The sequence below is a fragment of the Odontesthes bonariensis genome, chromosome 17, assembly GCF_027942865.1.
Source record: "Odontesthes bonariensis isolate fOdoBon6 chromosome 17, fOdoBon6.hap1, whole genome shotgun sequence".
In the NCBI taxonomy this organism is placed as follows: Eukaryota; Metazoa; Chordata; class Actinopteri; order Atheriniformes; family Atherinopsidae; genus Odontesthes; species Odontesthes bonariensis.
In genome coordinates, this window is record NC_134522.1 from 20,227,322 (window position 1) to 20,298,589 (window position 71,268).

Consider the following 71,268-nt stretch of genomic DNA (forward strand, 5'->3'; position numbering starts at 1 on the left):
GAACCAAACCCAAGACATGAACACAAAAACGTAACCCAAAACACAAAACTAAAAACGAGAGTCCATGGGGCGTAACAAGCAGCTCGTTCATGCTCGCACTATTTTCTTAGCGGTGGCGGAGTAATATCAACGAACATCCAGTACAAAATGTCAAATAAAACACGACAGAAGCAACTTTGCCACAAAATTTGATATGGATTACCAGTGCACACCAGTAACCACTCCGGTGAGTTGATTTTGAAAACAGACGTTTGTGCTTTTACGGACCATTCTAGACATGACTTGCCGTTCTGAAGCAGGTTGAGAAGAATCAAAATTAGGCAAATACCGGAGACAGCAGTAAACATCAAAAAAGCGGTGAGGGGGGGGGGGGTTCTAAAACATTGCAGACGACTCAGAAAAGAGGCTTAATGTTGAAAATACCGCAGTTCCCCTTTAAACACAAGACAAATTTAATAAAGTGTTTTTAATGACAAAGCTAAAAGGCCGGCTATAAACATTAAAAGTCAAATAACAAAATTAAATCAGTGGGCTGAGGTCTCAGGGAAGGAATGCTACCGGATGTGTGTCTCTTACCTGGGGTGCAACACTACAATTGAAAGCCACCACAAACACGCTAAAAGTGCCCCAGTGTACTTGCATGCGAAAACGGAAGTGAGGTCCTCACCACAGTGCCTAGCCTCCCACCTGATGACACCCAGACCACACTGAAACTCAAAAAAAAAGGAAAAGTTAACAAACCCAATATCAAATCAATAAACCTAAAACACAAAGAACTACAAGTAAAACAAAAGTAAAACCAACCAAGTACAGCACAATAAAACAGCACTAACTATCAAAACAGCACAGCAGAACAGAACAACAGGTATAAACAAACTAATAAAAATCAAGCACAGCAGCAAGTGAACCTACAAAGACAAAACACATATTAGTAGGACAAAGGATTGCACCAAACAACATGATGAAACAGGGACCCTACTCACCACCTGAATTAGGTCACAACACAAGCTCAGCAAGAGGCTGAAGGGAGCCATTTTGAGGCTTTATATACAGGAATGGGGAGGAGCTAAAGGAGGTGCTTACAGGTTGACTTGAGTTATGTTTAAGACCTATTGGTCCACTACACAGGTTTCACTAATAGACATAGGTTAGCTATTCCGCTGAGAGAAACCTTCTTTATAAACTTCATCTGGACATTTCCTGCTGGAATGATGAATGTGCTTATTACGCTCGGGTATCAAAAGAATATGACTTCTTTTTGGTGTGCAGGCTTTGACACCGTGTTTATCTGCTAACAATTTATAATATAAATCACCCTAATACATAGGACAAACATAGTGATCATATATGTTTTGCATATAAAAGACGTCCTATTATTTTGATACCCGAATTAACTATCATCTCACCTGATAAAAGCTTTGAGGTAGCCTACTTTTTTCCTCCAATCAGTTTGCTGTTTTGACTTCCTTCCTCATCCGTGATGGGTGCACTGCCAGATGATGCGTTCTCAAACAAATCCAATGCTGTAGATAGCCTTGTGTATATAATGACAACTAAGGTCATTTTTACTGTAATGTCCAGACGAAGCGTATAAAGAATGTTTCTCGCAGTGGAATAGCTCTAAATGTTTGTAAACGACAATAACTCCAGATAACCTATGTCCATTCATGAAACCTGCAAAGAATGCTGCACCGATTTGAACCCGTAATACGTCTCTGGGATTGTTGCTATGAGAGACATATAGGCTGTTTATACAGCTGTGCGCTCTTGGAGCGCGCATGCACTTCTCGGTTGTTGTTCGTTATGCCGAAAATATAAAGCCGGAAGCAAGAATTGGGGAGGAAATAAGAATCAAGCGTGGTAAGTGAGAGACCATTATGTTTCACAGATATGACAAAAGTGAAATTTGCCCCGCCAGACAGACGTATAGAAATGCCTGGGCAGGTGGTAGTTAATAGGGAGCCAGTGAGTGAAGTAGCAGACGTCACACAGCAGTCATATTGTGTATCAAGGCAATTGTTAAAAGTAGACATTGGATTGTTAGTTCGGGGTGTTAGATATCTGGGATATGTGTCAAGATCGTGGAGTCTGACAGTAGTTTCGTGTCTCTGAAACAATAGGAATAGGAATATTTTAATAGGGACCAAATATAGTTTTTCTTTTTCCCTCAAGGTGCTTGGCTGAAATGCGGTCCATCTGAAAAACACGCCAGCGAGGCTGAGGGGATGATTTGAATATGCTGCCATTCACTCTCTGAAATGTGATATTGGTTACACTGTCGCTCTTTGGAGTTTGACTCGGTGAATCCGTTTTTGTTGCAAAACGTCCCTGTTGTAGGCTACTTCCTCTGTTGAGCACTTGCTCTAGTATCTTATTTGTACTGGTGTCGGGGTTCGTGTGTTTTCTATTCAAACAGAGATTATAGCTGGTTTACAATTAGTTGAAGGATTAGTCTGTTGAGATGCTTTGCTGGGGATGGTGTGCGGTGAAAGTGTACAATGATCTGCATCAACATTGGGCAGATTGCTGTGGTTTTTATCCATTTATTCATGAACTGCACCATGCGGAATAATAATACACCTGTTGGGAGTTGCCTACGAGCAACAAGTTCCTGAGCTTTTCTCCCCTGAAGGGCCAGAAGTTAGTCATCCAGCAAATTTTGCAATGGGCTATGAAGTCATGCTCATTAAACTTATGGAGAAAAATTTGATTTGATTTGATAGTTTGAAATGACCAGAGAGACTATTTAAAAAAAACAGATCTTTCTGTTTATACATTTGACAGATGCATTTATCCAAAGCGACTCACAAATAAGAATGTAACAATGCACCTAACATCAAAGCTAACAATAAGCTACATAGAAGTAAAAATGCACTAGGCAGGTGACAGTGTAGAAGTGTAAACGGAAGTACAAAAAAAAAGGGAGGGGGGGATTGAAGGAAATAGTGCAATAGGGATAGATAGATAGGGACACACCTGTTCTGGTAGTGCTCATTCCACCATCTTGAAGCGACTCATGAATAGAGTCTGGATTGTCTTGAGCGTGGTGTAAGTACCTGTTTGCTTCTTTTTGCTATCCACACTTTTTTTTTGGGGGGGGGGGGGGGGTTCATTTTAAAACATTCTGTTAAGTTCTTGTTCCTTCATTTTAGCAGTGATCTTATTGTTTTAGGTTGGGTTTTTTTTAAAAAAAATTCAAAGTGAGATTTTCTTCATTGCCCGTAATAGCATATTCCTAATTTTAATTTCTTTCTCCACCATGTCACAACTTGTTCTCTGTGCTTTGTTTACACACCGACTCACATTAGACTTCCATGCCCATGGCAGTGTGTTGTTGGTCTTACTTAGATAAAGTCTTAGTTCTGACCTGCCCACCTTCCACCTTTTAGTCCTACGTTTGGGTCCCCCGGCTTCTCCATGCATCATGCCCCATGGTCAGTTCTCTTTAAGTTTAGGGCTTGAAACACATTTCTGTGATAATATCTTTTCTTTTCTTTTTTTTTCTTAAATAACCAAATAAGTAAATGGAAGGAATGAAGAGATCTGGACATTGGCTATTTGGTACAAATAATGTCCAATGTGGTATGAAAATGATTTTTGGGGGGAAATGTGGTAACAGTTTCCAACAATGAAACTCTAATTATGATGAATTGTGTTGCATTTACGTCTTTTCTAACACACCAAAAAGCACTGCAGTCTTTTTTATTTTTTTTTTTCTAAGTCTAATTTACTGTGACTGGACTCTGAACATGAAGTAAGCCTGGGAGGGGAAAACCTGCAGCAAAACTCATTCCCACATTCCTCAAATGAAGAGCAAATCAACATGAACTCTTCAGAGAGATTTTAATGGAACAGAACAAAATCTGAAAAAGAGACAGGGTGGCATACGTTTGCCTCTCGTACTTAGCTATCCCAACATAAGTAAACTTGTGTAATATAGATCTAACGGGAGTGTGTATATATATATATATATATATATATATATATATGATAAGTTACTTTAAAGCCCTAACTGTCTGTGACTAAAACAAAACAAAGAATACAGCACTGACCTGTAAAACCAGTTGAAACTTGGCACACATACAATACATACAAAGTCAATGCAAAGACGCGAATTCGACCCGGTGGCGCGGATGACGGTTTTGAGGCGCCGCGAATGAAGTGAATACCGCCGCGCGAATAACAAGACGTGAATTCGCACGAGTTCAGAAAATCCAACTTTGGCGAAATATTCGCGTCACGATAGCCTATCAGCGTTGAGATTCTGGACGACAGTGACGTCATGCGTCCCGGGATCTTTTTAATTGATTTATCTGCCACTCACCGGAGACAGATGGACAGGCTCTCCGCAGCTGAAATGGAGTCGTGTCTGGGTCAGTGACATCATCCGGAGGTGCACTCAGCTCGGAGAATTTCACCGCCTTCTCCAGGAGTTGCGTCTGGATGACGGCCGCTTCCAGCGGTATTTCAGGCTCCGCAGCTGAAATGGAGCGCCTGTAGTTGGTGTCAGTTCCTACAGGCGCTCCATTTCAGCTGCGGAGCGCCTGCAGTTGGTGTCCTGCCGAGAGATCACGGCACCGATCCTCCCAAGCAGGTCATCAAACTGGGTCCTGTTGAGCCTGAAATACCGCTGGAAGCGGCCGTCATCCAGATGCAACTCCTGGAGAAGGCGGTGAAATTCTCTGAGCTGAGTGCACCCCCAGATGATGTCACTGACCCAGACACGATTGCGTGTGCGTTTCCGACGAATCTCGGACTGCCACAGCAGGTACAAGGACGCGATGGTACTTATATCAGCCATGGTTGATGAGAGAATGAAATGGATAGCCCCTTGAGCGAAAATTCGCTTGTTGTTTACTCGCGCGAGTAAATTCAACTACACCCGCGGCAAAACTCGCGCGAGTAACGCGATGCGAAAATTCGCACCGCGTCCGGTCTGAACGCACCATTCAGTACACTCATTCATCATGCCCAGACGCACAAAAAAGTCTCCTGCCGCCATGGTCCCACATCCATAGGAAGGCGGCCATTTTGGATGGAAAGTGCGTTTTCGTGCCATTTTTGACCGATTCCACGACTTGCATATGATTTAATGCTACAGACTTCAAACTTGGCAAGGTTACTCTTAAGACATAGGGGGAAACTTTTTCAAAACTTAAAGGGCGTGGGTGTGGCGATGCCTCAAAGTTTGATGACTCGCCATCACTCGCCACAAAAAATTAACTCGTTTATAACTCCCACATACATTATCCGATCTGTCCCAAACTTCACACGGTGAATGCTGGACCCAGTCTGAACGCGCACATATAATCATAGTGACATCCACCTATAGCACCACCTGCTGGGGGTTGGAAACATTTTTTTTTTCCACACCTCGCATTCGATCGAACTCCTACATATTTAATGCAAAAAGCTTCAAACTTGGCCAGGTTACTCTTAAGACATTGGGGGCAAAAATCATGGAGAAACCTTTTCAAACCTCAAAGGGTGTGGCCGTGGCCAGGCGGTGAAAATCGTGTGATGGCGTTTGTGGTTTGAAAGCCTTATCGTCATCGTAAGGTCATGAAACTTGGCACACATGTCCACCCTGACAACCTTGTACGTATGTAAAGGGTATCATGTGTGGGCAGAGCAAAATGGCTCAGTGGCGCCCCCTGGAAATGTTCAAAAACCCATCCGCATCGGGGTTATTATGTGCTCGTACGTACGCAGAGGGTATCGTGCGTGTGGGCAGAGCTGCGCGACTACGATTTCCAGCGCATGCCCCAACGTGCGCACATCTCGGTCCCGCTCAAGGCTGCTTGCAGCTTTCTAGTTTTCTTTATCATTACCCCATTTATGACAAGCAATATCTAAGTAATGGCAATGTTGTTAATGGCTTCACTTAAAGTTTTAAAGTAATTTAAACATAAACTATTTATATATAGAGATATATAAAAAGATATTTTATAAAAATATATTTATACATATATATTACACTGTCAGCTATAATGGTCTGTTTGTCATGAAACAGGGCACTAAATAAAAAGGAATCAATAACAGCTCCTATCTCCTCGGAGTTAAAGCCTACACACAGAGCAGAGGGAGAAATGATCATGTTCATTCCCTGAATTTAAACCCGCAAGGCTCTCAAATTTTGTGTTTACTGTTAAAGAAAATGGTGATCGGGTTAAAAAAAAATTAAAAAAATGGTGATCTTTCAGCTAAAGAATTGCGTTAATAGATTTTAAATGAAGGCCATGGGGAAAAGCAACCCATATGGCTTTTTTTTGGGGGGGGGGGGGTCGAGCCAAAGGTTCAGCTTCCCCCACCATGAGGCATAAGCTGATTTAGTCAGCTGATTTAGCAGAGTAGTGCCACAACACTGATTTTTTTTTTTCTTTATTCATATTCCTTACCATGAAGTAATGCCAACCAGATAGCAGCAGAAAGACAGACTGGGGCTCAGCACCCCTTGAGGGGATGGAAAGACCAAGGGAAATATGGAAAATCTACAGGGATTTTGCCACCTCTTTTCTGAAAGACTGACAGGACGACACTGAACACACTCATAGACAAAGGAGGAAAGGAGGTAAAAAAAAAAAAACAGTAGGGTATATTGGGTCAGCACAGGTAAAGAGTATCTTCACAGAGATGGAAAGTGAGCTTGCAGACATTTGAGTCAAATTATACAGTTTTTGTCACATCTGTCATTTTTGTTTAAGCCTGCATAGTGTTACATGCTGCACTTCAGTGTTATTAAAAATCCCACACAGGTCTGGTCTTGGTTATGACCAATACCTCTATTGGCGCAACAATAGAATTTTCCAAACTGACATAGGGAGTAAGAAATGTCAGCCGATATGGATTAATGATAAGGTCACTGTTAATTTGGCTTTCTAGCAAACCATTTAATTAATATCAGAAAAAAATGTGAACTCATTTACCAACAGCAATTTGTCTTTGTTACCACAGAAACCTTTAGTGCTAACACCCTACACTAAGATGGTGGAGATAAAACATATTTTAAAACAAGCAGAACTAGTTTCAGATCAAGTCGTGTGAGTAAGACTCTTTTCCTTTTAAAGTTTTACTTATCGGAACATCATAGAAAAAAGAAATACTAATAACTTACCAGGCCTCATTTTCAGGCAAACCTCAGTTTAGCAATTTATGACGTAACGTGTCATTATTAGATGAACAAAAAACTAAGCCAAAATGTAGAAGTGTGGAAAAAATCCAGCCCGTGGTTTAATATCTGCTGGAACCATCTTTAGTAGTAACTGTTTTGTCAGACATCATCAGTTTCTCACACTGTAGAGGAATTTTGACTCCCTTTTTGTAGCTTTGCTTCAGCTTATTAAGGTTGGTGGGCATTTGTTAATCCAAGCAAATAGTGTGTCCAACCAATCCAAGTGTGTCCGAGCGATGATGACAACATTTTTATGGAACGAGAAATCATTTTAAAAAAGACTTTCAAACCCCTGTGTCTGACGGAATCCCCCGAAAAGAAGCTATTTGGTGTGTTGCCTATTCAGCACATTGCAGTACCTTTAGTTGCTGTAGTCAAATAAATCATCAAGACATATGACTTTTACATGTCCATAAGATGATTAATGAACTCATAAAAGACGTCATCAGCTACAGAGCAAGATTTTGCCATTTTTTTGTAAATGAATTATCTGAGAGGGCAATATTGTGAAGGGCATGTATGTTTTTGTTTTTTTAAGTGACATAGAGGATTGTGTATCGAGTAAGCTGCTTGGACCGTGTAATGGGAACAGTTGTAATTATAAATGTAATAATGATTACTCCGCTTACTGTTGTAATGTACATACTCAAGTACTTACAGTTAGAAGTACCCTGAACTTAAAAATGATTTACTTACGATATTATAATAATACTGCACAGGGGTGTGCACAGTTCTATGATTCTATGATGTATAAAGAGAGGTTGCAATGGCTGTGCTGCTAACCCTCTGCTGAGTTGAGACAAACTTTTGCTAGAACTGATCTTCATTTAAGGATATTGCATGAACCCTATAGTTCTGCTTTAGTGTCATTCATTTGTTCCATCTAATGTTTAATCACTCCCTTTTTCAGGTTGAAATGGAAAGAACCAGTTACTTCAAAAATAAGCTTTTCTTCCTCATCACCACTTCACTCATCCTCATGCTCATCTTAGCTGTGAGAACACCCAGTATGAACAGGCCCATCCCAAAGCCTTTAGGAGCTCCAGCTCCTTGCCCATCATTGGTCTCTGAGGAGTCCATCACCCCACTCCAAAACACAGCGCACTTACTGGTGTCGGCCTACATGGACCAGAGAGTGGATGGTTTTGATGTACGCATCATTGGTATATTTAAGAGAGACTCCATCCAACCTCTTGACTGCTTTTTTTGCTGTTTATACCAGTTAAGTACATCAACTCCTGCAAGGATCTTACCACATTCAGATCACTTTGGATTCCCCTACGGCACCACAGACGTCCTGTGTCAGATTCCTCAGAGCTGCAATGCAACACATGTCACTCTTCTGACTCAGCCCACCCCAGTGAAGCCATTTAACCAGACCTGGCTTCCTATTAGGAACAAAAAGACCAGCGAATCAGAGGAGAGACGTTTTGACTTCACTGTCTGCATCTCGAGCCTATTTGGGGACTACAACAATGTCCTTCAGTATACGCAGGCTCTGGAGATGTACAGGTCAGCAAAGCAACACTTTAAATCAAAATGTTGAGCTTGTGGGAAAAAAAACGTAGAGATTGAATATATTGCTTATTTTAGGAAATTTAGTCAATATGGTTAGGATAGGAGGGGGGGGGAATTATTTGCACGTTGTTTTTTGGCTGTGCTCACCCTTGTTTTCTCGATAGCACTTTTAATCCATTTTAAGTACGTTCACTTGTCAAAGTGAACGTAGTGGTAGACTAAAGTCGACCACTTTAGTCTAGACTGGTAGTCAAAGGCTCTATACATTCCATTCTGGGCACATATTCCCCTATTTTGCTTGTCACATCGACTTTTACCTGCAGGGAACAAGGCGCACTTTAATGTGATCATTCAGTACTACTTGCAAAAAGAAAGAGAACCAAAACGTTTATATACAAAACAAAATAAAAGCTTCCAGTTTACAAAATCTTCTCCCTTGTCACAGATTCTGCAGATTAGCATAATAATATATTTATATAGAGGTTACATTACATGTCTATCAAAGGAGTATGAGGGCCCATTTATTTTATGCTCCTTCTTGACCATTGCATTCCTCTGAGGAACAGTTTTTACCACTGCTATCCCTAACCACAAGCCAGTCTTAGTCCAGACTGTTCTCATTTATGCTTCCATGATATTGGAAAGAGCTATGAAGTGCTTCCAGAAAAGGAGCATCCCTCTCTACCTACCAAGAATCTCTTGACTCATCTCTTTCTAGACTGTAACATGCATTGATAATCACTTGCTTTGTACAGCTGCACCTGCTCTGCTTGTACTCTTGTCATTTAACAAGGTCATTCTGCATAAAGAAATCTGCCAAAAGACTAAATGTAATTTTGTAGAAAATCAAGAGCATCTACGTATCTATTTTCCACCTAGTGATAACTTAAGTTAGTCAAACATGTTGTAACTTATTTTGGGATAAATGTATTAATCAATCTTTTTGTCCAAGGTTGCTTGGAGTGGACAGAGTGGTGATCTATAAAACCAGCTGTGGCCCCGAGCTCAGCCACCTTTTGGAGAGTTACAGCCAGGAGGGCTTTGTGGAAATAGTTCCATGGCCCATCAGTGAGCATCTGAATCCATCTCATGGCTGGCTTCACTCAGAACATGGAGGGGATGTGCACTACTTTGGCCAGCTCACTACACTTAACGAGTGCATTTACAGATCCATGCAGCGTTCGCGCTACGTTCTGTTGAATGACATAGATGAGATCATAATGCCATACCAACACGATAACCTGACGTCTCTGATGAACATGCTGCAACAACAGCATCCAAACGTAGGTTATTCTTGGAATGCATTTGTAAAAGAAAAATGTGACAAGTTTCCAAATTTTTTTATTCATAATTGATGAGGTTATACCAATCAGCCATAATATCACAATCACCAGTCTAATACTGACTTAGCCTCCTCCTGTAGCCACAACTGCTATGATCAGTCAGAGCCCAAACACAGAACACCTGAGGGTGTCCTGGAGCTTCTGGTACTGGGATGATAGCAATATATCCTTTGAACTCTATGGGGTCTTTGTGATTTTTGCTTGCTTTCCATGATCGCTGTAAAACCCTATCATATAAGCATCTTGGGAGTTTTGAGGCCAGGGGAACACCTCAGATTATTTGATGTGTTCTTTTATCTGTTATAGCTGATCGGTGTGTGTACATTCTGTATGCATTCTCTTTCCACCTTTCAAACTGTATTCTCCTTCTGTAGGTAGGAGAGTTCCTCATCGAGAACCACATCTTTCCCAAAATTCACTTTGAGCCAAGTGGGAGGTTTCACCTGAGACAGTGGAGCAGGGTGCCCGGTGTTAATATTCTGGAGCACATCTACAAAGAAGACCCAGACAGAACGATATACCACCCACATAAAATGATAATTCAGCCAAGGTAGGCCGAAGAGTTACACACCTAGAACACATTCACTGGTTTTTTTGACTCAATTATACATTGTACTTTTTCTTTTTAAATACTTCTTTAGGTTTTTAATAAAAAATACTATTCATATTAAAGTAAAACGATGTTTACATAAATTAAAACTATGTTAAATGACAATATCCAGCGGATTTCAGCTGCTAGTTTGGGGAGGGGCTGTGCCTGCCTGCAGGTGCTGTGGATGAAGTTGTCACCAGAGTGGGCTGCAAAGAGGGCGAAACTGGAAATTGCAAATTAATTTCTATGTAGATACTAAATTTTAGTGTCGATTAGTATCTGGCTATTGACTTACTTGCTCAACCCTATGAGGAACAAAATTCAAAAAGACAAACTGCACTAAACTTACCTCTGCATCACAGGTTGGTGGAGCAGACTTCAGTGCACGAAATTATCAAGACTCTTGGACAACGGTACAAAGTTCCACCAGAAGTGTGTCGGATGATTCATGTTCGTGTCCCCCTGCGTGGAGGGTTAACGATAGAGCAGCTTGTGATTGACAAAAGACTCTGGGACTTTCAGGAAAAACTGATTCACAATGTGAACAAGGTGCTGACAGAAGTGGGGCTGCTTCCGTAAGAGTGGCAGAGTTGATGAATGTACTTACCCTAACTGAACAGATTGAACCCGACGGTGAATGTGCATTTCTGATAACTATTTAGCCACTGCCACTATAATCCAAGCCCTGCTCAACTGTTAACAGCCAAGCTGTAAAAACTGCTTTTTAATCTAACCCCATTTTTAAGTAAATGACAGTGAATTTCCCCCCGCGATGGAGAATGCGTTGTTGTGCATCGCGTTTGTGCAACAAGCATGCTCATCACAAACAAAATGTAGAGGGACGTAGCTTCATTTTCCTCTTCGTTCGCCATTTTTGCGAATGCCTGAGTTTGTTGTTGTTGTTGGTGGTGGTGAAGCGGTCAACCGGAAGTGGCTCTATTAGCAATAGTTGAAATGGGTACAGCGCCACCTATCGTATCGGAGTATGACATGCTTTGTGACTATGATTCGATTCATTCACCGCCATATATCCAAGGATAATTACCCTTGCTCAAATAAGGAGCAACTCAGTCTTTTTAGCCTATAATCCGATCCTTTCAGTGCCATGTCTTGAACCCCACTGACTGTTCAAGCCATTTACCAGAGAGAGGTGATTACAAGCTGGTATGTCTGAGAATTCATACATAATTCACGTTTGAATTATTAGACAGGGGCAGATAGCCTTCTGGCAGCAGAGTTTCCCAGGCTTGCTGTTCTGGCTGACCAGGGCAAAGTGGCACAGATTGGTGTCTTCTCCTGGGAGAGACGTCTCTCTCACTGGCAGTGATTCTTCTTAAATCTGACTTAAAGAACAGGAAATCGGTTTAGGGATAGCCCCTAAACAAATTTGAAGACTAACACCAGTGTAACCATTTATCTGTGAGACACCACAGTTATGGCAGGGCTTGTTGGTCAAGTTTAGTTGTTTTTTTAAACATGTTTTCTCTTTGTCGCATTCTCAATGGGCAGTTCATACCGCCGGGGGAAAAGCCACAAGCAACTCCTCTAGCAGGCTGTATATTTACAGGCTGTATCTGCCATTTTCTCAGGAAAACACACTGTTTGTGGCACAAGATTAAAAAACCTACAGGGTAGCAGGCTTTCCCTGGGGAGATGGCTTAACATCGGGTTAGTTTACTTACATGAGCGCTTCACAAATGATGAGTCTCGAGCAGACTGTTGACGAAGAATCAGGAAGAAGTTGGTGAATAAGGTCCCATAGAGGATTAGGTAGATTTTTTTTTTCCCTATGGTAAGAATTGAATAGTTTTCAGGAAAATATGAGTTGTTAGAGGATTAGGAACTGCTGAAGCAGGACTTTAAATGATTGTAACTTTAAGTGATCCTCCAATTACCGTGATTTTCTACAAAAAAAGTCGAACTGGTCTGTTTCAAAGGTGTCACCCTCAATCCAATGTTGCTGGACAGTTCAATAGTCAGAAACTATGGATTTAGTTTAGTTTCGAAGTTTTGTCAAAGTTCAAATCTACATGACCCCCTTTTTAAAGTGACTACAACAAAACAAACATTTTCTTTTTTAATTTTGTTTAAAATTTAACAATGTATTCCTGACACAGTTAAAGCAAGACTGGATATGTTGTGAACTTGTTTCTGACTCGTTTTATATCGACCTTTGTTATATTCTCTGGCCTGAAACTGCCCTGAAGTGCCTCCCCTCCTCTGCTCTTCAAAAACTGCAATATGTTCAAAACTCGGCCGCCCGACTGCTCACTCACTCCCCCTCCAGAGAACACATCACTCCCATCCTTCATCAACTTCACTGGCTTCCAATAAAACAGCGAATCAACTTCAAGATCCTTCTCATCACCTACAAAGCCCTCAATAACCTTGCACCTCCATACCTTACAAACCTCCTCCACCCTTACTGCCCCACTCGACATCTCCGCTCCTCTGATGCAAACCTCCTCACTCCCATCACCAAGACCAAGTACCGCACCCTTGGGGACAGAGCGTTCTCCATCGCTGCCCCTACCCTTTGGAACTCCCTGCCCCCCGCCATCCGGAACTCCGATACACTCCCCTCGTTCAAAATCACCTACAACACGTGATAGAATGTTCCTCTCCCCCGCCATCTTCCAACCCCCCCCCCATGTGCCTAAAGTCTGTAACAGTGTTTTTCTCTCGTCTTTTTGTTTATATTGTCTTGTTTTTGTCTCTGCTTTCTGTTTGTTCCTTATGTAAAGCGTCTTTGAGCATTTGGAAAAGCGCTATATAAAACTTATATATTATTATTATTATTATTAAAGTCTGAAATATCACACTTCAAAATTCTGGTTTCCTGCCCAGAACACCGCTCTTTTACTTTACAGTGCCACGTAATGTACCAGCAACAAGATAAGAACACACTTCATCCATAATAAACAAAGTTTAAAAAGAAAAAATTGGGCAGAGAGAACCACGATTGCTCTGAGGAAGAAGAAATAAAGTATACAGGCAAGACGTGGAACAAAAATAAACATCACATTGGATTTTACTGCTGGAAAGAGAACACAGAGAAAAACAAGACAGCAGACTGGTGCAGAGTTAGCTTCATTGTTGCTATCGGTGAGTAATAACTGATCCCTGCTTTTGCTTCACTTGGCTTTGTTGGTCAAGTTGCTGACATGCTGGTTTCATTTCTTTATAAGTAAGCAGTCATGATCATTTCTCCCTCTGTGTAGGCTGTGAATCCGAGGAGACAGAAGCTGTGGTTGATCCCTAAAATGAAAACTATTGAAACATGTTTACATACTCCAGACATCTTCCTTAGTGCTCTGTAACATGACTATCAGGAAATGCTCATCCCAGTTGTTTTTCATCAGAAACGCAAACAAAATTCTAACCTTATTGTGATCATTCCTGCCTCACAGATGAAGCCTCATTTAGCATCTGGTAATGACTGATAGCCGTCTCTGGACTCATGGTCCACAGGTTTTTGTGTTTCTTATGTGTTTTCCTTTTATTCTTGATGTTTTCTGTATTAGTTTGGTGATACTTTGTCCTTTGGTTAATTTGTGCTATCTTTCCTTTGTTGTCTGATATTGAGTCAGTCAGGTCTTCTGTTGTTTCCTCTTTTGTTTTCGTTTTAGTTACTTACCTTTATTAGTTTTTGCTTGTCCTGCCTAAGCAGCAACTTCAGTCGTTTCAATAAAGCCACCTAGACCATCTCTGCCTTTCTTCGCGTCCTCCCTCTGAAAGACCTGCGTTTGGGTCCTAACCTCAGTGAAACTCAAAGCCTGACATATTGACTGAGATTGTGATCTACTGAGACGCAGATACAGAACCCATCTTGGCTTTTTTTTCTCTCTCTTTTGATACCCATCAACCTGGATTTAAAATGGATTTGTTTGAGATTTTATACAGCGGGAGACCGTATAAAACGTACAAGCAACACAGCTGTGTGCAGATGGGTTGCATGGGATGGGATGTATGCTGTGTTTTGCAAAAGCATGATCAAAATGTTTGTCATTTTTTTGTATTTATCTTTATATTTAAGTATGTACTTTGACTGGTGAGACCAAAGACATTTTCTGCCCTGGCTGAACAATAAAGTTCTTCTATAGTTTTGTGTTTCACACAACTTGGTCCAAATTAGTCAGGAATCTTTTCCTCAAATTAGGCCATTTTTTAGAAAAGTCACTGAGGCAATGATTCATAGTTTTCTCATTAAGGTGCAAATAGATTTTTTTTTTTTTTTAAAGAAAGTAGTTTATACATATGTATTCACTCCTTTAATGATCAAGCGATAAGACATTAATTCAAGGTCGTTAAAATGTCAAAGCGGTGAATACCTTTGCAAGGCGTTTGGCCATAAATAACCCTGTCTCCTGGGATGATTGAGCTTTTTGCTGAGGTGTAGGAGGAGTTCAGCACTATATTGGCACTTGCACTCGAGTCTCTGTTTTCTTCTCACCAAGGCCTGTGTTGGCTTCTGTGTGAGTCCGGCATGATGTCGCACAAACTGCTTGTGCAGCTGATGTCTCTGCAGTCCGTGCAACTCAAGTCACATCACTCATCCGATGTTCCTGCATAAGAACCTGTACCATGGTCAGCTCTCTTCTCAAGTTCCCGCTTTTGAGTCCACTGACACCTTCACACAAGAACATGCAGAGGACTCGGCTTGCATACTAGCAGCAGAGCCCGAAGCAAAAAAAGTCTGCACTTCCTTAACTGTCAGCAGCCCACTTCTTCCAGAGCCAGCAGACGCTGAAGCTCCAGCAGACGTTGCTGAAGCTCTCTTCTGAGGAGGCAGAGACAGTAAAGTAAATAAAATATATTTATTGAAAATAATATTTATGAATAAAACTTAAGTAAAGCTGCTGCTGCGAAGAAACAAGAGAAAAGGGTTAAACAAGACGAATTTAGTAAAGTGTTTTTATTAACAGAAAGCTAAAAGGCTGGCTATAACAATATTAAAAGCCAAATGACTTCGTCTTTTGGTCTGACGCTAGATTTTCTGCTCCCGTCTCATAACGACATGTACACGTTGCTCCAGATTTGGTAAAAACACAAGAACAAATAATTACTTTTCATATTCTGTTGAAAGTAATGAAAGGTATTTTATTGTGGTTCGCTCCGTGTTTTGTGTAATTTGTATGTCACATGCATGACTGTCACTGAGAGATGTGGAAGATAGGCTGCTAGCAGACAGAGCTCAAACTTAGCGCCCTTGGAGGCAGAAGGAGGTAGGAGGAGACAAATGGTGTATTTATCAAAATGAGTGATTTATTTAATTTAATACAAAGGGAAATTGTCATTATTATATTATTTTCAGTTAGAGCTGTGACTCATTAGTGAATTAACTCATGAGTTAATTTCGTGTAAAATTCATTACTTACGTTTACTAAAAATGATTCATTTAAGTTTAAAATGAAATTAAAAGAAATAAGAACAATAGATAGAATCAGATAGAATCAGTAGTTAAAATATGATTAAGTTTTGAAACTCAAGCTTCAGATTTGGAGCTTTATTCAAATGCAGCTGAAAATAGGTGTGTTTTCAACCTGGACTTAAATACACTGAGTGTTTCAGCTGGTCTGAGGCTTTCTGGGAGTTTGTTCCAGACATGTGGAGCATAGAAGCTGAACGCAGCTTCTCCATGTCTGGTTCTGACTCTGGGAACTGATAGAAGACCGGATCCAGATGACCTGAGGGGTCTGGAAGGTTCATACTGGGTCAGGAGGTCACTGATGTATTTTGGTCCTGGACCATTCAGAGCTTTATAGACCAGCATCAGAACTTTAAAGTATATCCTCTGATGGACAAGCAGCCAGTGTAAAGACCTCAGCGCTGGACTGATGTAGTCCACTTTTTTGGTCTCAGTGAGGACTCGCGCAGCAGAGTTCTGAATAAACTGCAGTTGTCTAACTGACTTTTTAGGTAGACCTGTAAAGATGCTGTTACAGTAATCAAGCCTACTAAAGATGAATGCATGGACTAGTGAAAAGAAGTTCTAACTCAAAGGTCACAACAATAAGGCCTAAAAAAAAAAAAAAGTTTGGTTCCTGTTGGTTGTCAGTTGATGTCATGGGTAGGTTGAGAATTTATTTTATTTATTTATTTTTTTTTTTTTTTTCCAGTGGCAGCGAGTGATAGGTAGATTTTTTTTTTATTATTACAGCAGCAATGGATACTCCCAGCATGTTACACACACACACATTTTATATGAAGAAAATATGCAGTCAATACAACCTGGACCATTGGCATTGAAGACATCTCAAGCAATATTTATTTCATAAATAAATGTAATAGTTTAGTTAAAGTGTCACTCTGGTGTTCTGCGACTCATAGCCCTGTTGTCCAACATTACTGCCTCCTATTAGTAGGAAACATATAATCATTGTTATTTTTAGATCATTATCATAGATCTATCTATAATAGGATAATTCCTGCCATGTTTAACCCATATCATTTTCCTGAGGGTCTCCCAGTGTTGGGGTGACCCTTTAATCTGATTAAAATCTATCTGACCAAACTGCGGTCTAGATCTCCACAGAACGTCAGAAGTAGCCTAGTGTTTTTGTCTCTCATGTGTGTAATTATAAAAAGTGTAATGAAATTGATTTATTTAAGAGGGTAGCACATTTTGATAGTCCAATAACACCCTGTCAAATAATGCTCCCCCTTCTCAATGCATTCTTGTAAGATGACTTATCACCTCACTGCTACTGTAGGATGAATGGTGGCATGTTCATAACATTTTCTAATCAATATTTAAGAGGGTAGCACATTTTGATAATCCAATAACACGCTGTCAAATAATGCTCCCCCTTCTCAATAAATTCATGACAATGATGGAGCAGAGTCACCTAAACAGACAGAAGTGTTCCAAATACAAAACTCAAATGGTGAATGACACCCCATTTGTGCATGTTAAGCTAACTGCTTGTTAATACGATGAGTGTTTTATTACTTTGCATGTCTTCCAAAAGAGAAAATAATCAGACGCAGGGTAGCAAAACATTATGGGCGTGAAAACGAAACTTAGAAAATCGTCTCGCCGCATGCGCAAAACCACAAAGTAGCAATTCTCGACAAGTAGGAGAAACACCAGCTGCTGACGCAAATGAACAAGTGCACTGCTTGACTTCTTCAAGGACATTTTCGAAAGATTTCCTACCCAATCTTACAATTTTGTTTGTCACGCTATTGCATGGACAAACAATGGCGACCACGCATATATCAATCTTTCTCCCGCAACCATATAACACGCGCTACCTATCCAGTCTGCATGCAGATCTCACGTGAAGTCGTTGTTTTCACGAGAGCATGCGCTCATCAGAGCATGTGAACGGAGCGGAGCGCAGCGCAATTCCCGCTCCCCGCTCAGGAGGATGTTCGCTCATTCGCTCCCCCGCTCAAAGTTGCGCCAGGACGCTACGCTCAAAACTCGCTCCGCGCTCACCTTAATTTTCCTGCTGCTCGGGCGAAATCGCTCCACGCTCGCTCAAATTTGCAGGAGAAGGAATTTTCTGACATTTTTACTTCATGTAATTATGACAGGGCCCTGGGACACACGGCGTTTGATTTAATGATGTGACCGGTGTATAGTCTTATTTAACTGGCTGTTAAATTATCGCCACTCTGACGTACAAAATATAATGTTTAGAAAATGTTGGGCGCCAGGTAGAAAACTACCACGTCAGGACGTGGAAGGAAGCCCACCAGATTACTCAGCTTAAATATGCATCACACGACACAGCAAAGAGAGAGCCCAGGCTGGGCTAGGCAGGAGGAGGGACAGGCGTGTGTGTGTGTGTGTGTGTGTGTGCAGAGGAAACGAGGGTCACGGTTAGAACTAGCACCTGAGCAGTCAGCTTAATTCAGACAATCAGAAAGGGGAATATGTCTTCACGGTACCTGACCTGTTCCGAGCGTTCCCGTGTCCCAAAACTCCAGATGAAATCCACGCTCGATAGCGTTTGTAGGCCCTACAGTTCGGGCGTTTCCCTTTTTATTATCCGCACTCTCTCTGCAACTAATGCTAGCTCCGCCACACATTGAACACACCATTGCGCCCTCGACTTGAATTGCTCACTTCCTCATTTACTACGGGTGACAAGGCCCGCGTGGCTGCTTGTCCCCAGCTGTGAACGTAACATCTCGCTCCATTCATGTTGCCCCGCGTGTACACTAGACTACATTAAATCAAAAATGTCATTTTACAAATTTTATAATCCGACATGTTTAATTGACGTTGTGAGCGCATCGGAGCGAACTGGAGCGGAGCGAAATCCTCGCTCCGGCTTTTGAACTGACCACCGCTCTGCGCTCTCACCATATTTCACCGCTCCGCTCCACCGTCCGCTCCACGCTCCGCTCCGTTCACATGCTCTGGCGCTCATCCTTGTACAGGATGAACAGGTGCTGTACAAAAATGTAATTATAGTTTGCATTAAAAAAAATGTATTTGTGTTCTTTTTCTTTTTTCTTCCCTAAGCTCATAAAATAATTTGGGTCGCACGTAAATTGACAGGGTCGGTCGGAAACCGGAACCAAAAAAATTTTTTTTTTAGGCCTAAGGATCAATGGAAATATGTGTCCCTGTATAGGTCCCTCACTGTTTCAGGAGAAACTGAGTCCTTTCAGGCATTGGAACCTCCAGGGACTCAAGGAAGAAAAGACTTGAGCCTGAAAAGTTGTTCACAAGACAAAATGTATCAAATATGAAGTATACTATCAAATATGAGATGGCTCTGTCAGAAGTCAGCCATGTTGCCTGAGAACTTTAAGTAATGAACCTGTATTTAATTTGGCCAAAGGTCATTTCTATCCGTGCTCTTGTTTTAGCATGTGCATGGTGGAATTTCCTCTCTGCACTTGTTCCTGGATCAGGATATGGCGTGAGAAGGTACGGCCAGCATGCATATTCTCTGTCCCCAAGCAGGACACCATTGAACTCTCCTGCAGAATAAGAGAAATGTTGAATGGATATACATGTGTTAAGACTTTAGGCAATTTGATGCAATATGTGCCTTATATGGCTATCTATAATAAAGTATGACGAGCACTTTAAATTCCTTAAGATGACCTCTACACCTGACCTCTCATTAGATGATCAAAATTATGCCTATGCTACACCTTACTTCAAAAGTACACTACTTCGGGGAAGTAAAATTCTCACGCCTTGTGCAAACCTCTGTGCCAGTGAGGATGCTCGGAAGATCCTAGAATCATGAACTGATCCCGGCCATTTAGCCTCAATGTTGGAAATGAAATGACCTCCATCACAGATCATCTGTATGCACGGAGGATAGGAGTCAATGATAAGGTTTCACAGGGCATAAATGTAACATGACTTAGGCTACGTGCCCACGACAACGGTAACGACAGATAAACGCAGAAATTTTCGACAGATGTGCCTAGGCGTTTTTAGGAGTTCAAAACGGAGAAAACGCAAACGCCCTCCAGAGTGGAGATCTTGAAAACGATCCATCCTCTCGTCGCCGTAGGAACAGTTCAAAACGCAGAAGTGCGTTTTTTGCACACTTTAAGTGGGTAGTTCTCCATGAACGACTCCCATATCTCACTATATTTATTTTGGACACTCTCCCAATCAGGGTTGGGGAGTAACGGATTACATGTAACGGCGTTACGGTAAAAGGATACAAAATAAAAGTAACTGTAATCCGTTACAGTACAAGCAAAAACGATGTACTCAGATTACATTTACATTCAGTGAGAATGGGGGTTACTTAACAGGATTACAATTTGTGCGAGGTTGCAGTGACAGAAGTACAGAGCGGCAGGTCGGACTGGGGAAAAAAATCGGCCCTGGCAATTTTCCCCGGGACCAGCCCCCCCTCAGTATAAATTAATATCGCCAATCTAATTAAATAAAAATAAAAAAACGAGCACAGACCGCTCATACAGTCAATGGCATGTACCCATAGAAAAAATACACACACACACATCACACAACCTGACTATCGACTGCTAACAACCATGATCAGTAACCTACACAAACCCAGACACATAATGGCTCGGCGGCCAGCAATCGGATAAACCAATGAAGTGAATCAATCCTGTGAAAGAATGAAAACAAGTGAATGAAACCTGCACTCACCCATTATGAAGTTAACTCTGCCAGCCCCATACTCTTGCCCCTGCTCAGCCAACTCCTTGACGTCGGGTATGGTTGGTAACGTTACGGCGGCTAGCATTAGCAACGAGGCTGCTAGGCTTGCTAAATCGGTAAGCATTAGGCTACTGAAGAAAGCTAGTCTTTTTAGCTACGTTATATTATCATCTTTCTTCTCGGCTATAAGTTAACCTTTCTTTACGGCCACTGGCCCTAACCTGACGCGCTAGCTGTCAAATCACCTGGAAGTTTTCACCGGAAGTACAGGCGCACACACACAAGCAAGGGTGTGCAAAGAAAAATAAAATGTGATGTAAAAGTCTTACTTTGCTGATTTATTACTAAAGTAGAGCACTTCATTGTCATTGCACATGTATTAATGAAATGCAGTTTGGCATCTTATCAAGTGTAACGCGTGCAGATTGTATAGCATGCAGTATTTAGAGATAAAATGCAGTTATTTACAGCTAGTGTAAGGAAAGATGGTTAATAGATATGTGCAGAATAGATCAATTACCTAGGGAAATGCATGTATGTGCAGAGAATGTATAATGTAGTTATGGCAGTACAATGAAAAGAAAAATATCATGGTATAAATAAATGTGATAAATACAGATGGAATCATACAGATAATATACAGATTATCCTATACCATAAATAGGTAAAAGTAATCCAAAAGTAATTAGTTACATTACTTTTTAAAAGTAATCCAAAAAGTTACACTACAATTACATTTTAAACAAGGTAACTTGTAACTGTAACGGATTACATTTTTAAAGTAACTTACCCAACACTGCTCCCAATCCACATTATCCACTGCCTTCCTGGCTTTGTAGTTCAGTGTCGTGTTCAGGAGCAACTGGACCTCATCATCTGTCCAAACAAAGTTTGAAGGCGTACTGTTGTTGCCGCCGCGCTTCGCCATTTTCTTCCACCTGACGCGGAGGAAGTAGCCACAAAACAGGCATTTCTCATATTTATTAATATAACAATATAACTCATATAACAATACCAAAGGTATTGTTGCTACTGCCACCTACGTCCGGGGCGTGCATACTACATCGGCACACTGCGAGTTTTATACGTTTTCCCTGTTCCCATGGGTAGACAGATATCCACCCCAAGACGCTCGTGAGAACGCAGATAAATTGTGGAGGAAAAAAACGGACATCTGCGTTTATGCTTCAGAGCGTTGTCGTGGGCACGTAGCCTCAGCATTACTCAAAGGGGTTGATGTGGTGTTTTTCAAAATGAGAAATCCAGTTCAGAGTTTATGGACAATTATCCCCAAGTGTACCTGTACATTTAGGATATGGAAAAATGTTCGGTTTACATAGTCAGCCTCCACGGGTCCAGCAGGGGCCTGGATGTGTACATGGGTACAGTGTGGTGCACCGATAATATTAGGGAAGCCTGAGGTAGATGTAGCCTGAGGTAGATGTAGCCTGGCTGACGCGTCCACAATCTCGATGAGATGGTGGTCTGGGAACTAGGTGTGCATTTTCTCGTATTTGAGGCGTGGTTTACGAACGCCTAGAGCCATTTATTGGGCCCTACGAATGTCTATCAAATGACGTCAGGTATTTCCCATGCTGCTTTGCGCGCGATTCATAGCCAATTGTATCACTTATACCAGATGACGACAGAAATTCGACGAGGAAGAAGAAAAAAATGGAAAATAAAAGTAAACTTGCGCTCTAAGCTACTTAAATTGACAACAAAGTAGGCCTATATGCTATATTCTACATGAATTTTTATGTTGTAGAGTTGTGAATTTATTTTAATAATGGAGAAATTGAGCAGCTGTAGTGCTCTCAACACTGACGGCATAATTCACTTTCTTATATGTGTTCTGTTATCTGTTATGTTGTTGGTCCATCGTCTTTAATGTTATGATGCATTTAATAGTTGCGATCTCTTTAAGAGATCCGGTGACGTTTCATGATAACAGCTGTTCTGTTGATGCGCGAGATGTCAGTTGGAACTGTCAGTTTTTGTCAGTTGGAACTGTGAGTTTTTGGTCAGTTAATAAACGCGACTCACAGAGTCTTAATGTGAGAAGTTTTTGGCTCATCTTTTCGCCTAAAGACAACTTCCACACAGCCTTGCTTTGTTGTCTACAGTAGTAGATCAACCCTCATCTTACTTTGAAGCTCCCAGAAGTGACGTCGACGTAGCTTTAGCAGCAGAAAAGCTATCAGGCTTGTATTGATAATAATAAACTCCTGGACTATGTACAAACTTCCAAATGCATCGTTTTGTGAGTACAGACCATATTTGTACTACTGTAGAAGTTTGGTTTCATGACATGTGATTTTAGTGTGGTCATTTTGGAGATACTGCCAGGGTCCGTTAGCGCTTGTACTAAGCTATTCGGGATAACTCGGTAACTCAGCTGATGTTCAGCCAATATCGTAAAAACTTCGGGTGGGCTACTTGGCTGGATGTCACGGTTCAAATGACCCTAGGGTGAATCTACCCCGAAACACTTTCTAAGGCTGCATTGAACGGTAACGTTGTGTCCGCTGTCATGTTGAATTAACACTCTACAAGCTTCGGTGTAGCGCATAGACGTCGTCATCGTCTTGCTGCCCCCCCCCCCCCCCCCCCCCCCCCCCCCGTTCTGTGATTGGTTCCCAAACTCTGGCAAAAATAAGGGCGGTGGTTTCCAGGCTGACTTTGCAGTGAGAATGAAATCGAGCGCAAAGCAGCATGGGAATTCCCAGGCTGAGGTAGATGATGAACTCAATACAAATACTTCAGCCAGTAGGTTGTTTTACATTATCAGCTACGTAACTGTGTAACTGTGGAGCAGCAGCCTGAAAGGACAGAGGTCAAAATTCTTCTGTACACATGCCATCCACAATCTTGCCCCCCCCATTTTTTAATTCCTGTATTTTTATCTAATATCTTGTTTGTACAGTGTCCTTGACTGTTTTGAAAGGAGCTGTCAATAATTTGTATCATTAACATTATTACCTATCCTCCATTTTTCTGAGTCTGGTCCTATGTGGGTGTAGATCGGATGTTTGTTAGGTGTTGATTAGTTTTAATGAATACCATGTTCTTTCTCATTTAATTTCATGCTCACGTGTGTATAGTTGCGTTTCTTTAGTTGCACTGGCACGGACTGATTGATTTTTTGAGACAGTGAAAGTGGTGATATGATAACCACAGTTTTTGCTTCGTTTTTTAGACAAGACATGAGTTGCGGGAGCGCAGAATTCTAGGTGAACATTTCTTTCCGGAGTCCGTTTCAGCCGGTCGGACATTTTTTGAGATGCAGCCAAGCTAAGCTTCAACTTTAGCCTGCGCGGGACCAGTGTTGTTTTCGTCAACGATGACGATGACGAAATCATTTCGTTGACGCCACTTTTTTTCATGACGATAACGAGACGGTGACGAGATAAACATATCTCTCTGATGACGAAAACATGACGAGACGTGATTGAGTTTTCGTTGACGAGACGCAAATGGACGAAAATGTTAGTGGGTGATCTGTCAGACGTTTAAAAGGCATGACATTTCTGCTTATTGTGTGTGTCAATTAAAACCTAAAAAGTATCTGCTGCTGCCTACAGTAAGGCTGCTGCATTCTGTCCTTGTTTGGTCACGCCCACCACCTGGCGTACAGCGCTCAACGTGCTCAAGACGTCACACTGTTTTTACTCATCAGACAATGGACCATGATGGCGGCGGCAGTTTCAACTCAAGGGCTCGGAGGTCACAAACACAGAGACGACATATGGGTATATTTTAAATATAACCAGAGAGTCTCTATTATGAGGAGAGGGAAAACTGGCGGCTATTTCCGGGTGGTACTGCACTCTAGGGGCGCCAACGAAGCAGTGCAATGCACGCCGAACTCTATGGTGGTACTATGAAATCCACCTTAAATCCAGCCATTGCTTTGGATATAATTTTTTTGTATTTTTTCATTTTATTTTTCCTAAAGGCAGGATAAATTATCCTTTCAAACGGCACTTGGTTTGATTTTTTTAGACTCACTAGATTTGTTTAAAATACACATTTATTGTCAGTATTGCATTCCGAGTGACGTCACGCATGTGGCATCACTTTACGGCATGGTCAGTCCTAGCGCTGAGCTAGCAGAGAGGGGTTAGCTCAAATAGTTACAGATTTCAGCACAGCCCTTTTACATACTCTCTGACTAGCCTCTGGATTAGCTTTGGTTGTTGTTAGCAGCACCAGGTTAGCACTCTGGCACAGTGGACGAGTGCCGTAAAGCAGCCGGTCGTAACCTGCCGTGCGTTCTTCAGATTCCGTTAGCTAGATGCTAGCGGATACTGACTCGCAAATGCCAGACCTGTAAGAAAACAGAAAGCTATAACTCCCAGGTTATTGTACTTTCGATATAAATCCACATCACTCTGTCAGAAATCACAGTATTATTTTCAGGTTTCAGCCGCTAGCGGGGACATTTTTTGAGTTATTAGCGCCAGCCCTATGGAAAATGGTCATTCTGCACTCGCTCGCCAGCGCCCCCAGAGAAAATCAATTGAACTGCGGCCAAATTTTTTATAATGGGGCGAATAGGAAGTGGAACGGCTGTCTGTAAAGGGGCTGTGATATAACCCAGCAGATAATAAAACAGAGTGTATTGTGAAGGAAGACGGTGACAAATGTTGCCAAAAAGTAGGCGGAAAAAATACGACCAATCTTAAGCGGCACTTTAAGGCTTGCCACAAGGATAATCGATCAACTTCATAGTAGGCTAATACATTAGTACGTTTTCCACATACACCTGGCGCAAATGGGCTGCTAACTTCAGGCTAAAGTTAGCTTTTGTTACGCTAACGTCAATTCATTATGTGTGTGTTACTTTAGCAGCATGTTTAGCCATGTTTACATTCAGTGAGGTGTGGCTATCTCTTTGTGTGTACGTTCTGTCAGCACGTAACTTGATATGTTAAACAGGTCGAGTTACTGTTATACGTAGAGTCTGCTAGCTTTTGCCTAAAAGGCACAAGTGACGTTGTGCAGCCAGGACCTGTGCGTTTAGTGCGCTTACAGTAAAGTTGGGACACAAGCACAGTACAGAATGAAAAATCAGAAAGCTTTAGTACAGGGTCAGTTAATAAGCTATGTATTTTTGTTCTGCTTGTTTGATAGTTAAGACCATACTATTTTATGGTGTAGTATTTTTATGGTATACATTTGATTGTTTTGTATTCACCTGTAAATCTTTACAGGAGGTGTACGTTGTATACAGAGAAAGAGTAATTGTATCCCTTCTTTGTTTTTTCCTCAACCAGATCCCAGAGACCAAAACTACTAAAGAGAAACCTGGGGTCCGTTTCACGTAGCAGGTTCAACCAACTCTGAGTCTATTCCTGATCTCTGAGTTGATCTACTCTGAGATAGAAAACCCTGAGTTTTCGGTTCCACAAACGCTGATTTGAGTGAGGTTAATCAACTCTGAGTAAGTTCAGAGTTTAGTGCGTGCACCACAACTTTAAAAAGCCAGCATCAATGGAGCCCCGATTCGACGAGTCACCTTGGCAACGGGGAAGAGGAGGGGCTACGTTTTTCACCAACCTCGAATTAGAAATCTTAATGCGCTCATGCGGCGAGTTTCAATACGTTTTTAGAAATAAGTGCAACACCGTTGCAGCAGCAAAAGTGTAAGTTTAAATGTAGTCCTTTGCAATCCCAATAATATTACAGGGAAACTGCTTGAATGGTAGCCCATTCATTTATTTCATTTAGGTGCAATCCCGCAGGGGAGAAGCGCTCTTGGCGTCAGCAGTTTAAGATGAAATATAAAAACATTGTTCAAACAGGTGAGACCTCGGCATGGAGGTACCTCATTCTGATCATGTTTTACACTGTAAAATAAATATTAAGTGGCTATTTGACTGTGCAGTTATTTTATTCCCAACATAATGCTGTTTTCACACACATAAACTATGTCTTCTCATCTATATCATCCATCCATCCATTATCTATACACCGCTGAATCCGTCGGTCGGGTCGCGGGGGGGCAGGAGCCTATCCCAGCGGTCAATGGGCAAGAGGCGGGGTACACTCTGGACAGGCCGCCAGTCCATCACAGGGCCACATAGAGACAAACGAGACAAACAACCATACACACTCACAGTCACTCCGAAGGACAATTTAGAGTCATCATCTATATCATGTTCTGTTAAATAATTAAGCCTATTTAAACTAACACAGACTTCTACTGAGCCAACAGAAATAAGGCAGATGCCCGTAAAACGGGTGGTGGCCACCACCTAACGGGAGGGCAGTGGCTGAGAGAATCCCCGGAGGGAATCCACCCCCAAGACACGAGTGCCTTTATAAAATATAATAGGCCTATATATGTCTTTTTTAAGCCTATTCATACAAATATTTATTTGTCTTTTATGTCTTTTTTTTCTTTTGTCCCAACACATTCTGATGGTGCCGCTCAAAAAGATAATTGTCTGTAAATGCAAAAATCTATGCGCGGTCTGATAACCATCTCCGACGAATATTTATTTCTCTGCGCGATAATGCTGCACCTTCATCCACGGGATCATTGTCAAAAGGACATGTTCGTGAAAAAAGTTGCCTCCTACTGTGCCTAATGGACTTCTAGAAGTAGAAGAACTCGCTCTGCTGACTGAATGAATGAGGAAATCAAATGGCGTGTGTGGCTGAAAGAGGGCGGAGACAGAAAGAAACTCAAGGTTTCTTGAATAAAACCTGGTCCCGACCAGGTTAGGTTCAGAGAGTCTGTTACTATGGTAACTGACCGAGAGGTTAAGTTACCTCTCTTTGTGAAACAGGCTAGAGTTACCCCTCTTTCTCGGGGTTGAGTTACCTCCCTTTGTGAAACGGAAAACTCAGGGTTTCCCTCATTTCAGGGTTAACCTACTCAGAGTTTTCACTAAACCTGCTACGTGAAACGGACCTCTGGTGGTCCAAATAAAACAGCGCACCATCTATCCTAGCATATTTACATCTATCCTCATTTTTTTGGGGCATGTGTATGTTCATTGTACTTTAATTCTGAGAAATAAAGCCACAATTGCTGAAGTAGAATGTTTTTGTTTTTTGGCTTTTTTGGAGTAATGAACATTGATTCCACTGTTACCACTTTATCTGTGTGTAATACATAATCCTTAGATCAGAAATTTGCCGTTGGGTGGAAACCTTATATGTCTAAAACCATTCCTTTATTATTGTTATTATTTGTGAAAATAGCAGATCTGCAAGCTTACAATGTGTTGAACTTATAGATCTGCTGCTATTTTCACAACTTATGTGTGACACACTGCCCAACAGCAATCTCCACTACTTATTGACCTAAATTAATTTGTTAAAAGACTATACTTAGTTTTTTCTTTTCGTCGACTAAAACTAGACTAAAACCCTTTTGAGTTTTTGTCGACTAAAACTGGACTAAAACTATCACATATAGAAGTGACTAAAATGTGACTAAAACTAATAAGCATTTTAGTCCAAAAGACTAAGACTAAGACTAAATCTAAGATGGTTGTCAAAAACAACACTGCGCGGGACCAGGCTAGTTCAGCAGCATAAATTACCATGGTTACTCAGCGGGCATTCAAATAAGCCACGTTCGTGGAACGGAACTCTCTCTAAGATTAGCCAGAACAAGCGAGGAAAGCCAGGCTTTCCGCTAAGCCAGCTTCGTGGACCTCAGAGTCGACCCCCAGTGGGGCTGAGCTACACAACTGCCTTGCAGCCTGTGTGGCATTTCTGGCTGTCCTCATCAGCTATCTTTAAAAAAAAACATTTGAACAACAAATTTTAATTGTCATGGGCACGGTGTCATGATCCGTGTTGTTTTGATGTTTGTCTTTCTATTCTGTTTCTTGTGTGGGTTCTGTCACTTCCTCACTTGTTTCCTCAGTCTCTCTTCAGTTCAGTCATCAGCGCCACTTCCTTCACCTGTGCTCACTCTAGTGATGGGAAGTTCGGCTCTTTTGACTCGGCTCCCAAAGAAGAGCCGGCTCTTTCGACTCGCGAAGGGCTCTTTATTTAGGATCTTTTGTAACCTATATTTTACCTTAACTTTGCAAAAAAAAAATCATGGTTTATGTGTTGAAAACCCTTTTGCTTTCAGTGTTTTTATGAGAGACCTTATAATTACCTAATTATTTGCATTTATTCTGTGACAAAACCACTTTTACATTTGTTTATTTCAATTAAACTTTTTTATTGCATAAATTAACAATAAACTTCAAACACATCCACAGAACAGAACCAAACTCAAGCTAACATTAATAATGTCCTCAATTAAACTTTTTTATTGCACAAATTAACCAAAAAAATTAAAAAAAATCCACAGAACAGAACCAAAACCAGAACTCCTTAATTTTCACGTGAATACCGCATGCTGGTCGCCATGGTGGCCAATCATAACAAATCTCTGTCGTAACCAGAGCTGGGACTGAGCACTGGAAGTGAAACCTAAGCAGCGAATGGAAAAAAAACTTGGAGTCAGCTCTCACTCGAGGCGAGCCGGCTCTTCTGATTCACTACAAAGAGCCGGCTCTCAGAGCCGACGCTTGTGCGCATGACCCATCACTAGCTCACTCCTCAGCTGCACTCATTCACCAATCATCCTCCTCTTTATTTAAACTCCAGGATTCCTTCACTCTTTGCCAGATCCTCACCGTAAGCTCTATTCTATTTCTAGTTTGGGCAGTCTGTCACTTCTAGTTATTCAGCGTTTTGATTTTGTTTTCCATGTTTTAGTTTTGTGTATTCGCAGCTTCGCCGCGCCTTTATTTAGAATGAACAGCTTGCCTCCTGGGCTGGCTCTCAGTCTGTCTGTCTGTCTGTCTGCACCTGGGTCCTCCTTCCTCGCCACCACCCACACATGACACACAGAACAAATGTGAGAATGTAAAGTAGCTATTATTGTAAACAAATTTACTTTTTTCAAAAAAATTTTATCCTATCATCAATTGTTAAAAAAGGTTCATATAAGCCCACACTCTAAACGGGATCATTTCCTCAGTAAAATGTCTGTCACGTTTGTTCACTTTGATTCTCTTCGCCTTCTTTAAAGACCTATAGACTATAATATAGCTGATGAAGCCTTTCAAAGTTGTGTTGTTTTTGTTTTGATATGCAGCACTATCCCTCCGCGGCTCCTTGGAAAATGCTCGGTGCATTGATCCAGTCTTCATTTCGACATTTTTCCCCGAGGCTTGCGGCAGGACCCTGGGCTAGGGCTGGGCGGTATACCGTTAAAAAACCGTGATCTCGGTTCACATTTACACAAGGTTCGCTTTTTGATGAGAGACGGTTTTGTTCTGGGGGTTTTTTTTTCATAACGAGCCGCGTAAAGGGCCGTGTATTATACTCTCGCAGCAGTGTGTCGCAGTGAGCTTGTCGCAGACACGACGCGTTTTTTTTTTTATTTATGCCTACTTTTTAAGCGCTGTCTGCGCTATGTAAATCCCACGCCACAACACAAGAGGGACAATCACGAACAAGCTAGGATTGTGGGAGTTACGGTTACGGAGGTCATTCAACAACAATGGCGACTGGACGAATGCGCACTTTGATTGAGATGCAGCTGATCGATCTAGAAATAGAAGAAATATTGCTACTAATGGAGCTGGCAGAGGCGAAAGAATCGTCACGGTTAGCCGGTTAGCAAACCGGAAATACGCATAGTGTAGAGCGGATGTAGAGTTGACCAATCAGAGGCCTCCTTTCTCTCCTCCTGCGGCGATGTCTGCGGCACTGTCGCTCAAATTAATAGTTCTGAATAATTTCCCCATTTTTGTCAGAATTGTTGGTAATAGTTCAGTCAATGGGTCTTCTCTGTTTTTATTACAGTGTTCTGGATAACACAGTGTGTGTAAATGCCTGTTGTAGGTGAACTTCATATAGTTCATTGCAGTTCATTTTAGAAGTAAATGGGTCTTCTGTGCTTTTTTATTTTTTATTTTATAGGTGTTCTGGCTAACAGAATGTGTGAATATCTGTTCTAGGTAAACTTCATGGAGGTTATAGCCATGGACATTGTGCACATTGCACATTACTAAAACAGCCTTGGCCGTATTAGTCATGCTGTATTTTATGTTAAATATTTTTGTTAAGCAAACTGAATAATAGCAGAAATTGACTTTGGATTTGAGTTTGCAGAAAACCGTGATATCATTTTTTATAAAAAAAAACGTGATACTCATTTTTTCCAGAACCGCCCAGCCCTACCCTATATACAGGAATGGGGAGGAGCTAAAGGAGGTGCTTACAGGTTGACTTGAGTTATGTTTAAGACCTATTGGTCCACTACACAGGTTTCACTAATAGACATAGGTTAGCTATTCCACTGAGAGAAACCTTCTTTATAAACTTCATCTGGACATTTCCTGCTGGAATGATGAATGTGCTTATTACGCTCGGGTATCAAAAGAATATGACTTCTTTTTGGTGTGCAGGCTTTGACACCGTGTTTATCTGCTAACAATTTATAATATAAATCACCCTAACACATAGGACAAACATAGTGATCATATATGTTTTGCATATAAAAGACGTCCTAATATTTTGATACCCGAATTAACTATCATCTCACCTGATAAAAGCTTTGAGGTAGCCTACTTTTTTCCTCCAATCAGTTTGCTGTTTTGACTTCCTTCCTCATCCGTGATGGGTGCACTGCCAGATGATGCGTTCTCAAACAAATCCAATGCTGTAGATAGCCTTGTGTATATAATGACAACTAAGGTCATTTTTACTGTAATGTCCAGACGAAGCGTATAAAGAATGTTTCTCGCAGTGGAATAGCTCTAAATGTTTGTAAACGACAATAACTCCAGATAGCCTATGTCCATTCATGAAACCTGCAAAGAATGCTGCACCGATTTGAATCCGTAATACGTCTCTGGGATTGTTGCTATGAGAGACAAAGGCTGTTTATACAGCTGTGCGCTCTTGGAGCACGCATGCACTTCCCGGTTGCTGTTCGTTATGCCGAAAATATAAAGCCGGAAGCAAGAATTGGGGAGGAAATAAAAATCAAGCGTGGTAAGTGAGAGACCATTATGTTTCACAGATATGACAAAAGTGAAATTTGCCCCGCCAGACAGACATATAGAAATGCCTGGGCAGGTGGTAGTTAATAGGGAGCCAGTGAGTGAAGTAGCAGACGTCACACAGCAGTCATATTGTGTATCAAGGCAATTGTTAAAAGTAGACATTGGATTGTTAGTTCGGGGTTTTAGATATCTGGGATATGTGTCAAGATCGTGGAGTCTGACAGTAGTTTCGTGTCTCTGAAACAATAGGAATAGGAATATTTTTAATAGGGACCAAGTATAGTTTTTCTTTTTCCCTCAAGGTGCTTGGCTGAAATGCGGTCCATCTGAAAAACACGCCAGCGAGGCTGAGGGGATGATTTGAATATGCTGCCATTCACTCTCTGAAATGTGATATTGGTTACACTGTCGCTCTTTGGAGTTTGACTCGGTGAATCCGTTTTTGTTGCAAAACGTCCCTGTTGTAGGCTACTTCCTCCGTTGAGCACTTGCTCTAGTATCTTATTTGTACTGGTGTCGGGGTTCGTGTGTTTTCTATTCAAACAGAGATTATAGCTGGTTTACAATTAGTTGAAGGATTAGTCTGTTGAGATGCTTTGCTGGGGATGGTGTGCGGTGAAAGTGTACAATGATCTGCATCAACATTGGGCAGATTGCTGTGGTTTTTATCCATTTATTCATGAACTGCACCATGCGGAATAATAATACACCTGTTGGGAGTTTCCTACGAGCAACAAGTTCCTGAGCTTTTCTCCCCTGAAGGGCCAGAAGTTAGTCATCCAGCAAATTTTGCAATGGGCTATGAAGTCATGCTCATTAAACTTATGGAGAAAAATTTGATTTGATTTGATAGTTTGAAATGACCAGAGAGAGACTATTTAAAAAAAAACAGATGTTTCTGTTTATACATTTGACAGATGCATTTATCCAAAGCGACTCACAAATAAGAATGTAACAATGCACCTAACATCAAAGCTAACAATAAGCTACATAGAAGTAAAAATGCACTAGGCAGGTGACAGTGTAGAAGTGTAAACGGAAGTACAAAAAAAAAGGGGAGGGAGGGGGGGGGTAGAAGGAAATAGTGCAATAGGGATAGATAGATAGGGACACACCTGTTCTGGAAGCGCTCATTCCACCATCTTGAAGCGACTCATGAATAGAGTCTGGATTGTCTTGAGCGTGGTGTAAGTACCTGTTTGCTTCTTTTTGCTATCTACACTTTTTTTTTGTGGGGGGGGGGGTTCATTTTAAAACATTCTGTTAAGTTCTTGTTCCTTCATTTTAGCAGTGATCTTATTGTTTTAGGTTGTTTTTTTTTTTTTTTAAATTCAAAGTGAGATTTTCTTCATTGCCCGTAATAGCATATTCCTAATTTTAATTTCTTTCTCCACCATGTCACAACTTGTTCTCTGTGCTTTGTTTACACACCGACTCACATTAGACTTCCATGCCCATGGCAGTGTGCTGTTGGTCTTAGTTCTGACCTGCCCACCTTCCACCTTTTAGTCCTACGTTTGGGTCCCCCGGCTTCTCCATGCATCATGCCCCATGGTCAGTTCTCTTTAAGTTTAGGGCTTGAAACACATTTCTGTGATAATATCTTTTATTTTCTTTTTTTTTCTTAAATAACCAAATAAGTAAATGGAAGGAATGAAGAGATCTGGACATTGGCTATTTGGTACAAATAATGTCCAATGTGGTATGAAAATGATTTTTGGGGGGAAATGTGGTAACAGTTTCCAACAATGAAACTCTAATTATGATGAATTGTGTTGCATTTACGTCTTTTCTAACACACCAAAAAGCACTGCAGTCTTTTTTTTTTTTTTCTAAGTCTAATTTACTGTGACTGGACTCTGAACATGAAGTAAGCCTGGGAGGGGAAAACCTGCAGCAAAACTCATTCCCACATTCCTCAAATGAAGAGCAAATCAACATGAACTCTTCAAAGAGATTTTAATGGAACAGAACAAAATCTGAAAAAGAGACAGGGTGGCATACGTTTGCCTCTCGTACTTAGCTATCCCAACATAAGTAAACTTGTGTAATATAGATCTAACAGGAGTATATATATATACATATATATATTAGTACTGACAGTGTCCTCAGAGGAAGAATGTTGATAAGTTACTTTAAAGCCCTAACTGTCTCTGTGACTAAAACAAAACAAAGAATACAGCACTGACCTGTAAAACCAGTTCTTTAAAGCCCTAACTGTCTCTGTGAATAACTGAAAAAGAACTGAAACTTGGCACACACGTCCACCCTGTTGACCTCGTATGTATGCAAAGGATATCGTGTGTGGGCGGAGCAAAATGGCTCATTGTCGCCCCCTACAATACTTAAAAATGGTCCCCGCATTGGGGTTACGGTGCGTTCAGACCGGACGCGGTGCAAACTATTTATATATAGAGATATATAAAAAGATATTTTATAAAAATATATTTATATATATATATATTACACTGTCAGCTATAATGGTCTGTTTGTCATGAAACAGGGCACTAAATAAAAAGGAATCATTAACAGCTCCTATCTCCTCGGAGTTACAGCCTACACACAGAGCAGAGGGAGAAATGATCATGTTCATTCCCTGAATTTAAACCCGCAAGGCTCTCAAATTTTGTGTTTACTGTTAAAGAAAATGGTGATCGGGTTAAAAAAAAAAAAAAATGGTGATCTTTCAGCTAAAGAATTGCGTTAATAGATTTTAAATGAAGGCCATGGGGAAAAGCAACCCATATGGCTTTTTTTTGGGGGGGGGGGGGGGGGGGGTCGAGCCAAAGGTTCAGCTTCCCCCACCATGAGGCATAAGCTGATTTAGTCAGCTGATTTAGCAGAGTAGTGCCACAACACTGATTTATTTTTTTTTTTTTCTTTATTCATATTCCTTACCATGAAGTAATGCCAACCAGATAGCAGCAGAAAGACAGACTGGGGCTCAGCACCACTTGAGGGGATGGAAAGACCAAGGGAAATATGGAAAATCTACAGGGATTTTGCCACCTCTTTTCTGAAAGACTGACAGGACGACACTGAACACACTCATAGACAAAGGAGGAAAGGAGGTAAAAAAAAAAAAAAACAGTAGGGTATATTGGGTCAGCACAGGCATAGAGTATCTTCACAGAGATGGAAAGTGAGCTTGCAGACATTTGAGTCAAATATTACAGTTTTTGTCACATCTGTCATTTTTGTTTAAGCCTGCATAGTGTTACATGCTGCACTTCAGTGTTATTAAAAATCCCACACAGGTCTGGTCTTGGTTATGACCAATACCTCTATTGGCGCAACAATAGAATTTTCCAAACTGACATAGGGAGTAAGAAATGTCAGCCGATATGGATTAATGATAAGGTCACTGTTAATTTGGCTTTCTAGCAAACCATTTAATTAATATCAGAAAAAAATGTGAACTCATTTACCAACAGCAATTTGTCTTTGTTACCACAGAAACCTTTAGTGCTAACACCCTACACTAAGATGGTGGAGATAAAACATATTTTAAAACAAGCAGAACTAGTTTCAGATCAAGTCGTGTGAGTAAGACTCTTTTCCTTTTAAAGTTTTACTTATCGGAACATCATAGAAAAAAGAAATACTAATAACTTATCAGGCCTCATTTTCAGGCAAACCTCAGTTTAGCAATTTATGACGTAACGTGTCATTATTAGATGAACAAAAAACTAAGCCAAAATGTAGAAGTGTGGAAAACATCCAGCCCGTGGTTTAATATCTGCTGGAACCATCTTTAGTAGTAACTGTTTTGTCAGACATCATCAGTTTCTCACACTGTAGAGGAATTTTGACTCTCTTTTTGTAGCTTTGCTTCAGCTTATTAAGGTTGGTGGGCATTTGTTAATCCAAGCAAATAGTGTGTCCAACCAATCCAAGTGTGTCCGAGCGATGATGACAACATTTTTATGGAACGAGCAAGATTTTGCCATTTTTTTTGTAAATTAATTATCTGAGAGGGCAATATTGTGAAGGGCATGTATGTTTTTGTTTTTTTAAGTGACATAGAGGATTGTGTATCGAGTTAAGCTGCTTGGACCGTGTCATGGGAACAGTTGTAATTATAAATGTAATAATGATTACTCCGCTTACTGTTGTAATGTATATACTCAAGTACTTACAGTTAGAAGTAATCTGAACTTAAAAATGATTTACTTACGATATTATAATAATACTGCACAGGGGTGTGCACAGTTCTATGATTCTATGATGTATAAAGAGAGGTTGCAATGGCTGTGCTGCTAACCCTCTGCTGAGTTGAGACAAACTTTTGCTAGAACTGATCTTCATTTAAGGATATTGCATGAACCCTATAGTTCTGCTTTAGTGTCATTCATTTGTTCCATCTAATGTTTAATCTCTCCCTTTTTCAGGTTGAAATGGAAAGAGCCAGTGGCTTCAAAAATAAGCTTTTCTTCCTCATCACCACTTCACTCATCCTCATGCTCATCTTAGCTGTGAGAACACCCAGTATGAACAGGCCCATCCCAAAGCCTTTAGGAGCTCCAGCTCCTTGCCCATCATTGGTCTCTGAGGAGTCCATCACCCCACTCCAAAACACAGCGCACTTACTGGTGTCGGCCTACATGGACCAGAGAGTGAAGGATTTCGATGTACGCATCATTGGCATATTCAAGAGAGACTCCATCCAACTTCTTCACTGCCTTTTTTGCTGTTCAGACCAGTTAAGTACAACAACTCCTGCAAGGATCTTACCACATTCAGATCACTTTGGATTCCCCTACAGCACCACAGACGTCCAGTGTCAGATTCCTCAGAGCTGCAATGCAACACATGTCACTCTTCTGACTCAGCCCACCCCAGAGAAAGCATTTAACCAGACCTGGCTTCCCATTAGAAACAAAAAGACCAGCGAATCAGAGGAGAGAAGTTTTGACTTAACTGTCTGCATCTCAAACCTGTATGGGGACTACAACAATGTGCTTCAGTATACGCAGGCTCTGGAGATGTACAGGTCAGCAAAGCAACACTTTAAACCAAAGTACAAATATTTAAGTTTTCCAGAGAGCATGTATATTGAAGTGCGTTTGCATTGCATGACATCATGGTGGCGTTTCTATTTCTGCTTCCGGTAAGGTCCTGCAAAGGAGGTGACTATAGAGATTTGCCTTAATGACCAGTATTTTCCTATGCAGGGTGGCTAGGGCTGCTAACTTTAATGCACTCACTGTGAGACTCACGCAATTTTCCCATGTGGTTAAAAACTGATGGCTAACATCTAATGAGATTGCACAAAGATAGGATGAGTACAGAGAACAGCCAGGAAGATGGTGAGATAAGTAACTGTAGGACTAAGACTGATACCAGTTATCAGAGCATTGCGCTGCATAACTGTGAAGCCTACTTATCTGAGCTGTGCCAGTCAGCTGTTGCCATGTAGTGATGTGCTGTAAGGCGTTGTTTGGACTGGGCATCCGGGGCTGCCACTCAGAAAGCTTTCTGAACAGCCTTGGATGGCATGATGCAAGAAATATCAGAAACAGATCTATTGCAGTCCTGTTTGAAACCCCTTAGAAATGATAAAAGGACTCATTTGCACAAAAAGTAGGCAGTTTTTGGTTCTTCTTCTTCATACAAGCAACATCTGCTTCATGCAACCTGGAATTACATGCTGTCTATTTCTGGCATGTGTGTATTTTGCCACCCTGAGAAGGAGAGAAAGCAAAAGCTGATTACTGTTTTCACCTGATGCTGCAGAAAGTGCTGCTTCACCAGATGTACAGAATTTTTACCTAAACATAACTTAGCATTAAAGGACTTGAAGGGCTATTGAGTCACCTCAGCCCCCCAACTTCCTACCCAATTTTTTTATTTTATTTTTTCTCCATCACCCCAAGCTGAGCTCAGAAGTTAGCCGCCCTGAGGGTGTTACAATCATTTTTAGTGAGATCTGTCACAAGCTACTGAATAATTAGTTTTGAAATGAGCGTTCATGGTCCCCACCAGATGTTTACTACTAAACTCTGGCGAGCCCTAGGTTTTTTCATGGTTAGCACATTAGCATCTTAGTATTATTGTCATCAAGAGCTTAGACTGTACTGGAAAACTGACACACTTGGAAAGAAAATAGTTACGTTAACATGTCAAACTAAGCTGCTATATAGCATGGCCTCCATTGCATTGGCTGTAGATTATCTGTGAATTATATCTCGAGGGGCAACAGTTGGTGTTTAGCTACTGATAGACAGCCGATATGTAGACGGATAAACTGACTAGGACAGCAACGTTGAATCCTTGCTGATGCTTCAAGTTTAATAAGTACAATTTCATTTTATTCTGGAAGTAACACCTTTGCATTATTTGAAAGAGAAAGTTGGGTACATGAAAATCATCATCCGTGTCCAATGTCAGTGAGCTGTTGAGAGCTGGTATTTCCCCTTTTTAGTGCTTTAACTGGAAAACATGTCTCGTTTCTGAAATATGGATAAAAGTTTTAAATATAAATCTAATTTAGATATAAAATAATAATAATCTATATCCATATGGCTATGAACCACTAAATGATCAAAAGTTAGATGAGTAAAACATGTTATGATCAAAATTAATTAACTGATCTTTTTGTTCAAGGTTGCTTGGAGTGGACAGAGTGGTGATCTATAACACCAGCTCGGGCATAGACCTCACTCGTGTTTTGCAGAGTTACAGCCAGGAGGGCTTTGTGGAAATAGTTCCATGGCCCATCAGTGAGCATCTGAATCCATCTCATGGCTGGCTTCACTCAGAACATGGAGGGGATGTGCACTACTTTGGCCAGCTCACGACACTTAACGAGTGCATTTACAGATCCATGCAGCGTTCGCGCTACGTTCTGTTGCATGACATAGATGAGATCATAATGCCATACCAACACGATAACCTGATGTCTCTGATGAACATGCTGCAACAACAGCATCCAAACGTAGGTTATTCTTGGAATGCATTTGTAAAAGACAAAGGTGACATCATACTCAAAATTTTGTAATCGTATTCTGTAGGTTGGAGAGTTCCTCATCGAGAACCACATCTTTCCCAGGAAGAAATTTGAGCCAAGTGGGAAGTTTCACCTGCCTCAGTGGAGTGGGGTGCCAGGTATTAATATTCTGGAGCACATCCACAAGGAAGAGCCGAACAGAAATGAATACCATCCTCACAAAATGATAATTCGGCCAAGGTAGGCGGAAGAGTTGCTTATTCACATTTGGTTTATTTGAATTTTAAAACAAATACAGTTTCTAATACATCTATCACCCCCTCGGTCTAAAAATTTAATCAACTTTTTTTTCAAAATGCTTTTCACCTTTGTGTCTGCATCAAAGGTTGGTGGAGCAGACTTCAGTGCATGAGGTGCTCATTAAGTCTGGAGACCGGTACAAAGTTCCTCAAGAACTCTGTCGGATCATTAACGTTTCTAAATCTGGTCGTAACTCAACTATGGATCAGCTTTACGTGGACAAACGACTGTGGGACTTCAAAGAAAAACTGATTCCTAATGTGGACAGGATGCTGAAGAAAGTAGGGCTGCTGACATAGGGGTGGCAGAGCTGAAAGATGGAACGGACTGGGGGCTTTGTATGCTCTTCTGTGTTGTGCAAACCAGCTCCAGTGTGTTGTTTCCCTGTGATGGAAAGTCAATGTGTTGGTACCACTGAGGAAGTTCTGTTTTGAGATTTTTATAGTTGAAATCTTCAGCCACGATCAGAAGCCCCTCTGGATGGGCTGTCTGTTGATGGCTGATCAGTACAGTATATACTTATCTTATATACTCTATATACTTATGTTACAGGTAGTCTTATTTACTCATAGTTACAGGTAATCTTATATACCCATGCTGCTTTGCAAAAACATGATATTAATAGAATAAAATCTGCCTTGCAACTTGCAAAATCTGCGAACATCTGCATCCTTAGCTGTCAGTTTCATGCATGGGATGCGCAGGCCTTATTGTAAGGAGACCCTCGCGGCCAGATAGGAAATAACTCCCTTCTGCGTAACTTGTTTGTACCACTGTATAAAAGCTTGTGTGATGTGCCGCAGCGGCAGAGATCTCTCCGTGTTCTGAATGAGCACGTATTTTAATAAATCAACTACCAGGGCACATAACGGACTTTGTTCATTTATTTGACTTGAGAAAGATTTTAATTCCTCCACAGTACCACTGAGGAAGCTCTGTTTTGAGATTTTTATAGTTGAAATCTCCAGCCACGATCAGAAGCCCCTCTGGATGGGCTGTCTGTTGATGGCTGATCACTACAGTACAGTTCACTCAGTGCCTTGTCTCTATCGTTGTTGTTGCAGCTGGGAGGGATGTAGACTGCAACAAGCAGGATGGCAGAAAACTCCCTCGGTAGATAGAAAGGCCGACACTTGATGATCATAAACTCGCAAGGGGTAAACAATGTCTGCAAACCACCACAGTGCCCTGACACCAAGCATCCCTGATCCCGGGTCTTACCTCCTTCAATGAGGGCTCTGTCTGCTCGGTAGCATGCTAGCCGGTCGAGCTGTATGTTGTTCTTGTTAACACCATTAACAAGTCAGAGATTTGACACAAAACAATTTAATTTAATAACCCTAACACAGTTCAAGCAAGACTACATACATTGTTGTTTAAGAAAGTTGTGGTGGAATGTTGGAAAACTAGTCAAATTTTTAAGCAACAGCAGGGGCCCCAACCAATCAAGTTATACGACTTACTGGGTGTCTTTTCTCATGATTGTAGATACTTTTCTTTTTTTTTTTTTTTCTTTTTTTTTTAACCCCTTGTCCTGTCCAGCATTATGGCAGCAGAATTGTAATCTGATTACCGTTTATGCCAAACACATTTGCTATGCCCTTGATGCCCATCAATTCCTTATTTATTTATTTATTTTTGTTATTACTTATTACAATATTAATATTGTCATTACAATACTTAACATGTGATAGTGCCGAACCGGACCGGGGGACAGAGAGAGAGTGGGGAAAAAGGAACAGAAATATGAAGAGACAAACATAGAAAACAATGAAAAATCAGACAACCAGCTCCTACACCTGTAAAAACAAAACTGAAGACAATGCACGGCTTTGTGGGGCAGCCACCAGGAGCACTTGTAGGCAGACAAGCAGAGAACAAACACACAAACAAACCAACAGAAAAGCACAAGCAGCAGCAATCACATGTAATATAACTGTGGATACAGATGACCTTCAACCACAGGACAACACAACAACTGCTTAGGGAGCATGCTACTGGGCTAGTGTGTGTGTGAGAGTGAGTGTGAACAAATATGGTCCCATATGATAACCAAGATAGTCAAGGCGTGCCCACAGGTGGGTGAAGCAGCGGGGAGAGGCCCTCCAGGCAGCCTACATACCCAAAGAGCCCCGCCCACCAGATACCACTCAGTGCTGGCACCCCCCAAGACCTAGTGTGTGTGTGTGTGTGTCTCATGAGTAGTGATGTCAAAGATGTAATTGATACTGTAGATACTTTTCTAAATGTCAGGCCTCACCCTTGTTGAACAATACATTACTGCAATTACGTGAAACCTACCTAACAGGACAGACCTAACAGTCTGTTGGGTCACACTGACTTAACCAGTTATGTGAGTGTGCAGTGAAAGTAACCATGTTATTTTATATATATGTGGCGGAAATTTTAGTAAGGCACAGAGTCAGTTATTTTCTGAGGAGATAAGATGCTTTTAATAATATCTTGCAAGAGAGAACAACACAGAACAGAGTTCAGATTTGCTCTGACTCTTAGATGAAAACAAGTCAGTTAATATACAGGTTAATACGTAGTCACTCCTTTGATATGTTCAAGACTTTGTTATCTATCTTTCCTCCCTTTCTACAGCCAAGGCGCCTCGGTATCGTGCCATCTTCCCTGTCAAACCCCTTAAAGTTGTTAAATCATAAGAGCACAATACCCTCATTGAAAGAGGGAGAAAAGAGAAAAACAAGTGTCTTAAATGAGTTATTACCGGGTGATACAGAGTAACACTCATACAATATATATGTGAATTGATTTTCCCCTTACATATACATATATGTATATTGCATATTGGCGATGGGAAAGTATTTTATTCCATTATTTAATACATATTAATTTGAAGATAAGAGATGATAAGAGGTATTTGTCTTGGCAGAATTTGAATCTACAGAGACACTGACATGGTGCTGTTTGAAAGTTAAAACCCACCTTGGCATTTTGTCTATTTGTTACCTCAATAACTCTTCATTTCCTGCAACACCACTCGAGTCTTTATACCCCTATCACCAAAGCCTTCGTTAGCCTCTGTGTGAGGCATGATGACACACCAGCTCTGTCTGTCCAGCTGCTGTTTCTGCAGTGCCTGCAACTGAAGTCCCATCACGCAGGTGCTCTTCCTGCATACAAACCTGTACCAGGGTCAGTTCTCTTCTCAGGTGCTGAAGGTGATAGTCAGTGATTAATCAAGAATCTACTTTGGACAAGGAGATAATGCTTTACATTGGCGCAGGTCCAATGAAACACAGAGAGACGACTGTTGGAATGGAACAAATTTCAGCAATCATTGATGATATGGTGTCGATGTTGGGTAAAGGACAACGATGATGGCAGTCATTAACCTCTACAGTAAATGAAAAAGTGCACTTTTCTTCCTATTGACAGGAGACACTGAGGTCATTTTTTTTACATCTTGCCCCAGAGGAAAGAGCTTTCCAAATTTCTTTTGGGATTTTTCCCGAAAGAAATTTCCGACATGGCATATTCAGGACTGCACAAAAAAAGGCCCCCACCTATAGAGCTGATCTGGCAACGTAAAGTTGACATGAATTATTGAAGAATATTGTTTTTCATTGGAGAAGTCCGTGCCTGGAAAAAAAAAATCAAGCTGTAACATCTCAGGTTTATCTTGAAATAAAACAACTGAATATGCATCGTCCAATTGTGGTGAGTCCAGGGATTGTAACAGTAAACGCAAAGCAACATGGATGGTGTAGAATCTTTACTGTTGTTCCACCAAATTAAATTGTGTGCAAACCAAAATTTTCACTAAATGGCAGCTTGCTCTGAAATGTCTGTTTGGGGTACATGGATCCTTGTGCCAAAGGCAATATGATCGGTTTTCTTGATCTAATGTCCTGTATGTGTTATTTGAAGATGATGAAGAACTAACAGAGGGTTTCATTGCGTCCGTCTTTTACTTCACGATAAATGGTCATAACTAATTGTTTATGAATGCTTATGCGATTCTCATTTCAGTATAAAACTCATAATTACTCTAAATAATCCTTATACTCAAATAGCCAAGCCACAAGCTGCTGGGTACTGAACGCTACAATATTGTTGTTACTTGAATGTAAATGTAAATGGACTTTATTTATACAGCCCTTTACAGACAATCCTTTCGGTGTACTGAAGTGCTTTACAGCAGGTAATAAACAAAGAGAAGAATAAGTAAAAACAATAAAAGAACAGTGAAAGCAATGAAATCGAATAAGATAAAAGTGTCATCATACTACTGGGTATTAAAAGCAATCCTAAATAAGTAGTTTTTTAGCCTAGATTTGAAGAGGTTTAGGAATTTGAATCGTTTAGGATTTTGTTGTCAGTATGTGTTTGTCAATAAATTGTCACTAAATTATCAGCACGATCACTGTTGGATAGGACGCTGGGTACAGGTTAGTTATGGCGGATAATTTCTGCAAATCGGACTTATTTACTTTACGTCAGTCTTCACTTGTGCATACCCAGGCCACCAACTCAAGTTGTGGAGCCCACACTCAGCCCACAAATTCTGGCACCGACGGGGGAAACTGCTTTCTTCGGTCATATCTGAGGATCAAGATTCATTTTCCAAAATCTGGGAACATTGTAATATTGTCCTCCGCTGCTGTACCTTGCATGTCTATGGGACCATATAAGTTTGGGTGTGAGCTGCTTATCAGTAGTATTCAGGCCCGGGGTGGGTAATCGCGAGAGTTCCCGGTGGGTCGCTTCACTTCTGGGCCGGTGTTATGCCGAGAATTGCATCCCCTGTGGCGGGAACGCGCATCGCTTAAACTCCTGCATATCCCAACTTTTAAACTTATTCGTAATATAATCGTGTTGTTTCACTATGAATGCTCTATAAAGGTGGAGTTTTATGGAAGATTAATTTTAGAAAACACGACTTTGACACTTTAATCTGAACTCGTTGGAGGCGAATGCTTTACAGTCACACTGTCTGATGAATAATTTTCTGTTTCGTGGTTTGCAGTTACGGGTGACATTCCTCGCTTTTTCTACCAACACAATAATAGTTTAAGCCTTGTGTACAGGGCCGCCGATAGGGGGGGACAAACGGGTATTTTGTCCCGGGCCCAGGAATGGAGGGGGGGGGGCAAAAAAAAAAAAAAGGAATACACGCGGGTGTGGCGATAAATAAAAGTACCCTTAACATGATTCCCTTGGTCAAGTGAAAAATGGTTGATGAAATGTGCAGTTTATGATCTCTAAATGAATAAAATAGCGTGAGTTTTATTGTGGTAGGATTCTGAAAGCCATAACTCCACTCAGTCCATATCCATATCCAGGCAAAGTGGTAAATAATCCTTTTGGTTTATCCGCAATAAATGAGAAACTGGGAAAGTAGAGGTGGGTGTGGGTGGGTTGCTACGGGGGGGACCCATTCAGAGAATTTTGTCCCGGGCCCAGCCAAACCTGTCAGCGGCCCTGCTTGTGTAACACCCAAACTTTTGAACTAGTAATAAAACGCTGGAATGGTTGCAAATAGAAAATGGTCTGAGTGAGAAAATAACTGCGTTCCCTTAAATTGCACAATGGTTGTCAGTAGCCTAAAAAGTCATTAATAATACATAAATTAAACAGTGTAACTAATATGTAGAACGTGTATAATACATTGTATGTTCCCTAACTGTGGCTTAATGTTTTGTTGTTGTTGTTGTTTTTTCCTGCAAGCATTTTATCACTATGCACCTGCAAGGCCATTATAGTAATGCATGATATAAACTATCGATAAAGAATAACACAACCATGATTCTTCGTTTGGGTACCCCTCTTCAGATACTCTAAATAAACCTACTATTGTTCAAGTCTCACTAGAATCCTTTCTATTTTAACACCAAATTAGATGATACAGACAAAAAATTATATCCAGTAGCACAGAGGGCATGTATCATCATGTGAACAATTTGATAACAACTTTAACTGTCTAATTATGTGATATGGGAGGGGATGCATATTTTTGGCAAGGCAAATTCTGAGCCTGCCGATATTTGCAACCCCTGTCTATTTTCCCCAAATATTCTCCAAGTGATATGAAAGTCACACCAACAGCTCAGAGGACATGTCTGATTATGTACAAAAGGTTATATCATTCTGAATTGTCTATATCTTTGAGTTAGAAGGGGATACATATTTTGGCAGGCTCAGAATTTGCCTTGCCAAAATATGCACCCCCTGCTAACTCAGAGAAGTAGAGAGTTAAGACAGATATAAGTAGAAAAAGCGAGGAATGTCACCCGTAACTGCAAACCACGAAACATTATTCATCAGACATTGTGACTATAAAGCATTCGCCTCCAACGAGTTCAGATAAAAGTGTCAAAGTCGTGTTTTCTAAAATTAATCTTCCATTCTTTATAGTGTATTGAAAGTTGCCTCGCCGGTCATATTTATATCTGTTTTCTCATCGATATTAGTGATGGGTCATGCACACAAGCATCGGCTCTGAGAGCCGGCTCTTTGTAGTGAATCAGAAGAGCCGGCTCGCATCAAGTGAGAGCCGACTCCAAGTTTTTTTTCCATTCGCTGCTTAGGTTTCACTTTCAGTGCTCAGTCCCAGCTCTGGTTACACAGAGCTTTGTTATGATTGGCCAGCATGGCGACCAGCATGCAGTATTCACGTGAGAATTAAGGAGTTTGGTTCTGGTTTTGGCTGTGGATGTGTTTGAAGTTTATTGTTTATTTATGCAATAAAAAAGTTTAATTAAAATAAACAAATATAAAAGTGGTTTTGTCACGGAATGAATGCAAAGAATTAGGCAATTAAGGTCTCTCATGAAAACACTGAAAGCAAAAGGGTTTTCAACACAAACCATGATTTTTTTTTTTTTGCAAAGTTAAAGGTGGGGTAGGGAATCTTTTTCAGGAACATTTTTTTTACATATTGCTTGAAATACTCTTCACACCCCCATTGCAACCAATTAATTAAAAGTTTTGACACAAATATGAAAAGTTTTAGTGGCCTCTAGAACGTACAATCTAGGAAAAACAGTATCCAATCATTGTGAACGGACCGTTCACAATGATTGGATTCTGATGCGTCTATCAAACTGCAATCTGCTCCTCCCTCCCCCTCCTTCCCCCTGTGCGCGTACCCTGCTCCGTAAACGAATTACGCGTCCAGAAGCTTGGCAGGAAGCTAAACTAGAGCCAGCTTGGCTAGCACCTAGCATTATTAAACATAAAGTTATCATATACTAAATACTAAATACTAAATACGGCAACGATCGATGCTTGCTGTCAGAACAGCGCTCATCCACCTTCGTGCTCGTGCACGTTCATGTACTCTAGAGGCGTGCCTTCGGGGGGAAAGTGAAGAAAAGGGTTGGGACTTTTTACCTGTGTATTTTCAAAATGCAGCTTCGCTGGACTCAAAATCCAGGATCTCCTACCCTACCTTTAAGGTAAAATATAGGCTACAAAAGATCCTAAATAAAGAGCCGTTTGGGAGTCGAAAGAGCCGGCTCTTCTTTGGGAGCCGAGTCAAAAGAGCCGGCTCTTGGAAAAGAGCCAAACTTCCCATCACTAATCGATATGCAGGAGTTTGAGCGATGCTCGTTCCCGCCACAGGGTATGCATTTCTCGGCATAAAACCTGTCGAGCATTTTATTTTTTTACATTTGTCACGTTAATCCATCTTCACTTAAAGTTGGGCTCAGTAATACGGGGTTTGTTTACCATGCAATACACACCCCAAAGCTGTAGGGGGAGCTCCGTAGAAAATAGGCGACAGTCTAGCCAGACTGTCGTAAACCCACCAGAGGCAATTTACGGTTTATTTTTCAAGACACTGGCAGAGAGTTGGAGAGGACGACGGAGGTTCGCGATGTCTTCAAAGGTATGTAGTAAAAGTAATTATCAAAGCAGTATAAAAGCAAAGAATGAATTGTAAACCATATGTGCATGTTTGTCTTGTACTATATCATTGTATGCGAAACGATGCAGATGCACATGAGCCCTTTACGACCTGCCGTGAAGCAGTAGTTCTCGGCTCTCGTGTGTCGCGAGACTTCCAGAGCTAAACAAAGCATGCGGCGCCACAGGCAAAGTTGCAAGCGCTGTTTCGGGCTAGGGCCACCAGATGGAGATGGAAATGTCACCGTTTTCATCGGAACGGGTCAGCCAAGCAAACTGATAATTGCCAAGCAATTTTATGACCATGAAAAAGTTGCATAGCATGTGTTTAAAGCAATACAATGTAACTTCTCAAAAAGCCCATTATGGAGCTCCCCCTACAGGCTTGGAGGTAATGTACGGTTACACTGTTGTAAATACAACACCCTTTCGCTTTCACGTTTCACGTTTGTTGACGAACCGGCGAGGAGGCAGAAGGTGCAACCGAGAAGGTAAGAGTAATCAAATGTACCTGGGAGCGTGAGAGCGGTCTATTTGTTTTTGCGGTAGGTGTGCCAGAAAGCAAGTCGAAGTACTTCCGCTCAGCTCCCGGGCCGCTCCAGCAAAGTTCCATAGCGCAGTTTTTCCAACTCAGACCCCCGAAGGGCATAGGAGACAGGCCAATCGTAATATTAAAACTCATTCCAGCCGCACAATTTTTTTCAAGCTGTTATTTTACATGAAATGTTACATAGTATTACTTTAAAATAGGCTACACACGTCCCGCATTCTGACACTGCAGCCTCTGCATGGGTTGTACCATGCGAGGGAGTTTTCCCCTCCCGAATAGAGTTGGTTGGTTGGGTCCATATAGCCTGGGCCGGTATCGTCACAGCCCTTTTACAGACAGCCGCTTCCTATTCGCCCCATTATACAAAATTTGGCTGCAGTTCAGTTGATTTTGTCTGGGGGCGCTGGCGACCGAGTGCAGAATGACCATTTGCCATAGGGCTGGCGCTAATAACTCAAAAAATGTCCCCGCTAGCGGCTGAAACCTGAAAATATTACTGTGATTTCTGACAGAGGGATGTGGATTTATATCAAAAGTACAATAACCTGGGAGTTATATCTTTCTGTTTTCTTACAGGTCTGGCATTTGCGAGTCAGTCTCCGCTAGCATCTAGCTAACGGAATCTGAAGAACGCACGGCTGATTACGACCGGCTGCTTTACGGCACTCGTCCACTGTGCCAGAGTGCTAACCTGGTGCTGCTAACAACAACCAAAGCTTAAAGTTAGCAAAGCCCACAACTTTAATATGCTTTATAGTACCTATTCTAGCCACGTAGACCCATAACAGGATGCATGAGCTGAAATCTGTAACTATTTGAGCTAACACCTCTCTGCTAGCTCAGCGCTAGGACTGACCATGCCGTAAAGTGATGCCACATGCGTGACGTCACTCGTGATGCAATACTGACAATAAATGTGTATTTTAAAAAAATCTAGTGAGTCTAAAAAATCAAACCAAGTGCCGTTTGAAAGGATAATTTATCCTGCCTTTAGGAAAATTAAAATGAAAAAAATTCTATCCAAAGCAATGGCTGCATCTAAGGTGGATCTCATAGTACCACCAGAGAGTTCTGCCTGCTCTGCACTGCTTCGTTGGCGCCCCCTAGAGTGCAGTACCACCCAGAAAAAGCTGCCAGCTTTCTCTCTTCTCATAATAGAGACTCTCTGGTATCGTGCAGAAAAGGTATTGTCTGCTAGAATCTGATTTCCGGCCGCGGGAGCGCGCACAGCAGGCCGTTGAGCTGTAGTGCAAAACCGTCTGCTTTTCTCTGGATTAAGCGGTCATAATATGCAGATACACACAACTACCTAAAAACTTTCCTGAAAAGGTCCTCTCTTGAAGGTTATACTGTCAGGGCATGTAGTGAGGTGGCACAGGAAGGTCAAGAGGATAGTGGCGAGTCCGCTGGGCCACAGCCCTTTTACAGACAGCCGTTCCACTTCCTATTCGCCCCATTATAAAAAAATTGGCTGCAGTTCAGTTGATTTTCTCTGGGGGCGCTGGCGAGCGAGTGCAGAATGACCATTTTCCATAGGGCTGGCGCTAATAACTCAAAAAATGTCCCCGCTAGCGGCTGAAACCTGAAAATAATACTGTGATTTCTGACAGAGGGATGTGGATTTATATCGAAAGTACAATAACCTGGGAGTTATAGCTTTCTGTTTTCTTACAGGTCTGGCATTTGCGAGTCAGTATCCGCTAGCATCTAGCTAACGGAATCTGAAGAACGCACGGCTGATTACGACCGGCTGCTTTACGGCACTCGTCCACTGTGCCAGAGTGCTAACCTGGTGCCGCTAACGACAACCAAAGCTAAACCAGAGGCTAGTCAGAGAGTATGTAAAAGGGCTGTGCTGAAATCTGTAACTATTTGAGCTAACACCTCTCTGCTAGCTCAGGGCTAGGACTGACCATGCCGTAAAGTGATGCCACATGCGTGACGTCACTCGGGATGCAATACTGACAATAAATGTGTATTTTAAACAAATCTAGTGCGTCTAAAAAATCAAACCAAGTGCCGTTTGAAAGGATAATTTATCCTGCCTTTAGGAAAATTAAAATGAAAAAATATAAAAAATTATATCCAAAGCAATGGCTGGATCTAAGGTGGATTTCATTGTACCACCATAGAGTTCGGCGTGCTCTGCACTGCTTCGTTGGCGCCCCTAGAGTGCAGTACCACCCGGAAATAGCCGCCAGTTTTCCCTCTCCTCATAATAGAGACTCTCTGGCTGGGCCAACCTACCGCTGGGCGGACTACCATATAAAACCAGAGATGGAGCTTGAAAGCAGGAACTGTTCCTCCTGCAAAAACTGTGCCATTTGTGTCCATTTAATACTCTCACAGTACAACCTCACAGATGCTTATCATGTCATCGGGTTAGCATATAAGTTTCTGTTGACTTTGTCCATCACACAGGTTGCATGTGAGAGAAGCTTCTCAAGCTTAAAATTTGTGAAGAATAGGCTACGAAGCTCATTGAGTCAGGAAAACTTGGAGGCTTTCATGATAATGTGTACAGAGAAGGAAATCCTCATGTCTATAAGCAATGAAACAGTTATAGATAAAGTGGCTGAAACTAGTGCACTGCTTAGGTGGTAATTGATGCTGTTGGTGCTAATCACAATGTAACTGTATACTGAACTATAAACATTAGGTCAATATGCCTCTTTGTTGAAGAGTGGGATACGTTTCAAATGCTTTATTTATTTATTTATTTATTTATGCTTTTGTTAATTCATCAACCTATCCTTGTGGAATAGTGGAATAATTTTTGTTAACTTCTATTTGTTGAACCATGGTATCAGTTAAAAAAAAACTACAGGATAGTAAGAGCTGAACTGTTGCTTCATTTATCCAATTTCCACTACCATGGAAAAAGTCTTGGGCCTGAAAAGTGGCCCCACTCCGGCCCTGGTAGTATTACAATTTATTTTTTATTTTTTATTTATGCTATGAGGAATACGCTTGTTCTGTTTGTAGTCCTCTTATTTTTCCCCCTTGATCCAAAGAAAACCTCTGTTTTTTGGCTTATATGAATTTTTAACACAGAAGGGCATGTTGTGAGAGAACTGTCGCCAAACTTAATAAGTAAATTATTTTTATCATCCATGTACATAAAGAGACAGTCAGAGGTGTTCACATCAACAACTGTTCCAATAAGCTTAAGCCTGCAGAAAAGATGTATTTGTAGATGCTCCGATTCACCCCTGGTTTTAGATAACCGCCCCACGCTTGGCGTGCTGATATAAATTGTTATGCCGATCTGACACACTGTTGTGACTTTATTCGGACTTATACCTCACTTGATGTTCCATCCCGTCACGCATGGATGTCAAATGCACGAGTCGTGTCTCTCTCCGGTGCAATTAGAGGTACAGTATGCTGTTGCAAACCGTTTGTGGGGGCATGTAAAGTTTTGTTTGGGAAAGAGTATCTCAATTCACGTTGGACTAAACTGCTGACAGTAGCACCAGAGCTGAGGGCGTTTCCCCATTACAACCAGGAAATATCTGTTTATAAGGACCATCAAAACTAGGGGAAAATAAAGCTGAAAAGCTCTGCAGTTTCTGCTTTATGTCCGATGTTTTTCTTTAAGGTCTGGAGGAGTGAGGCTGCAAGGCCTCGGTAACATGCTTGTTTGACAAGAGCCCAAACTCGGGTGAGTTGACAAGGAAATGTTGTGAAACAAATGTTGAGAAAGAACAAGGAAGTTGAAACCATTTTTTCCCCTTTATCGTCATGGGTTATACTGAGCAAACAAAAAGGCTTGTAAACAGGTCCTTTAACGCTGTGCTGAAAGGAGCATCTCTGCATCCTGGACTTTGAACTGCTGGCTGAGTTTCCATCCATAATTGTCTACTCAAGAGTTAATTTGTAATGATGAATCACATCTCCTTCTTCTACACTTTAACTTTCAAAATTATTTTTCTTTTTTTTCAAATATTGTCATCCACACTAATGGCATGTCTATTACAGTCATCTATACTGCATTGATACAACTTCCCTTCAGGGGATTAATAAAGTCTTACTGAAGTGAATTAAATCCTTTCTGCTTTTGATGCTTTGACCTGCTAGAAAATGTCACACTGCTGGGGGGTCATGTTGCATTGTGGGTAAAGAAGTGACTTCCTTTTCAATGGGTTTCCATCAAAAAATTAAGATTTCTTTGGCATCCTTTTTGGTAGCAAAAAAATATCCAATTTCTTTGATGAATAATTAAAAAAAATTTTTAAAAAATGCATTTTCCTTGTGATGCTCTTTCCAAACAGCACAAGCTCTGCTAACTCAGATATGCTTAGTGGTATGAAAAAAAAAAAGAAAAAGACAGCCCACCCACACAATATTACATTCAAACACATTTATATAAAAAAAAAAAAAAAAAAAAAAAAAAAAAGCATCATCAGTTGGAAACTATTTATTGAACATTTGCAACCAGATATCAGTTAAATACAGAACTTTAATTTTTCTCTCTACATCCCCTAAACAGCAGGGACCGGCTTCACTTCATTACACTGAGAGGAGGGAATGTTATAGGACTTTGTAAGGCGCACACTGTGCTGGAAGTAATTTGGCTTTCTGTCTTCTGACAATAAAGAGAAACTAAATCTGAGTCTGCCTCTCAAATGTCCAACACTGCTTCCTCTCCTCACGATTGTTTCATCTGCAGTCAGGTTGACTGTGTTGTCAATCCTGTGCATACACACCGTGGCAAAAATGACAGAAATGACAAAAAAAATAAAAAAAAGGAGGCGAGAAGAGAAAACCAGTATAGACGGCCGAGACCTGCCCACCCCCACCCTCACCCCCACTGAAGGTGGTCTCAAATGTGGAGCCATGACTGAAAAGCTAAAAGTTAAATGATCGACATGAATATATTAGAAAAATGGCAATTAGTCTTTAATCAACACCTCGCCTCACTACTTCCCACCAAGACCTGGGTTATAAATTAAAACTGTCCAAATAAAATCAATTAACCAAAACTCTGGGGCCCATTTCAGTTTCATTTCAAGACTGGAAAATCCTTATTGAGAAAATAAATGGCACTTTTCAGTCTCTTGAACTGGAATCTAGAATCTCGACTCCAATGAAATCGACCCCAACCCTAAAATCAACTCTAATTTACATATATGGGTGAGGCGCTCTTCAAGCTTCCGCCACTCAAGCACTTGCTCCCCCCACAGGATGAGGGAGGCCCTCTGTGGTCTCTGCAGGCTAGGCCACAGTTTTGAAGGTCTGCAGTATGAGGTTGGTTTGGTGGATGAGTCGGTTTGCACTGATGAAGACATTTATTGCCCTGGGAACAAAGAATATCACAACTTCAGATGACTGGTTACGAATAAGCAAAGAAGGGGAAAATGTTAATGAGATCCAGGTGGTTTTGGTTGCCCGGGATACCTGGAAGTCAAACAGCACGCTTTAAAAAAAATGCCTGCAAAACAAACGACCAGCTGAGACACTGCAAACATTCCTGCTTTTGCGGCCCTCTTTTAGAGTCTTCATTGGCTCAACAGCGACACAATGCAGGACGTCTTTATGAATGCACAAGGAGTTGAGTGATGTGCAAGAAGAGTCTTTTGTTGCACACCACCACAAAAGAAAAGGTCAAATAAAACAGAAAAAAAAATAAACAAAACAAAATAAACTCACTGGATAGATTGAAATACCTTCTCTAAATGAGTTTAGAGAGTTCATGTGATCAGAACACACGACTGATCACAAGAACAATCTGCAGTTTCTTCTAGGGGAGGAAATATGTCCAAAAACTAAACACTGGAAACTTTTCTCACTGTAAAGAATATTTAAACAATGGCTTGGCAGTTATAGAAAATAATATGCTCCTTCTTCTTGAAACTTGACGTGCGCACAACAAACATGGCTCCACAGTCCGGAATCTTGTTCCATAACAACAGCGTTAGTTCCACCTGTGGCTCTGATTGGCTAATCGTAGATCCTAACAAGGTTATTTAATAAGTTTTAGCAGAGATGAGCTGAGGCTTTATGTGGCAGCACTTACTTTCCGTCTTTGAAGTATGTTTTGAGGGTGTCGCTGAAACTTTTGGAGTATTTCACAAACTCCTTTTTCTGGTGCTCCAGGGCCTTAGGGAGAAAAAAAAAAGGAAAGAAATGTCTTAGAAACAAGGATAATGTATGTGCTGAAGAAAAAAAACAAAGAAAAAAAAAAAACAGACGCGACTCCTGTATCTGTTACTCACTCTGCGATTCTGGTATTGATATTTCTTAATGACGTTGTTGACTGTGTCCAGGAGCTCTTTTATGGCGCTGGCTATGTCTCTGTGAACAAAAGCCAACACCTGTGAGAACACAGAACTTGACACCACACATCAAACAGAAGAGTAAATTCTGAGAATGAAGCTGAATGCTCCGCCTTAACCACACTATCTCAACGCCATCTCGATGCGATTCAGCTGTTACCATCCGGCTTCCCCCTTTTCATTCATTTCTCACAACGGTGGCGCTTGAGATGAATACAACCCCGTGAATCCCTTCACAATGGAGATCATCTGAAAATGTGTACTAACAACCCCCTTTTAAATACATGTCGCTGTGAAACAGCCACTCGAATAAGTGTAGAGCTCATGGTGCAAGATGTACTGTGTGTGTATTTACCTTATCGTGCACCATTCATGAGGTTTTCTAACGGCCAGTTGTCAGTAAAACGGACACAAATGTAAAGCTAAGCATCCCATTGGGACGACCCTTCCTACAACACTGTTGTGCAGTGGCATATGTGGGCTTTCAGGTGTCTACAGAACTGAAACCAGTTGGTCCAATAACATTGACCATTGGTCTAATATTTGCTAAGTACACAATCACACCTCTGCTGTACGCAGCCAGTTTAAAGATTAGAAAACAGAGTTGATACTAAAGAAAAAAAAGTGGTAAATATTGACATTAGAGCCAGACTATAAATAAACAGCATGAACAGCTCATAAATGACGACTCTGCTGTGTAATGCTGGAGAGACTCAAGACTGCACCCTGTATGACAGATCAGCAATTGTTTGAAATGTGCTGATTTACTATAGTTTTGTCTCTTAGTATGACAGAGAATGTGTGTGTGTGTGTGTGTGTGTGTTGCTCACACTCACTTGATAGTTTGTAGGAAGCGTACTCTGTCATTGATCTCGTCAGGGATTTTGCTAAGGATGTGTTTCAAAGCTCTGGCCTTCTCATTTAGGTCCTGGAACTCCTGCTCAGGTCGGTCAATCATGAACTCTGCAGGATAAGAGAGCTTAGTGCATTCCTGGAGACTCAGAACGCAACACATGTCTGATAAACCGGACAAAGAGATCATTTCTGCCACGATATGTCTTTTTTCTTATACGCTCACCTTCCACATCATCAGATGCCATACGCAGCAGCGATTCAGTGAAGTTGATCTGAACATTCTTCTTCTCCAGGATCTTCATTATGATGTCCTGTGTCAGACCAGGGTTCTCCCTCTCCGCCTAACGAGAGACAAACAGGATGCGGCGTGTGGAAGACAAAGTATACATGTCTTATATGAGGAAAATGACAACAGCTCAGTTTTTTCTTATCCAAAACTGGAGGGGTGGGGGGGGGTCTAAAGGAGGCTTAATTGGAGCTGTAGAAAACAAAGCTCACACTTTGTTGACTGTCAGGCATCAGCTTTGAGCAGTTCAGATGAATGCGCAAAAGCTCTCCTAGTGAATAATTCAACCTCCGTTACACCAGCCAGGAAGCAGAGAGACTAATCAGAGGAGCAAGTGAACAAAAGGCCCACAAATGTCAGTTGTAAATTGATCTTATCCTCCTTTAGTTTGTATAACGACAAAGCTGCTTCTCCTTTATTAAAACCTAATGTGCACACGGCAAACATAAGTGCACATCCTCCGCGGTACAGAGGCAATCTACGGCAAGTGTCCCTTAATTAATTCAGTGAAATCAGAACAGTGTAAGGACACGAAAGCCATAACATCAAAATTACTACACTGGTCTGAATATGACCACCACTGATGCTTTAGCAAGGTCTACTGAGTTCATCTCACTATCAATCATAGAAATCAAAGCAGTTGAGTTAAATGGACATCATGCATTACAGACTGAATGCGTCACTTCTAACACATGTGAAATTAGAAAACACTTTTAACATCACAACAGAACATTCAAATGCCACAAAGGGTGTCAAGTTTGGTGTTGCCAGCTTGGAAGCAGTGCAGAAATGATTTATTTACTTGGCATCAGCCATCAATTTTATCTATCATCACTGAATCAAATTAGTCTACGCTATTGTTATTTCATGAGTGTGCCACTGAATGGCATAAATGCAGAGTGACGGAGAATTGGAAAGCAGTCAAGAATACCTGATTGACTACAAGGAACGTGATGTTATCATATTGTTATCACATGTTTCATCTAAATTCCTCACAGTCCTACCTTTATGAAGGCTGCTCTGAGTGTCTGAGCTGCCGATAGGTTGATCCTCTCCAGCTGGTTGGGGGGGGGGGGGAAGCCAAAAAGGAAGACTGCATGTTACTGGCGAGTCCAAACATACTCACTGTGTGACCAAGCATCTGATAAGTGTTACTTGGAAAATCATTTCAACATTGGCTTCCAAATTTCTGACTAAATCTAGATGCCGTGAAGAATCAACTTGCTTAGTGAAGTATCATTTTGTCCTGAGATTCAGCTCAGTTCGGTTTCATTTATAAAGCGCAAAATCCCAACAAATGTCATCTCAAGGCACGTCGCAGATACAGTCCAATTCATTGTAATCCAAATCATGATCCAAGTTTCGCTTTAGGGGAAGCAATAATGAACACTTAATTACACACAGATAATGTGCCCAAAACACATTAAATTGGCATCAATGTCGGTCTTACAATATGAAAAGTTGACAAACCAACTAGAAATCACTTTCTTTCGTATGTCTTTTGTTAGTAAAGTAACACTTTCGAGGTCAGATTTATTCAGTCATTTTTCTCACCTCATTGAAAACTGGGTACATCACTGCATACAGCGTCATGGATACCATGGAGTTTGTCTCCGCTTCATTCTTCATCTCCTCCATTGTCATCCTCCAGGGAGGAGCAGCTCTTGTTAAAACGGTGAAGTGGTCACAGCAGCTCGCACACACTCACACACACACACTCACACACACACACACACACACCCTGAAAACCACACGTTCCCAAGTGGCGAGATCCTGGAGGGATGAAAAAATTTTTTTTATTAAACGGTGCAGATCAATTAAGGTTAAACTGTCTTGCTTTAGGTGTGTAGGCAGTACAGTTTATTCTAATCACGTCTTATATGCGACAGCAAATGGAGATGCGCTGACCTGTTACTGACTCACTGAAGTGGACTGCATATAAACTAGGATGTTAAAGAATTAGTAGTTGATCTGTTATCGTTCAGTTTTCAGTTACAATTGTGCAGTCACAGGTGGCTGCAGACAAGTGGCATTTCAAATACTGGCTTCCTGTTTGATGACATTAAAAATTAGCCCCCGGAATTCTAGTCAGATTCTAAATTTCACAGGACACTGGTTTCATGTGAACACTTGGTATGAGACTGAATTTAGGCACTGAACCTGGTACTGGAAGAGGAAGTTAATAGAATAGCACTTTAGGTGTGTGCTATTTACGTATTAGGACTTGAACCTGAGTGGAGATTTAGCTCCACCTGCTGTCCATCTCACTGCACTTTGCTGACATTAATCTAATTACAAAGTGGAACACCACAGCACTGCTGTTGACACGCACCGATTTTACGTCAAATGAGTGAGAGTCCAAAAATTTGGAGGAGGTGAAGTGCTAGAAAAGGAGGCAGTCAAAGAAGCCAAAACCATAATTCTAAAGGCACGTTCTGATGATCCACTGCCCACTCAGTCAGCTGCAGCTATTAGTTATGTCCTATGTGCAAGTTTTGTTTGAGGGCTTAGGAAGAAACAATAGGAGGTAGATTATTCATGCTCATATGTTACAATGTTCAGTGCCAAAAAATGGTTGTTTGTGCAGTGTACATTAATTACCTAACTATTATCAGGTCCTTCTAATAATAGGAGCAAACAAAAAAAAATCCCATTCATCACAGTTATTTCAGTTACCTCAACTGAAATGCCATGATCAAAAATACTTGTACAACATAAAACAATCTAACATTGTATAAACTGTCAACTTTGTTACCATAAGCACGTCATTGCCATGTCTGTTCTGCACCTTGTATTATGCTCACCAATACTGTGGCCTGCTTCGATCATGTGCCAGTTAGGAACAAAGAGGAGGTAACTTCTTTAATTAGGAGAGGTGTGGCACATGTTACCTGGTTGATAACAGCAGTGTCTAAATGCCCAAACAACAACTTTAATATATACACCCAGACGTCAGAAATTTGTTTTTGGACACACCGATTACACTATATGTAAAGGGGCAAAAAGATAGACTGACAAATAGTTGGCAGAGCAGCTCACTTCTCAGCTGTATGTGAAAGGGTTAGAATTTGATTTTGTTCGGGTGGCCTTATTAAACACTTGTGCCACTCATGGCCCGTTTCTGAATATTTTCGAAGGCATAAAGTAGATAAACGTTCATATTTCTTAAATACAGCGTCTGACGCGATGGTTGGCTCACTGGCAGGTAAAACTGACCAGTTGACGAGTTAAATGGAGAAACACAGTCCCAGGTAATGCTACTCGGCTAAGATAAATGCTAACTACGTAGCTATCGAAACGTCAATTGGGGTTTGGCATTTTATTAAAGCTTACAGGTTACCATACTTCAATGACAGCTTAGTAAAGTAACACATCTCACGTAATATAATATAGATATTAACTTGAGGCCTGTTACCAAGCTAATCGATCATAGCAAATAGCTAGCAGTGAACAACGTAGCTTGAGTGCTAGCTCAAGTAAGCTGTATATATTTATTAGCAATAGGCTAAAACACGCCAATAAATTGCTTTAAGACAGATGTGTGAGTTTGTGGATGTGTGTCAAATGTGTTCTTGCATCTACCTTTGGCGTGACTTCTTAAGTTGGCTGGTTATGCCGTCGATTACCTTTTAGCTGCTGTGTTTTCTTTACAACTTAAGGCGGAAGTTTTTTAGGACTGGCCTGAGCGACATCTTCCGTACTCTTACCACGTGACCAATGTCCTCCAATTAGACAGCGGATAGCTCAAACAGCTCTGACGTAATTCGGATAGTTCCATTTCTGTTGGAGCAATTCCTTATCTGCCATTAAAATAAGGTTATCATAATATCTGTGAGGTCGATGTGATCTTTCACTATGGAAATACTTATTCATCATCTGATATCACACCCCTAAAAGAAGACCACTATAACTTTAAAAGAATAACATTATTCAAAATCAACAACATAAAGTAGACGCAACGATTAAACAACTGACGAACAACACAACGGATTTTCTTTAATCGTCTATTTTCCAAGAATAAATTCCAAAATTCTCAGATATCAGATTTTAAAATATTTCAATGCTGCTGACTGCAAAATGTTATCGCTCAGCCTGTGTTACAAATAGATGGCACTGGTTGGAGTAGGCTGGGTCAAACAATTTCACAAATGTCCAGCCGTTTGGTGTATGTACACATGCAGAACTGCAATAGCTCTTACTGCACTTGATGGTAACTTTGAATTGGCCTTGAGGGTCTTCCACAGTCCCACTGGAACTTTTTAAGAAGGCTCTTAATGTCAGCTTTGAGTCGTAGGGCTTGGTTGCAGTCAATACATTCGGTGCACAGATTCATACTCTTATTTAACAGTGGGGACTTCCAGCTATTGCAATGCGTCTGCCCGTCAGCAATGCTTTTACTTCATACCATAATTTAGAAGGGGACACCAGTCTGTTGCCATTTGTTACATAGTATTCTTCTAAGTTTGTTTTAGCTCTTGAATGATACATGGATCTGTTAGCATAGAAATATTCTCTCCAGTAATTAAAGTGTTTTCCTAAACCCACGTTTATCCTCATCCTCATTAGGCTGTGATCAGATAAGATGGCTTAATTGGACATTTCTCTATATTATGTAGATCTAGTTTTTAAGATCAAATCAATTCAGCAATATGTCCAGTGTACAGCTGACAAAAAAGTTACATCCTTTATCGCTGGATACTACAACGACTAAACTCAATGCTTCTAGTATGCATTTTATCCTGTGATCTTTCAGTTTTCTGAAGGCCACCTATCTAGTTTTCCATCTGACACAATCAAAGTTACTCCTTAAAATGATGGTACCAAGAGCTACCTTAACGGATTGATTGATAGAATTGATCCTATGTTATTAAAGAACGAGGGGTGATCTTTGTTCAGAGCAAAGTTGCCACTTCTCTTTTTCTGCTGTTAAGGACAGCCATTTTATCCTTAACTTTCAATGTTCTGAGTCACCTCAATGTTTTTTTTTATTTATTTTTTTATTTTTTTATATAATGCTACAAGATCAGGTGTAACATTTCAACGGACTCAAAATCTTTTTCACTTTGTACAGGGTGGTTAAGCCCTTTTATATTATAACTATACCAACTGCTGAGTAAGACACAGAGTAACACTGATACTAGCTTTGTCAAGGTCTATGTCTATATAACATTTTTACATTTCTAGCCAAATTGTATGTAAATTTAACCAACAGGTCAAAGATTTGAGAACTCGGAAAGAAGACTTTTAACAGCACAGGAGATTCAAATGGAATTCTGAAGGCGTAGCTGGTTGCAAAATAAAATTAAACCCATAAATAAAGACTAGTGCCACCCAGCTGCCACTGAAATGCAGGCAGAGAGTTTAGACCATGAGTTCCCCTGGGCGACTTTGCACTAAGCGCTATTAGAACTTCAAACCAAAGAGGTACGGCAAATGCTCGGCTAGACTTTAGCCCCACTGTGGGTTCCAATAACAAAAGAAACAAGTGTATTTTTCGCTCCCTTGTAGCCAAAAGTGTTATCCAGAAATTACTTTTTATTGTCGTTTGAGAGTCAAACATTTCAGGGGAACTTTCCTCAGCATTAACCAAAACAACTACTAACGTTTGTCTGGTAAATGTATTCAAACATATTTATTAACCCTCTTAATCGTGAATGAAAACTTGTAGATCCATATCTGATCCATATGCTGTTTGAAGCAAACAGCAATCACACCATGACCCATCTTGATTTCTTGTCTCCATCTTTGATCATCAGTGGGAGGGATGTGAAGAGTGACAATGATCATGATCTAATCATCACCACTCAAGGCTCTATGCTATGTTAATCACATCACTAGAGCCCTTGAGTAGAATCAATTAATGACAGGCTTATATTCTTTGCATTTTTTTTTTGTTTGTTTAATCAAACCTGGAAAATTATCTGTCTTTTTTTTTTTTTTGGTTTTAAGCTAAATAATCCAAATACAGTAAGGCATCTTATACTAAATGTTGACATTGTGAACGTTTTTGTGCTCTCATTTGTTGTTGTTTTTTTGTTTTTTTTTGTTATTGGATTATTGTGTGTCACATCACGTGACCTGTCTAATTGAACACACTCGTGTACAATAAAGGGTGTGTCCTTCAGACAATGAGGAACAACACGAAAGCCAAACCGACTCTCATTGTGTCACGTTGAACGCTGTGCCGAAAGATGATTTTGCTAACAGGTGGGCCCATCAATGAAGAAACGGGTGAACGTCTAGACAGACAGTGAGCACCTGCTGTGTAAGTAAACCAGGAAAATGAACAGAAGAGAAAAAGACATGGCATACAGCCGCTGGTCAAGACTTCTCTTTGATGGAGACGAGAAAAATTATGAACTTATGAAATTTTTAGGACATCTTCAATTGCAAGGGCTGAAACAGACAATTCTGTCAAGCACCACCGAGGATGAAGACGAAGACGCAAAGAAAAACGCTGAAGCTTATGCAGCGCTCATTCAGTTCTTGGATGACAAAAGTCTATCACTCACTCTGCATGACGCGGCAGACGACGGACGTGCGGCGCTTGGAATCCTGCGGGCTCATTACGCCGGCAAAGGAAAGCCCAGAGTGATCAACCTGTATACTGAGCGATCACAGCTTTGAGAAGTGTAGGTGAGGAGCTGAGCGACGGACTTCTGATAGCCATGGTCCTGAAAGGACTTCCAGAGACATTTAAGCCATTTGCTATTTATATCACTCAAAGCGAAGTTGGTGATCAGTTGACTTTTGCAGAGTTTAAGACTAAACTCAGAAGTTTTGAAGACATTGAAAATATGCGTTCCACATTATCTGAGGACAATGTGATGAAAGCTAAAGCACATCCTGGCACAAGATGCGCAACAAGAGCTGTAAATGATCCTAGAGCGGGAAGTTCTGACAACATGTGCTTTAAATGTGGGATGAAAGGGCATATAAGCAGAACCTGCCAGCGGAAGCAGTGGTGCAGTCACTGTAAGAATAGCAGTCACAGCAACGCAACCTGCAGACGGAGAAAACAACGGGATAACGCATACAGAGTAGCCGCTGAAGAGACGGGCGGCGACAAAGAGTTTGCTTTCCGGGTAAGCGACGCTGACACGGGAGTGGACGACATCAAGAGAAGAGGTCTGATGGTGGACGCCGGTGCGACGTCGCACATAATCACCGACATCAGGAAGTTTCGGAAGTTTGAACGTTTCCGGGCCGAGACGCACTGCGTGGCTGATGGACCCAGGTGTCTTGGGGTTGCTAAGCAACGAGGAGACGCGGAAGTGTGTTTGATCGACAGCAGAGGTCGACGTCTTAAAACAGTGCTGAGGAACGCACTGTACATCCCTTCATATCCGCAAGACATCTTCTCTGTGAAAGCAGCAACATCCAGCGGAGCAACGGTGATCTTCAAAGAAGGAAAGAACGTTCTTCTCAGAGACGGTACCAAGTTCCCCATTCACGTATGTAACAAACTGTATTACTTGCACACGATGGACAACGAATGTGGTGATCAGTGTAAAAAATGTTATGACTTACAAAGTTGGCATGAGATTCTTGGACATTGCAATTATAGAGATGTACTGAAGCTAGAAAATGTTGTTCAAGGCATGAAAATTAAAGGGAGAAGTGAACCAATGCCATATTGTGAAGTCTGCACAAAAGGAAAATTTGTTCAAACTAGGAACAGGGAGCCAGATGTAAGGGCTAAAATACCACTAGCAATGGTCCACACAGATTTAGCAGGACCTATAGACCCAATGTCAAAAGGTGGTCACAGATACGCATTATCCTTCACAGATGATTATTCTAGTGCAGTCTTTGTATACTTTTTGAAGAATAAGAGTGACGCAGTACAAGCTACTGAAACGTTTATTGCTGACATGGCCCCACATGGAAAGATTAAATGTATGAGGTCAGACAATGGTACAGAATTCACAGGAAAAGATTACCAGGCATTACTGAGAAAAAATTGTATCAGACACGAGACCTCAGCACCATATTCTCCACATCAAAATGGTACGGCAGAACGAAACTGGAGAACTTTATTTGACATGGCTAGATGTATGTTAATCGATGGTGAGTTACCAAAAATGTTATGGCCATATGCAGTACAGACAGCTGCTGTAGTGCGAAACAGATGTTTTAACAATCGCACAAAGCAAACACCTTACTTCATGCTGACAGGCAGACAGCCTAACATTTCTAGGATGCACAGGTTTGGATGTGTTTGTTACACTTACAAACAAGAGAAAGGGAAGCTGGACTCAAGGTGTGAAAAAGGGTATGACAAGAATAGCCCAGCCTATATGGTTTACTATCCAAATAGCAGAAACACAGGCTTGTGGAATTCATATCCAAAGAGAAAAATGAGATGGATGTAACTTTGGATTTGGATATGATTGAAATGAATCCCAGAGCAACCAAAACTCCAGATGCTGACCCAGTAAATGTTTCTAACCAGAAACTGAGCACAGAAGACAAACCGATGGCGAGTACTAGCCACACAACAAAACATGAGGAACCTGAGAGGCGATACCCTGCCAGAGAGAGAAAGAAGCCAGGTTATTTAGATGACTATGTATGTAGCATTGATGATGAAGAGCAGATAGCTAACATTGATTATTGTTACAGACTGTTAAGTGGAGCACCTCAAACCTATAATGAAGCTGTAACATCTGTGAATGCAAAAGAGTGGGTTACAGCAATGGATGATGAAATGCAGTCATTAAAGGACAATGTTACTTTTTCCCTGACCAACTTACCTGAGGGTAAAGCTGTAGTGGGGGGAAAATGGGTGTATGCAATCAAAAAGAGTAGCGATGGAACAGACAAATATAAGGCCAGATATGTTGCTAAAGGATTCAGTCAAAAGAAAGGTGTGAACTATGATGAAACCTTTTCACCAACAGCTAGTATGACAAGCATCAGAGTGTTGATGCAAAAGGTAGCACAGGAGAACATGTTTGTTCACCAGATGGATGTAAAGACAGCATATTTACACGCCCCGATCAAATGTGAACTTTATATTGAACAACCAGAGGGCTACAAGAAGGAATCTCAAGAAAATGAAAGACTGGTGTATAAACTGCAAAAATCTCTGTACGGACTTAAACAGTCGGGCAGAAACTGGAACAGAATGTTGCATGACTACCTATGTGAAATCAAGTTTGTTCAAAACCCTGCTGATCATTGTGTTTACACAAAGATGACTGATACTGAAGCTGTGTTCATCATTGTATGGGTTGATGATCTGATTATTGCTGCCAGTGATATGAATATCCTTAGAGATATAAAAGAAAAACTTGCATCCAAATTTAGGATGAAGGACTTAGGAAAGTTGACATATTTTCTTGGCATTGACTTTGAGCAAGATGCTGACAGTATTAAAATGTCACAGTCGAAGTATGTGAGAAAAATACTGGAAAGGTTCGACATGCAGAACTGCAAACTACCCCTTGTGAGCAGAAACTTAACTATTCTGATAAAGCTGAAGTAATGAATGATGTCAGAAAATATAGAGAGGCAGTAGGAAGCTTAATATATTTATCAACATGTACAAGACCAGATTTAAGCTATGTAGTAAGTAAACTGGCACAGTACTTTGCAAACCCAACCACAGAGCAGTGGAATACGGTAAAGCATGTTTTTAGGTATCTAAAAGGCACACAAAATAAGGAACTATGTTTTAAAAAGGGTGCTTGTGATAACCTTATACATGCATATAGTGATGCAGATTGGGCAGGTGATGCATCGGATCGAAAAAGTACAACAGGTTACTGTATAAGCCTAAATAAAGATGGTCCGCCAGTCTCATGGAAGACCAAAAGACAGCCTACAGTAGCACTATCTACATGTGAGGCAGAGTACATGGCACTAGCTGCTACTGTACAGGAATGCTTATACTTGAAACAACTGTTATTTAACATGGATAATAAGGATTATTTAGCTAAGATTTATGAGGATAATCAGGGTACCATATCCTTAGCCAAAAATCCTGTGGATAGACAAAGATGTAAGCATATTGATATTAAATATCATTTTGTCAGATCAGTCATAAATGAAGGAAAAGTTTTTCTAGAGTACTGTCCAACTAACGAAATGGTTGCAGATGTACTAACTAAACCAGCAACAAACATCAAGTTGAGGAAGTATGAAATGTTTATGTTTGGTGTATAATGAATGTATTTTGGATAAAATATTAAGAGTTGGAGGAAGTTACCCAAATGTGAGCAAGTGGGGGTGTTGACATTGTGAATGTTTTGTGCTCTCATTTGTTGTTGTTTTTTTGTTATTGGATTATTGTGTGTCACATCACGTGACCTGTCTAATTGAACACACTCGTGTACAATAAAGGGTGTGTCCTTCAGACAATGAGGAACAACACGAAAGCCAAACCGACTCTCATTGTGTCACGTTGAACGCTGTGCCGAAAGATGATTCTGCTAACACTAAAAAAATTTTTTTTTAAAAATCATGTAAATAATAATCAGCGCTCTCTTAATCAAACATACCAGGTCAGTGGCGCTTCCCCTGCTCTTTTGGTGCTTTGCTGACTCTAGTGCTTTGCTGGCTGCTCTAGTTAAATTTGCTCAGACTGTTGCTCTCATCCCTGAATCTGCACTGCCACCAGAATCCTGAGTCACTGACATCTCCGCATTTGGTGGCAGAAGTTTGCAGCACCAAAAGGAAAAGTTGGTCATTTTCAGGCATTCTGATGCACCTGCCTCGCGCATCTCGTCACCTTTACCCTTGCGTCTCGGCACCTGTTTGTTTATCCATGACTTCCACCCGTTTTGTTCTGACTAACGGAGTGATTGCCAGAAGCAATTAGGAAATGGGGCTGGGGACTAACTCGCGTGGATCAAAGTTAATTTGCAAATGCACAAATGTAAAACGGCCCCCTCCCGAGACCCACCCAAATGCACAACCTGGGCCACTTAGGTGAAGTTAGTTTTAAGTTGGATATTCAACAGACATTCGCAAGCAAGCCACTCCAACATTTCAAGTGCACCCGTATTGCAGACTTTACAGTAAACACACGGAGAGGACGACTGCAGCGTGTTCCAACTTCCTGTTTTCAAAATAAAATAAAAAGGAAAAAAAAAATTATATTTAAAGCAGAGATGAGCGACTGTGTATAAAGTTATTGAAAATTATGGACAGAACTGAATTGTAAAAATAAAAGGCATATCTCATGTAGCCAGTGTAGTTACATGACCCCACACTGATTTGGAGTCAATTGATCACATTACCTGGAAGCTATTGAGCAAAAAGACTAATATTTTCATATAAAAATTCATTAAAATTATGGACAGAACTGAATTGTAAAAATAAAAGGCATATCTCATGCAGCCAGTGAAGTTACATGACCCCACACTGATTTGGAGTCAATTGATCACATTTGCTGGAAGCTATTGAGCAAAAAGACTAATATTTACATATAAATATTTATAAAAAATATGAACAGATCTAAAATGTAAAAATAAAAGGCGTATCTCATGCAGCCAGTGTAGTTACATGACCCCAAAATGATTTGGAGTCAATTGATGACATGACCTGGAAGCTATTGAGCAAAAATGCTAATATTTACATATAAAAATTAATAAAAAAAATATGAACAGATCTAAATTGTAAAAATAAAAGGTGTAACTCATGCAGCCAGTGTAGTTACATGATCCCAAACTGATTTGGAGTCAATTGATCACATTACCTGGAAGCTATTGAGCAAAAAGGGCCGTTTTCATTTGGAAACTAAAACCGGGAGCTCCGTCGACAAAGCTGTGATGCCAGATAAAGGCCACAAAAATGCAATAATTGACGGTTGTAGATGAGTAAAAAGCCTCGTGTGTTTTCATTAATGCAGCTTTTTTGAGATAATTCATTTTTAACAGTTCACTTTCCTAACATGGGCTGTGTTTCCCTCTTGACAAACATCCACAATTCACAGTACTCTTTGCCGAAACCCGGGAATTAAACGAGTGACCTTCAGATCTTCAGTCTGACGCTCTCCCAACTGAGCTATTTCGGCTACACTGGGCTAAACTGGCCGTTTTCATTTGGAAACTAAAACCGGAGCGCGCTCCTTGGAGGTTAGGAGACAAAGCTGTGGAGCCAGATAAAGGCCACAAAAATGCAATAATTGACTGTTGTAGATGAGGAAGAAGCGTCATATGTTGTCATTAATGAAGCTTTTTTGAGATAATTCCTTTTTACCAGTTCACTTTCATAACATGGGCTGTGTTTCCCTCTTGACAAAGATCCACAATTCACAGTACTCTATGCCGAAACCCGGGATTGAACCAGGGACCTTCAGATCTTCAGTCTGACGCTCTCCCAACTGAGCTATTTCATCTACACAGGGTTAAACTGGCCGTTTTCATTTGGAAACTAAAACCGGAGCGCGCTCCTTGGAGCTTAGGAGACAAAGCTGTGGAGCCGAATAAAGGCCACAAAAATGCAATAATTGACTTTTGTAGATGAGGAAGAAGCCTTGTGTGTTTTCATTAATGCAGGTTTTTTGAGATAATTCCTTTTTACCAGTTCACTTTCATAACATGGGCTGTGTTTCCCTCTTGACAAACATCCACAATTCACAGTAGTCTTTGCCGAAACTCGGGATTGAACCAGGGACCTTCAGATCTTCAGTCTGACGCTCTCCCAACTGAGCTATTTCAGCTACACAGGGTTAAACTGGCCGTTTTCATTTGGAAACTAAAACCGGAGCGCGCTCCTTAGAGGTTAGGCGACAAAGCTGGGGAGCCAGATAAAGGCCACAAAAATGCAATAATTGACTGTTGTAGATGAGGAAGAAGCCTTGTGTGTTTTCATTAATGAAGCTTTTTTGAGATAATTCCTTTTTACCAGTTCACTTTCCTACCAGCCTTGTGTGTTTTCATTGAGATAATTCCTTTTTACCAGTTCACTTTCCTACCAGCCTCATATGGTTTCATTGATCTAGGTTTTTTGAGATAATTCCTTTTACCAGTTCACTTTCCTAAAATGGGCTGTTTTCATTTGAAAACTAAAATCGGGAGCTCGCTCCGTGGAGCTTTGGCGACAAAGCTGTGGAGCCAGATAAAGGCCACAAAAATTCAATAATTGACTGTTGTAGATGAGGAAGAAGCCTCGTATGTTTTCATTAATGCAGGTTTTTTGAGATAATTCCTTTTTACCAGTTCACTTTCCTAAAATGGGCTGTTGTTCCCTCTTCAGATCTTCAGTCTGACGCTCTCCCAACTGAGCTATTTTGCCTACAGAGGAAACTAAAACTTATGTTTTCATTGATCTAAGTTTTTTAAGATAATTCCTTTTTACCAGTTCACTTTCCTACCAGCCTCTTATGTTTTCATTGATCTAAGTTTTTAAGATAATTCCTTTTTACCAGTTAACTTTCCTACCAGCCTAATATGTTTTCATTGATCTAGGTTTTTTACCAGTTCACTTTCCTACCAGCTTCGTATGTTTTCATTAATGAAGCTTTTTTGAGATAATTCCTTTTTACCAGTTCACTTTCCTAACATGGGCTGTGTTTCCCTCTTGACAAAGATCCACAATTCGCAGTACTCTTTGCCGAAACCCGGGATTGAACCAGGGACCTTCAGATCTTCAGTCTTACGCTCTCCCAACTGAGCTATTTCGGCTACACAGGGCTAAACTGGCCGTTTTCATTTGGAAACTAAAACCGGAGCGCGCTCCTTGGAGCTTTGGCGACAAAGCTGTGGAGCCAGATAAGGGCCACAAAAATGCAATAATTGACTGTTGTAGATGAGGAAGAAGCCTCGTGTGTTGTCATTAATGAAGCTTTTTTGAGATAATTCTTTTTTACCAGTTCACTTTCCTACCAGCCTCGTATGTTTTCATTGATCTAGGTTTTTTGAGATAATTCCTTTTTACCAGTTCACTTTCATAACATGGGCTGTGTTTCCCTCTTGACAAACATCCACAATTCGCAGTACTCTTTGCCGAAACCCGGGATTGAACGAGTGACCTTCAGATCTTCAGTCTGACGCTCTCCTTACTGAGCTATTTCAGCTACACAGGACTAAACTGGCCGTTATCATTTGGAAACTAAAACTGGAGCGCACTCCTTGGAGCTTAGGAGACAAAGCTGGGGAGCCAGATAAAGGCCACAAAAATGCAATAATTGACTTTTGTAGATGAGTTTGTCTGTCAAGTGGGAACAACAGCCCATTTTAGGAAAGTGAACTGGTAAAAAGGAATTATCTCAATGAAAACACACGAGGCTGGTAGGAAAGTGAACTGGTAAAAAGGAATTATCTCAAAAAAGCTGCATTAATGAAAACACACGAGGCTTCTTCCTCATCTACAACAGTCAAATATATAGTTTTTGTTGCCTTTATCTGGCTCCCCAGCTTTGTCGCCTAAGCTCCAAGGAGCGTGCTCCGGTTTTAGTTTCCAAATGAAAACGGCCAGTTTAACCCTGTGTAGCCGAAATAGCTCAGTTGGGAGAGCGTCAGACTGAAGATCTGAAGGTCCCTGGTTCAATCCCGGGTTTCAGCAAAGAGTACTGTGAATTGTGGATGCTTGTCAAGAAGGAACAACAGCCCATGTTAGGAAAATGAACTGGTAAAAAGGAATTATCTCAAAAAACCTAGATCAATAAAAACATATGAGGCTGGTAGGAAAGTGAACTGGTAAAAAGGAATTATCTCAATGAAAACACACGAGGCTGGTAGGAAAGTGAACTGGTAAAAAGGAATTATCTCAAAAAAGCTGCATTAATGAAAACACACGAGGCTTCTTCCTCATCTACAACAGTCAAATATATAGTTTTTGTTGCCTTTATCTGGCTCCCCAGCTTTGTCGCCTAAGCTCCAAGGAGCGTGCTCCGGTTTTAGTTTCCAAATGAAAACGGCCAGTTTAACCCTGTGTAGCCGAAATAGCTCAGTTGGGAGAGCGTCAGACTGAAGATCTGAAGGTCCCTGGTTCAATCCCGGGTTTCAGCAAAGAGTACTGTGAATTGTGGATGCTTGTCAAGAAGGAACAACAGCCCATGTTAGGAAAGTGAACTGGTAAAAAGGAATTATCTCAAAAAACCTAGATCAATAAAAACATATGAGGCTGGTAGGAAAGTGAACTGGTAAAAAGGAATTATCTCAATGAAAACACACCAGGCTGGTAGGAAAGTGAACTGGTGAAAAGGAATTATCTCAAAAAAGCTTCATTAATGAAAATACACGTGGCTTCTTCCTCATCTACAACAGTCAATTATTGCATTTTTGTGGCCTTTATCTGGATCCACAGCTTTGTCGCCAAAGCTCCAAGGAGCGCGCTCCGGTTTTAGTTTCCAAATGAAAAGGGCCATTTTGGCCCTGTGTAGCCAAAATAGCTCAGACTGAAGATCTGAAGGTCCCTGGTTTAATCCGGGGTTTCGGCAAAGACTACTATGAATCGTGGATGGTTGTCAAGAGGGAACAACAGCCCATGTTAGCAAAGTGAACTGGTAAAAAAGAATTATCTCAAAAAACCTAGATCAATGAAAACATATGAGGTTGGTAGGAAAGTGAACTGGTAAAAAGGAATTATCTCAATGAAAACACACGAGGCTGGTAGGAAAGTGAACTGGTAAAAAGGAATTATCTCAAAAAAGCTTCATTAATGAAAACACACGAGGCTTTTTCCTCATCTACAACAGTCAATTATTGCATTTTTGTGGCCTTTATCTGGCTCCCCAGCTTTGTCGCCTAAGCTCCAAGGAGCGCGCTCCGGTTTTAGTTTCCAAATGAAAACGGCCAGTTTAACCCTGTGTAGCCGAAATAGCTCAGTTGGGAGAGCGTAAGACTGAAGATCTGAAGGTCACTCGTTCAATCCCGGGTTTTGGCAAAGAGTACTGCGAATTGTGGATGTTTGTCAAGAGGGAACAACAGCCCATGTTAGGAAAGTGAACTGGTAAAAAGGAATTATCTCAAAAAACCTAGATCAATGAAAACATACGAGGCTGGTAGGAAAGTGAACTGGTAAAAAACCTAGATCAATGAAAACATATTAGGCTGGTAGGAAAGTGAACTGGTAAAAAGGAATTATCTCAATGAAAACACACGAGGCTGGTAGGAAAGTGAACTGGTAAAAAGGAATTATCTCAAAAAAGCTGCATTAATGAAAACACACGAGGCTTCTTCCTCATCTACAAAAGTCAATTATTGCATTTTTGTGGCCTTTATCTGGCTCCCCAGCTTTGTCGCCTAAGCTCCAGGCAGCGCGCTCCGGTTTTAGTTTCCAAATGAAAACGGCCAGTTTAACCCTGTGTAGCCGAAATAGCTCAGTTGGGAGAGCGTCAGACTGAAGATCTGAAGGTCCCTGATTCAATACCGGGTTTTGGCAAAGACTACTATGAATTTTGGATGTTTGTCAAGAGGGAAACACAGCCCATGTTAGGAAAGT

The 71,268-nt window shown here is 41.0% G+C and overlaps 3 protein-coding genes across 11 annotated transcripts; 2 read left to right on the forward strand and 1 right to left on the reverse strand.

Moving 5' to 3' along the window:
• The first annotated feature begins 1,142 nt into the window (after positions 1-1,142).
• Positions 1,143-27,725, forward strand: LOC142366630 (beta-1,4-galactosyltransferase galt-1-like). Of its 6 annotated transcripts, none has more exons than XM_075448588.1 (6): positions 1,143-1,860; positions 6,406-6,571; positions 8,082-8,683; positions 9,642-9,972; positions 10,407-10,582; positions 10,987-14,331. In XM_075448588.1, exons 3-6 carry the CDS (start codon positions 8,088-8,090, stop codon positions 11,201-11,203), a joined length of 1,320 nt encoding a protein of 439 aa, XP_075304703.1. In that variant the 5' UTR covers positions 1,143-1,860; positions 6,406-6,571; positions 8,082-8,087; the 3' UTR covers positions 11,204-14,331. The 6 variants fall into 6 exon arrangements, with proteins under 6 accessions (XP_075304703.1, XP_075304702.1, XP_075304705.1 ...); XM_075448589.1 differs by lacking the exon at positions 1,143-1,860 and adding an exon at positions 2,986-3,048; XM_075448591.1 differs by lacking the exons at positions 1,143-1,860; positions 10,987-14,331 and adding exons at positions 3,341-3,434; positions 26,021-27,725.
• Positions 27,726-32,880: 5,155 nt separating this feature from the next.
• LOC142366628 (uncharacterized) lies at positions 32,881-39,895 on the forward strand. 3 transcript variants are annotated; one of them, XM_075448583.1, is made up of 6 exons: positions 32,890-32,964; positions 33,222-33,331; positions 36,169-36,770; positions 38,384-38,714; positions 38,791-38,966; positions 39,112-39,895. In XM_075448583.1, exons 2-6 carry the CDS (start codon positions 33,329-33,331, stop codon positions 39,323-39,325), a joined length of 1,326 nt encoding a protein of 441 aa, XP_075304698.1. In that variant the 5' UTR covers positions 32,890-32,964; positions 33,222-33,328; the 3' UTR covers positions 39,326-39,895. The 3 variants fall into 3 exon arrangements, with proteins under 3 accessions (XP_075304699.1, XP_075304698.1, XP_075304700.1); XM_075448584.1 differs by lacking the exon at positions 33,222-33,331 and having other exon boundaries at positions 32,881-32,964; XM_075448585.1 differs by lacking the exons at positions 32,890-32,964; positions 33,222-33,331 and adding an exon at positions 34,760-34,848.
• An 11,964-nt stretch (positions 39,896-51,859) lies between these two features.
• LOC142365995 (programmed cell death protein 10) lies at positions 51,860-58,590 on the reverse strand. 2 transcript variants are annotated; one of them, XM_075447759.1, is made up of 8 exons: positions 58,456-58,590; positions 56,428-56,646; positions 55,878-55,931; positions 54,811-54,928; positions 54,569-54,695; positions 53,673-53,751; positions 53,474-53,556; positions 51,860-52,753 (listed from the first exon to the last, which is right to left on the reverse strand). In XM_075447759.1, exons 2-8 carry the CDS (start codon positions 56,515-56,517, stop codon positions 52,672-52,674), a joined length of 633 nt encoding a protein of 210 aa, XP_075303874.1. In that variant the 5' UTR covers positions 56,518-56,646; positions 58,456-58,590; the 3' UTR covers positions 51,860-52,671. The 2 variants fall into 2 exon arrangements, with proteins under 2 accessions (XP_075303874.1, XP_075303875.1); XM_075447760.1 differs by having other exon boundaries at positions 58,500-58,520.
• Positions 58,591-71,268: the final 12,678 nt, after the last annotated feature.

Bases quoted from the DNA above. Each gene is read 5' to 3' on its own strand.
- LOC142365995 (XM_075447759.1), bottom strand. From the start codon at position 56,517: ATGACAATGGAGGAGATGAAGAATGAAGCGGAGACAAACTCCATGGTA. The intron at 55,932-56,427 runs GTGAGAAAAATG...CCCCCCAACCAG, and splicing joins TGTACCCAGTTTTCAATGAG to CTGGAGAGGATCAACCTATC. The intron at 54,929-55,877 runs GTAGGACTGTGA...GTCTCTCGTTAG, and splicing joins TCAGAGCAGCCTTCATAAAG to GCGGAGAGGGAGAACCCTGG.
- LOC142366628 (XM_075448583.1), top strand. The intron at 36,771-38,383 runs GTCAGCAAAGCA...TTTTTGTTCAAG, and splicing joins CAGGCTCTGGAGATGTACAG to GTTGCTTGGAGTGGACAGAG. The intron at 38,967-39,111 runs GTAGGCGGAAGA...TCTGCATCAAAG, and splicing joins AAAATGATAATTCGGCCAAG to GTTGGTGGAGCAGACTTCAG.
- LOC142366630 (XM_075448588.1), top strand. From the start codon at position 8,088: ATGGAAAGAACCAGTTACTTCAAAAATAAGCTTTTCTTCCTCATCACC. The intron at 9,973-10,406 runs GTAGGTTATTCT...CTCCTTCTGTAG, and splicing joins TGCAACAACAGCATCCAAAC to GTAGGAGAGTTCCTCATCGA. The intron at 10,583-10,986 runs GTAGGCCGAAGA...TCTGCATCACAG, and splicing joins AAAATGATAATTCAGCCAAG to GTTGGTGGAGCAGACTTCAG.